Consider the following 72,089-nt stretch of genomic DNA (forward strand, 5'->3'; position numbering starts at 1 on the left):
TTTGGCCTCCCCACCAAGCTCCTGACTAGCATCAGCTCATCTTTGCTGAGAATGCTGGTCCTACTGGAAAAGTGAATTTAAAATTTATTCTTTGGGCATGTGACAGCTGATAACAAACAGACAAACACTCTTTGCACTCCTTGCACACCAGTCAGTTTTCTACTTAAATAACATGAGAAATAACACAGGCACTCATGTACCTGTATGGTACACGTGCATGTTCATGAACACAAAAATGTGTATTTATGCACTTACATAAACATGCATGTGCATCTTCCTAAAGAGAAGAATATATATGCTCCTTACCTTTTCTTTCCTGTGTTGCCCTACTGCTCTTAGGAGCTCTCTATGCCCAAGCCTTCCACGCAGTCCCCAGTCTTCATGTGGTGCACAGCTCTTCATGGGCTTGTTGTCATTCAATTCCCACTTCCTTACTTGGCCCACTGCCTTCTCCATCTCTTTGTCTCTATTTCTTTCTTACCCAGCTTGCCCTTCCCAGCCTCTAAATCTGTGAGATTTTATCAAGGCAAAGTATGCGCTTCTGTAGGATCATATCAATGCTTCATTTCATTCTTCTGCCTTTAGGAAAATTCCCAGGCTCTAGCTCTGGCAGCCAGCACAGACATTCTGCCTTTTCCTAGATTTGAGCCTTCTCAGTGCCCTGCCCTTGTGCCCAGACAATAACCCTTACAAGAGACTTTTTCAATGATAGATTTTTTTGGCCCTGCTTCTCTGCTTATTAATACAAACTGTAATGAACCAACGTGTGGTGAAGACAGATGGACATAAAAGTACAAGTGATGCTACACTGAAACTAGGCTTTTGTACGGTGTGTAGGCATGCCCTGGATGACTCCTAAGAGGTGTTGGAAAAAAGGCTGACATAGGGGGACTACAAGGCCCAAAACTAAATTAGTAACTCAGAAAAAGGTGTTGAGCTCTGAGGTTACCAACCCCAAAGTCTTAAACTGTGCAGCATAGGGATAGTTTTCATTTTCATGCAGTAAACAGCAGTTTCAGGCATCACTGGGTTTCAAATGAACCATATTTGACAGACCAATTCAGACTGAAACCAGAGTGGAGTGTTTGTGAAGGCACTTGGGCTAGACTGAAGAAAAGCTTTCCATGAATCGCTATAAATGGAAATCACTGTGTTAACCTAGATGGGTGCCCTACTTCCCAGCCGGGGCACCTCTCTCTGCTTGCTTCCAGTGGACTAGCATGAGGCCATGGGAGATGACCTTGAGTAAAGGGCTTTGCCTCAGATACAACACTGGGAAGGAACTATTATTCAAACACAAACCACTTTTTGCTCCTCTCCTTCGACTTCTGAGCTGAGATCTTTCTTTCCTCTGCCAGGTGCTCTTGGCATAGTCTTGTTCCCATCCTGCTGATGCCATTGGGGTGTGCAGCTTACATGAGCAGCATGTTTCCATGCAAGCCATTGATTGCAGCCCTCACTTATATCTTTGCTGCCTACATTTCTAGGGGCTGTCTGGGTAGTACCTTTTCAAAGACATTTCAGTCTCATTTAATTTTTTCACATCTTCATTTTTTAATAGAAGAGTAGAAATGTTACAAAATGCTTTCCACCACCACTTGATTTCTTGTAATCTATAGCCATTCCCCAAAGCATAGCCACTGTTGGACTGAAAAGTAAGGGTCATTTAACAATGCACAAAAGCCTCACACCGTATTTATTGCCAGAATGCTAAGGAAAATTATATTTTATACTGCAATTTTATGACGCAGAAAAGAATCCTCTTTTCTAAACTTATGGAAAGTTTTTATTTTTAGATCACTTTCCAAAGCTGTAGAGATATTAGATAGCTAGATATATCTTTAATATTTTCCATTGTTGGATTGTAATTCTTTCTGATAAAGAATTTAGCTATTTTTCTTCATGGAAATTGAGGAACTTCTGAATCTCCAAGTGACTTCACTGTTAATTTTAGTCTCAGCAGAGACCAATATATGTCAGTAGTTCTGATTTGTACTGGTCGTTAAACACCAGCATCAGTGCTGACTGAATAAAATGGAAAAAGCGCAAAGATTGAAGTCAGTTCTGAAATGTGTGACTTCTTTAGTGATGTCCCTCTTGCCCCATCAAATCCCATCAAATATATTTGAAATCAGCTGTCCAGCCTGCTGCTGGTCAGGCTTCACCCAGATTCTGTTGGAGAATTATTTTAAAATTGTGTGTGTTTCCATGCTACTGTCAGCAAAACTTGCCACAAAGGGAGAAACTGGGATAAAATCAAAGATAAGTCAAAGAACACTAATCTCCACAGAACTAGACTCCAGTTCCTTCACCATCTTCGTAGCTCTTTGCTAGATATGCACCTGTATGTCTCTTGAACTGGGCAGCCCAGGACTAGATCCTGCACGTCAGATGTTTTCACCAGTGCTGAGTAGTGAAGGATCACCACCTGATGGCAAAGCTCCTCGTAACACAGCCCAAGCAGTTATTCACTTCTCCAGTGCAAGGGTGCATTGCTGGTGTGTATTCCATTTCCTGTCCTCAGCAAGAGTAAGATGATTTTCTGCCAAGCTACTTTCCATCTGGTCAGTCCCCAGCATATACTGGTTCATGAGGTTGTTCCTCCTCAGCTGCAGGACTTGGCATTTCCCTTTGTTGAACATCATAACTTCCCTTTTGGCCCCTTTCTCCAGCCTGTCAAGGTCTTTCTGGATAGCAACACAAGAATCTGGTACACCAACCACTCCTACTGGCTGCAAACTTGCTGCAGGTGCACTGTGTCCCTGTCATCCAGACCCTTAATAAAGAGGTTAAGCACTATAGCCCAGATATCAATGCCACAGTATTTCACTAATGACTGATCTCCAGCTGGACTTTGTGCTGGTGATCAGAGCCCCTTGAGCCCAAGAGTTCAGCCAGCTTTCAGTCCACCTCCCTGTCTGTTTATCTAGTCTATGCTTCAACAATTTGTTTATGAGGCTGTTATTGGAGATACTATTGAAAGCCAGACTAAAATCAAGATAAAGCCCTAAGGTCAAGACTTTCAGATCTGATCCTGCCAGGCCAGACCTTTTTTTTTTTTTCTGAGTTATACTGCTGTTGAGGTCTTCTGTCCTGAACAAGTCACTAAGTCTCTTTCTGTGCCATGTTTTATGAGGCTGGGCCTGAGATTTATAGTTATATAGAAAGAAGAGAGGAATGATCTTTCATAGAAAGTATTTTAATACTGTCAAGTATGAACAGTTTACATAATAAGATTCAGAAATGAGAGTTAGGCATGGAGCATTGATACCAAATATTTGACATATAAAAATAAAATAAAAGTATTTATAAAAACAGAGTGGTTTGTTAAAGCTTTTGAAATTTATTGAACTTAGCATCCCCAAATGTTAAACATGTACAGTTTACCTTTAAGAGGAAAGGCTCTGCAGTGGGCATTTAGCTAGATTTGTACACCTACACACTGCAGATGGTTTAGTTTTATAAGAGATGAAACTGCATTTGGTGGAACTGATTAAATATAAAAACACCACCATCTGCCATTTATTTTAATATAAAATGGTTTGGGCAGATGCTGACATCTTTTGAGATGATTGATTCATCTCTGACAAGTGAAGATTCTCGCAAGGTTCCAGCTGCCCACTGCTCACACAATACCCGCTTACGAGAGCAAATGCCAATCACTGCACTGTTGATTTGGATGTAGCAGGTGAACGAAGGGCACTTTAATAACCAGCAGCCTGGAATTCCTAACTACATCGGTGGTGGGTTTTTTCCCTTTTTTCCCCCCCTCCTCCCCCTACTTCTGGTCCACATTAAAATGTGAGGATATTTTATGCACACAGTGTACTGTATTGGAGCACCGTTACCTCAGCACAGCGATAACTGGAAGGGTGTCAATTTCTGGCACAAATACCTCTCTTTCATTTTTCAGAGTGGAAAACCATCGGATACTCTCCACATATGCTATTAATTTTAAAATTATTTTTGCTAAGTGTCCATCAGGATTACATTTAAACTTCCTGGAATATTATTTATGGAGTATGACACCAAATGCTTTGTAATAACTTAAATAACAGATGTCTATCTTGTTTTATTTGATAACATTGTCACACTCTCTACTGTGGTATTGCTTTAGAGTAGCTTGCTGTGGTGTCATCTTTTTTACAGGTTTTGATCAAAATTTTTATAACATGCATGATAAGTTATAGAAGAATGCTTTTAAAAATTCTCAGGATCAGACTGTGACATCCATACCCACACTGAATAGGTGGTTGTACCAGCAGTAAGTCCTACTGCAGATAGACCATTTTTTATGAAATAAGGTCCTGACCCAAAGCTAGATTTGTGGTAGCTGCAGTGGGCTTTTGGTCCATCTCTAGGTGGGAGAAAGTGCAACATAATTAGATCTTCGTGCAATAAGGAAGCAGATCAAGTCAGTCCTAACATTGTGAATATATAAACTGCAGGACTTCTTCAGAATACCTTAAAATAGGATGCTCTTTTTGTACATGCTGAAGTGTAGTCTCTGTGTCCCCACTCAGAAGTATCATGCTGAACAGCTTCTTCACTATAAAAAATTAGTTAAAAAAGGAAAAGGGTCTGTTTATATGAAATGACGTAAAAATATGACAGTTTAGTGTTGTGCTAACACAGAAGCGTAAGGGATGTATATATAAGTTTGGTCAGAGGGATGCTAAGTGATTGTATGGTCGTTTGCTGCTGAATGTACCTGGAGTAACTCCAACTAAGTGTGGAATAAGCCTATTGAACAGGGAAGAAGTTGGTACTACGATATGAATAACAAAACACTCTGTGGGGGAATTTTTAAACTACTGAGAGAAGCTAAAAGGTATATAAAAAAGATGGATTCTTATTATTGGTACAGAGTCTTTTCTGCTCACCTGTTGCTGAAGGTAAGGCTATAGATAGTATAATTTCATTGTTTAAAAAAGCAAGGGGTAAAATTAAGTCAGCCAGATCCTTATCTGACATAAATTGAGGTTTTGAAGTCAGTGAAGCTAATCTTATTTTTATCAGTTATACACCTGGGGCAGAGGATTCAGAAATTATTTCTGTTACACTTCCTTTCATATTAACCTCTTTTTTACTTAAGATGTTTCCTTCATTTAGATCCCCTTTTTCTCCAGGTGCTTTTTCTGCAGAAAGGGTCAATACAACATTTTGCCTGAGGACAACCTTACTGGCCCTTCCTGACTACTTGTTTGTAAGAGGCACTGATGAATTCTCGCTGCTGTGAGAGGAGGACTCGCCCATCAGAGAGCGTGACTGAGCCATTCCATCTAATGATCTGGGAAGCTGGATGCTTGGAATTGCCTCTGAGGTTGGGTTTACTGCTGGGAAGGAGCCCTGTTGATGTTAAACTCAAAAAGCAACACCTTAATTTGAATGTTCAAAAGGTTTGGTTTTAAACAATGAAAGAGAATCTGGAAAAGAAGTGTGTTTTGGAAGTTAAAATGAAAATCAGAATCCTAATGAATATACAATACTTAATATATGGAATGTATATCTGACTTTGGGGAAAAGACTTTTTTTCTCCATTTTGGCTCCTATTTCTTCTGACATAGAAACATTATACAAACCCAAAGTGTCTAATCCAAGAAACAGCCACCAGAACCTTTATAATGCAAATGATCTGACTGCTCTATAGCCTCTTTCTTCCAGAAGGGTCCCAAAGTGCTATACAAATTACATGTGGTGACATGAATCAGTTCCCACACCACTGAATTACAGGGAGCTCTGGGGAGCAGAATGTCTTTCTACCAGTGCACAGCAGCATTTTGGGTTGGCAAGCAGAAAATACACGGGAGGCAAAATAACAAAATAAGAAAAGATGAATCAGATCAAAATTAGGATTCAAAGAGGATTGAGGAAAATGATAAGATCAGCTTCGTGTTTTTCTTTGATGGTGTCATCAGAGCTGGTGATGCATATTGTTATTGATAGCTATAGCTGACCTTCACAATATTTGTCAAGATCCTGGTTCCCAGGACTTGGGTAAAGGTATCTGGGTAGGCAGCATCACTGCTCCGTGTTTCTGGCTCACAGATCATTTCTCTCAGCCTTTCCTCCTGTGTGTCCAAGTTTCCAAAAGAGGACTCCTAGTAGAATAGTGCTAGGGTAACTATACCCTGGCCAGATGCGATTCTTGCAGGGAATGCTCTTGGTTTTCCTGAAACCACAGTGGAAGTTTGGCTCCTGTGCCACCTACTCCACTCCCAACCACCCCAGCGTCAAGCAATGGGTTGTGAGGCTGGAGCCCAAACCTCACTGCTGCCCTTAGCAGGAGCGCTCTCCTGGCTGCACTGCTCCAGCCAGAGCCCCTAGAGCAGGGAGAGGAGGAGGGACCAAAAAAAGAATGGAGGGAGAAAAAGAAGAGTTTCCCACAAAAACAGTTCAACAAAAATCAACAGTCCTCCAAAATCCTATTTTTTTTTTATTTCTTTAAACAAAATATTTTGGATTTTTCACAGATGTCTTAGAAAAGGAAACCTTTTTTTTCCTCAGGCTAAAACATGAAAAGTCCTTTGCTCTGATTTCACATTAGCTGAAAATTTTGTCCAACAAAGCTAAAATCTGCCATAGACCTGAGTTTTGAGACAGGGGCTTTATGTAATGAACACTCAAATATTGTTGTTACAATATGATGTTTCCTGCCTAAATTCTGTCAAATTGCCATTTTTATGTTGAAGGGGGGGGTGAGTTTTGTTGTTGTTGTTGTTGTTGTGGTTTTCTTTTTTTTTTAACAATAGCTTGCAATTTACTCTTGTAAGAAATTATGTTGAGCTAATAATTTCCAGAGTCTGCCTGAATGCAGTGATGGTGACAGTGCTGCTACTCTGTGTGTAATAGTTCCTTCACTTGTGGGAGACACACTTGGTAATTAAAAAAGTCTGTAAACAAAAGCTGAGGTGCAGCTTCTCAGCAGAGAGATGCAGAGTGACATTGTGGTAGATGATTAGTCTTCTTGGGAGCAAAGTCAATGAAAACAGCAGTAGTTAGATGTCTTCTGGCATAGTTTTTCCTATGGGCAGGTGAAATGTTTTACAGGAGTCTTAGGAGCCGTTGTTATTGTCACACTTTTCTATCAGATCTGCAGTCAACATTTACAAAAATGTTCAATGGATTACCTGCAGGTAAAACTGATGTATGGGACTTAACCAGGTAGAAAAAATGGAAGGGGATGAAAATCTCCTAGCTTTCTCCCCACAAACTCTCACTGAAACTTCCCAGGTTTCTTTTGTTGCTGCCCACTCCTTCCTTCCCTCACAGTGCTGCTTATCTGGGGGAAGAATCATGGCTGGAATTTATAAATGCTTCTCTGTTGTGCAAAGGAACTTTGATAGCATGAAATGAATAACAGGTAACATAATAAGAAAAAGTATCTGGCTACAGCTTTGGAAATGTAAATTCTTTTATCAGTCCCCCTGCTAATTGGAATTGCTGTTTGTTGTTTCACATTTAGAGGATTTCATTATAGTTTCCTTGGTAATTAGATATTTTAACTATAAATGAAAAATACCAGACCAAAAAAACCCCGAAACAAAACCAAAACCCAACCCCAAACTAGCAACAAAACCCCCCTTCATTAAGATGCAGTCAAAGTTGCATAGAGATATGACTTTAATTAAAATATTGATAAGAATGTACTGCTAAGGGAAACAAAGGAAACAAATGAACCACAAAAAATTGAAACTTGGAAAGAAGGACCCAATCCAGTCCTTCCCAGTCACTGCAAAGGTGCTTGCAATATACACTGTGCTTTTTAGAAGTCTACATGTGAGTGAGAGCTTGAACTGAGAGGTTTTTACCCCTCTCCCTCAGTCTCCTGGTGGTGCGTCTTTTAAACTCCCTTCCTTCCATGCTGTATTCAGCTCCAGCAGCAGACCCTCCCAGCCTGGTGAGGGTTACCATATATTCCCTGCCTCATTTGGATACAATAGAGGAGGTGTCAGAAGAGGATTTTTGCATCATTTGTCATATGCCCATGTGGAAAAGTCCTCCCCAAAATGATGTTGTTCCACGCAAGTGGAGAAAGTACTCTGCAGACCTGAGGAATTTTTAAATGGAAGGTCTTGTGATTTTTTCATGCTTTATGGATTTTTAAAAATATACATGATGGTAAAGATACAACATTTTTTTTTTAAATACCTATTTTCTTCTATATTATTTCTTAAGGGAAAAATGGGTATGATGCATTGTGCTCCTGTGCATTTAGCAAAGAGGGGGTCACAGACCTGCTACTTGAACTTTCATTGATAGTGCAGAGCTAAGAGCTATCCCAAAATGTATTTTGGAAGGCAAATGAGCCTTTCTGCATTTGTAGTTTCATGTTTAAAGCTGAGCTCAGACATGGCAGAAGGAAAAGTATTGCACAAAATGTTCTTTCCGAAGCTGATTTCTATCTTATTAGCCCAAGGAAAGTAAACCAAAGAAGAAAACATCCTAGACAGATTTGGGTCCAAACTTGTTAGCAACGTTAACCTCTGCTCTCTGCTGTGGCCTGGCAGATAGGGGCAGCAGCATCTGAAAGATTCTGAGGTCTAGGTGCCAGTCTGTGAAGGCAGTTTGTCTTTAAACAGGTGGAAAAAAATCTCATTCCTTACTCACTCATTTACTTTGTTTTGTGTGAACTCCCTCATTTATTAAGCTTTCAAACCAAGCTTTTTTTAAAATTTGTTGCCTTCTACTGAAAACATTAGATAAATGTGAAAAATCCCAATGAATCAAAAGGAATGACATTTTCTCCAGCTGAAGGTCAGCATGAACACTGAGTACATTGTCATGCTCCCAGAGTTACCTTCTTAATTTCTAGTGTCTCTCTGCAACTCAACCTCCTCCCTTTTGTATCACCCTTTCTATTAGTTTAGTAATACGCTGTCATCCTGATTTTTCTTAATTTTGCTTGTGATATTACTTCTCCTTTTCCTCCTCCTATGGGAACAGATTTCTTCTGCCATATGCCCATTTAAACCTGATTGTACTATCTGAACATCTTGTGTGCTTAGCCATAGTATCCCTTGGGGTTCAATTGAGGCAGAGTATGTATGTGACCTTTAAAGCCATGTCAATGTGAGACTCTCTCAGCACATGGGTCTTTAAAGCCTGGATGTCTATGCTTTATACTGACAAATTTGACCAGTCTGCATTTTTATGAGGATATCATTATTTTGGGCAAATTCCAGGTTCTATATTTTAAATCAGCATATAGAGCATTTTTAAAATCTCAATTTCCCAAAGGTCAAATTCCAGTAGATTAAAAATGAAAAAATCAAAGTATTTGTTAATTTACTTATTTATTCCAGCAAATTTGTAGTAGTAACTACTTCATTATGACTAATTGGCAATTTGTAAAATGGACTGTTCTCAGTAGCAAAGTTTTAAGTAAATCAATGCTGTAACTGTTTCCTTATTATGACAGTTCTTAAAAAGTGTGATAAGGTTGTTATAGGAAACAGTGAAAATTCCCTAAATTGCTGGGGATAATAGATTTTGTGTTTGTAACCCAAGTAGTCTTTATTTTCACACTTCTTTTGCATATACCAGAAATATGATTGTGCTGGGTAAACAGTGAGCTGCCCTAATAGTCCTGCCATAATAATGCTATTCTGTGCTGAAGTCTCCTAAAATTGATTTGGCTCAACAAAAGCCGTTTCATCCTTAGTTTGGATCTTGTGTCATGCCACAGCATCATTGCTGAGCTTTTGCCTTCTCACAGTGTCTTTGCCAGTTCAGCATATAAATTGCCCAAATTTCAGTGCATCACTAATGTAGAGGTCCTCAAATATAAAAACTCAGGTGTGTCACCAATACATATAAATGAAAATATTGTAGCACTTACCCTATGAGGATTTATAAGACAACAATATGTGAGGTCTTAAGGGTATTTTATTATGCAGCTGACTGGAGAGACTGAGAGAAAGCAGTGATTGATTTGTACTCTGAAGTAGAAAAGAATGTTAAATTTTAATTAAAATTGGCAGTATGTTCTCGTAACATAAGCATAGCATACATTTTACATGTATTGAGATTAACCCTACATTACATAAGTACATAACACAGGAAATTTAGTGCTAAAATGACACGTCTATGAAATAAAAACATTTTTGGCTATGAAAATACATAATTATGACATCCATCCAAAGAATATTAACTTTACTCAGTAGTGCTATATATCATGCAGTTGGCTTTTGACTGTTAGGCGTTTTAGTTCACCAATTAAAATTAGGCATTTCAATATTTGTCTTCCAGCTTAGTGTGGTTAGTTGCTTTATAAAATATAGGTACATTACCTTCATTAAATAAGAATTCCATATCTAAAAGTGCTCAGCTTTGAAATATTTCTAAATATAGTATTGGTCCCAAATCTAAATTTTGAAGAGTCAATTGTTTTCTGCTAAGAATGTAGTAAAGGGGAAATTGAAACAGAAGACAAAACCAGGAGCTGGAGTTGGCAAATATTGTAAGCTGGTTTTAGTCCTTTTCTTGTTTTAACTCAATAGTGAGGATCTGGGAAGAGAAGTAGCCTTTGTGGTTCAGATTATGAACAAAATCAAGTGCTAGGGGACTTGACACTAATGTTAATTCCTAAATAAGCAATCTTTTCCATACTAATCACTTTCTGAACCTGATTATAGCATCTTTCTGTCTGTTGAAGAACTGTATTGATTTTTGCCTTTGGAAGCAATTTTTGTAGGGGATTCTCAAGCGGAGGAGCTTGAGTAGTGAGTGCATCTTTTGGGAGAGGTGGCTTTTGTAGACCTGTAATGGGTGAAAGCCAAGCTTATGTGTTGATCCTTTTCCCTACTGAGCTACTGTTAAGCCCTAAGTTCCTGGAAACACCATCAAGCCAGAATAAAAGTAGCAACAAACGTGTGGTTTCCGCCTTCCCCTGCAAGAACTATTATTTATTTCGGTCTCCTTTTACAAAAACTTTGATCTGCTTTTTTTTTTTTTAATGAGTATTAATTCATAATGAATAATATTTCTTAGGTGCCTTGAAAAAAAAATCAAAGTTGTGTTTTCACAGAGAACAACTAACTGGAAAGACAAATACATCAAATACATCTTACTTTAAGGCAAAGTCACTAGAATACAATTACAGGTGATGCATAGGTGTGTGTAGGGGTGTCTCACATTATTCATGCAGCAGGGTCACCACAGAGATGCCCCCCTGAGTGAGTGATTCTTTTCCTTCTCAGTTGGTTGGCAGAACCTCAAGGGGATGCTGAGGCAAACAAAAACTGCTTGTGAGTGGGCAATACCCCTATATTCAAGTGAATACACCTGAGTGATTGCTTCTGCATCAGAGAGGAGTATGCTTATGTTGTTAATACTGGCTCACAGCTACACTTTGGGTTTACTTGCTATCTGTATGATGAACTACATTCAAGATTTTTTCCTTCAGTGATATTATAATATTTTTATTCAATGGTAAATCAAAGGTATGCTGCCTTTTAATTAATGTTATATTCTCCTATACATTATTTTCTGATGTAAACAAGGGTTATCTAGAAGGTCAAGGGCCAGAGAGAAAGATGGTACCTTGTAGCTTGAATTAATCTAAGAATAAGGAAATAGATTTTTAGAAAAGAGAACAGTATGAGTCTGGCCTGAATTGGATCAGACCCAATATTCTTCTGAGGAAGAAATAAAAGCCTTGAACCTTCTCCCGCTGAGAGCAATTACAAACCTGCAGTTGACTATAATAGCTGTGTGTGATAGGAGCATAATAAATTTAAGGTCTGAGATAATCAAGGAGGACTGTGTAATCTTCTGCTAATGCTTCTGAAAGATGCTCTGGTAAAATGCTAGGTAGGAAGAGCATTGCACTACCCTGTTAATATAAGAAATAAGCTTAAGCCACTTGCTTGTTGCACTCAGATATAGCTGATCCTATGACTCCAATTTTAATTGGACAGTGATTTAAAATGAAAAAGTTTTGAAAAGAAAATGAGTGGAATGATGACTGTGAATGCTGGAACTGTGAGGGAGTGGGGTGAAAGAAGGGAGAGGGAAGAGGTTTTCAAAGATACCTGTCTGATTTTCTGTATAGTATATAAGAAGATTAAAAGGCCATTTTAGTTAAAGGTCCCCAGCTTGGTGTCCTGTTTTTGACAAAAGCTGACAGGAGAGGTTGGTGGATGGTACAGGAGCAGGGCATTGCAGCCTGTACAGCAATGTACAGCACTGTACAGCTGTGGGATTTCACATCAATAATGTGCTCTTCAAGGATAAAACTATTGCTATCCATTTAAATGTCTTCCCGAAATTCATCTTATTCAGAGTGTAGCTTATTTGAAGACATTCACCAGGCATTTAAAAATGTAAGATTTGCTGCGTTTAGTGTAGTGGGCTAAATTGCTTTACAACTTTAACTTAAATTAGATAAAAAATTAGTTCTGATCCAAAATACCACTGTAGCCATTACAAATCTTTCAGCTGCCTTAGGAAGGATTTGGCTCAGAACCTCTGTGTCCTCTATTATTTATCAATTTAAAGTAACTGTGACAATGACATTTGTTTTTCCTTTCCCTAAACTAGCAAACTGGTGAAGGTTTTGCTGTAGCCTCATCTCATCTGTTGATTGTCCCTATATATACCTTAGCTAAAATTTAGATTCTAGATTTCAGAAAAGAGAAACCTTTTTTATTTTTTCTCCTGTTTTGAATCCTATAAAATAATAGTAGTAATGGATCCTAGGACTTTGTCAGTGTATTGTATAAAGGTGAAAATATATACATAGCTTTTGTGCTATGGAAAGCATATGAAGTACTATATATATGGCAGAATTACCTACCAACGATAGGAGAGTCCTTTGAAAAGAAAACCTAGAACTTATTTTAGCAGAGAAATAGGCAATATTTTTTGTTAAATAAAATTTGTTCAGAAGACAAGGATATATCAAATGCCACTGAAGATTGTTAAATTTGAGGGAGGGGATTAGGTAATTTCTTATAAATTATTTTGAAATGTAATTTTATATGCAGATTGACAAGTGGTGGGAGTTTTGCTGTCTTAGTTTTCCCCTGTTCTATTTTGCAGCTTGTGTATTTCAATTGGCATAATTTGTGAACGTGAAAATACATGTTGAATCTCTACTGAGCAGCTGATGGATAAGAAAAAAAATAATAATAAAAAGTGCTTCATCTTATTCCAGATAAAGACATTGAAGTCCTAAGTTAGCGTTGAGCTAATGTGCTTTAAATTTCAAAGGTGAAATGTATGTGAGGTTGTATGCAGAAATGCTGCTGTAGGTTTGATTAGTGTAAATGGCTTTTAGCCTATTGTGTTTCACATAGGCGAGTTCTGTAAACACCTGGCTAACATGTATACACTATGCCTGCTCTCCTAATAAGAAGTTGATTTTACCCTGCAAGTGAAACAAAACATATAAAGTCATGCATTAGATATAATAAATGTATATATCAATTTGCATGCATATCAGTTTTTGAAGGGTCATTTCTCAATAAATTTTCAAAAAAACTTGGTGGACTCATACACTTATTTAGTATATGCATTTGTATGAATAAGGATTTTATTTGCAGTGCTTAAGGGAACTACTGACAACTGAATGTCAAAACCAGTTTCTGGTTAAATGTTATCCTTGGTTGTCTTCAGGAACACAGACTTTCCAGCCAGTATTTTTTCTACAGTTTTCCTGGTTTGTGCATTATGTTTTCCTTATCCTTCCCGAGACACAGCAAAAATGGACTTCATTTTATAAGCACAGTAGCAAGCAATTCCTAGAAATGTGAATATTTGTTTTAAAAAGGAAAATATTGCAAGTAAATTATTAAAAATTCAGAAGTTAATAATTTTCTATTAGTAACTGGAACCCTGAGGGTATTTTTATTGTCCATAGTGTTATAACTAAGCTAAAATTCAGAAACACAGCTAGAGTGTTATTTCTTTGGTGTATTGCTTTGGACCTTTGGGGTGTGATATAAGGCACAGAGCATTCAGTCCACTGCAGTAGATCGCTGCTTTCTGAATAACCAGGGGAAATAGGCTGTAGAACGGAGTCAGGGGGAATGATGGTCAGAAATAATTCTGACTACACAGTTTTTCATTGGCAAATGTCAGATGCTGTAGCACCAGAATGCATTAACTGTGATGACACTAGAAACAAAGAGTTTCTGATCACCTACTCCAGCCTGTACCCCTGTACCACAGACTAACCAACAGCCCAGAGCTTAGAGGTGGGCAAGAAGTGTAGTTTTCCAAAGGGTCCCCTGAGCCTTTTTGTCATGGACCTCTCACTTCCCCAAACAGAAGTTTTTCTTGTTTATACAAATAAATATGCTTTAGGAATCAGGGAATAAAATATAAACTTTATACAGCGAAGAACTCCGTGGTAGATGGAAAATGATGACTGGGACCCCCTTTCAGTTAATATGTAATTGTTTACACAAAATTAAGTTATTCCAGCAAGAGAGATGGATAGAGCTTAGCCCTGAATACTCCTGAACCAGTGATTCATGCATTCAAAGGATGGTAGAACATTGTTTAATATCCCAGCCTGTATCTGACTTCTCCTAGATGTCCTCAAATACAGGGTTACAGTTTTTCCCATGGTTTGCTGCCTTTTTTTTTTCTGTTTCGTATGAAAAATATTTAAAGTTGATCAGTGGCGCTCAGAAATCCAAAGCCCGTGTCTCTTAGTGCCTGGCTTCTGTTCTCAGCCCTGTGGGGCACAGGTGTCTGTACAACACAGCTGCTTTTGTAGATGACCAGATATCCATACCTTGTTTCCCGTGTTGCCCAAGACATAACAATAGGTAGAGAACTGCCAGTAGTACAGTTAAACAAAGACATACCCCCCTGCCACCCTTGTATCTCCTATTATCACCCACATTACTGAGTAGTTTGCCTCAGTGGTGCCTTTGGAGGCGTGTGGACCTCTGGGTGCCACAGGGGTGGCCAGAGCTATTCCTGTTGGAAGTCACTTGATTGTGGGTGTGCCTGACATGGACCTTGGCCATCCCTATCTCTTGAGGCCATTGCCTGTCTGAGATCTGAAATAGGACAGATTTGGACTACACATCATCCCCTTCAGTGGAAATAGAGTGTCTACCTCACAGAGCAGTATTTTTTCAGCTTTAGGTCAGGCACCTGAGCTCCATATGTACCATATAGAAGATACTGATGCCCCATACCTCTTTTTACAGAGATCAGGACATAAAGGTGCTGAATGCCTGTGCTAGAAAACAGCAACTCCTCTTTCCACTTCTCAGCATTCTCTGTCAGCCTGAGATGTTACCTTTGGTAAATCAGGGTACGTAACTCTGAAAAACTTCCCAGATGCATGCTTTTCCTTGGAAAACCCTGTAAATGACAGAGCAGCCAAATCAAACTGGCTCATGCTAGAGCTGCCATCAGTTTGTTTCCGTCTGCAGAATAGGGACAGTTTTGAATTCCCATTACTGATATCACAGGAGCATCAGTTCCTTCCCTCAACAAGAAAACTGTTAAAAGGACCCTTGAAAGGATATCTCTGCACTGCTTTTAACAAATCTGGTTACTGAAGGCAGAGTTTAGCCCTATGGGTGTTTCCCCAGATTGCAGTACACCAAGATGTGGGCTGTCGGCAGTCTGACTGTGAATGTTGCTGTCCAGCAACCCATCAAAGCAGTGAACATGAACATCAATAAAGCAGGCCTAGTTTACTGCTCCTGGGGGTCTGTCCAGCATCTGTAGCTTTTTACCCTGTGGGTAGTGTGGGCAAAGTAATGCCATAAGAAAAGAATCACAACTGGATCCCAGCTTTTGTATTCAGGGGGTGGGGGGATGTTTGCATTTCATTAGTGTTAAGTTTGCTATTTCCAAGGATTGGGAAGAAAAATCTCTTTGCTCTTTTCTAGAATATAGAATGGTGTTTACTTTCTCATTTTGAAATTTTTGTATCTTGTGTAACAGCTGTGCTAGGGCAGGACTCGCTCTCTACTGAACTGCTGATTTTTTCCTTTGGCCTTTGTTAAAATTTCTGATAAATAACAGACTGTCTACAGCTGTTCAAATGATGTTGCTTTTTCTAAGTGTCACTTCAGTGTTCATTCCCACCAGTGTGGGCTTTTCTTTAGAAGGTAAATAAGAGAGAAATAGGGCTTGCTGTTGAGAAAAATTGAACATGTGGGCAGTGGGAAAAGAATCTGAAATGTGAATTGCCCAAGCCTGCAGAAGCCGTCCACCTCCGGCTGTGATGGAGACACTATGACATCTTGGCAGCATTGCTGTGTGCAATTTTCTTTAAATAACTAGTGGGTTTTTTGTTTGCTGCAGTTGGTGCAATTTCTTCACATTTTCTCATTTGAAGGTAATCTAATTCTAAGAAGTGAGTAGTGCAATTTGTACATGGAAGACTTCACTGGGCTTTGAATTTTTGCAGTGGCATTAACTATGCTAGTGCTAGTGGGTTCACCACTGTAATAAATAGTGAAAAGATAATATTTGTGAGTTAATAGTATATTAATCTATTGTTTTAAAGATAACTTTATATAATTTATATTAATCCATGATTTAATTTATCTAAAGGCTTGCTCTAAAAACTTTATAAAATCACAGTTCTTGAATAAAGGGCTCTTATGAGCAAGGATTTTATTTTTCACACACTGTATCTCTCCCTTCCACAGCAGCTGTTCTGTCCATTTTTTTGCTCTTAACCCTTAGGTACGGATCTCTCTAAGAAGCTGAAGAGCAGAATTTGGTCTGGATTTGAAAAACAGATCAAAAATTATGAAGAAATAATATGAGTGCAAAGTTTTATCTTTGAGATTACAAATTGAATGTCTATAGTAATATTTAGGTGAAGTTAATATTCAAATGAATTTGATTTATTTCCTGTTGCAAAGTCCTTTTAAAGACAAAAATATATAATTTATAGTTCCAAAGAGAGAGGAAAGAGAATGAACTGAAGTAACTCAACTCTGTGCTTTCCACAGCTGAGGACACAAAGTAGTAATTGTTGCTTAGCTAAATTATCACACAAAAGAATGGCAAGTTATTCATTTCCACATGAAAAAGCATAAAAATAGGGTTTCTGTAAGACTGATTGGAAGGTTTAAGATGAGAATGTCAATGTGAAGTTTTCCCTTTAAAGGTGTTAGACCTGCTTAGGCTGGAATTGGTCTTGCTTTTGCTCAAGTATAGCTAGTGTAAACCTGTAGCAATTGAATAAATGGAGAGCCAGTGCCATGGTTTAAGCAATTTTTTGACAAATATGATAGTCCAAATCCTCAAATCTTCTAGTTTTTTAAAACCTTTCTCAGTATTGTTGTTGTTGGTTCCAGTATAGTACCAGCACTTACTGAAAGATGGTAAATCCAATGGCTCTGTAATTCCCTGGGTGACTCTTTAAATACAGGATGCTGGCTAACAACAGTGATGCAAGGCAGATAGATATCATTCTGTTGGTAGACATCAAATTCTAGTGCTTTTGGAAAGAAGCTGGGTTTGTCAGTTACAGGGAAATCTCAAAAAGGAACTTGAGAATTTTACAAGCGGGTGCTTCAGGTTTGCTCAACATTTTGAGGGAAGTGTAAATCACTTCTAAGTAAGCTGCGACGAATGAAATGTTCCTAATTACAAGCTGCTAGCCAATCTTTACACTATTTTTGCCTGAGTACTACTTAAATTTCTACAGCATATTTTATAGACAAGAAAGTGTGACTAAATACCTGCAACATCAGTAGACTTATGTGAAAAAAACAGTGAGAAGAAGCAAAACTAACTCCTTTGTTTGAATATGTTAATTATTTACTGGATTAGAGGTGATAAATTGAGAACCTCAGCTAAAATCTGGGTGATCATCCACTCCAGGCACTTTCCACCAGCATTGCAGAGAGACCAGGGACTTAAAGGAGGTAGAAGATGAGCTATGTTCCAGTTTCCTGAGATGGCTCCTTTTCTTGAGGGTTATGGGCAAAATGGTGACTAATGAGAAATGTGTGTCCTGTGATTGCTGGATGAGTGAAGACCTGCAGGCCACTTTTCAGTTGCAGTTGTTTTAATGGTGCCAAACACTGGGGCATCAAAAATGCACATGAAAATTGCTGATCTTGGTTGATTCTGGGACCTATTTTTCCTGTGAGAGTTCGGGTCATCTTAGAAAAAGCAACGATAACAATGCGATAAAAGTGTTTCTCTAGACCTTTGTAGTTGGTGAGAGAGGATGTTCAGTTTACCCCAGATAGTGGCCATGATGTGTAAACAGCGAGGCTCCTGCGTGCTGTTTTCTGCAGCGTGGTTCGGGGAGGCTGACCACTGGCTGCTGCTCACAGAGGTGGAACAGCCACACTCCGAGCGTTGGGCAGATACACATCTAGGTCTCTGCTGCTGGGAGCCAAACCCATGTGGCTGCAGCCACTCAGTGAACTCATCTTTGATGCTGCTGTTGTGCATCTGTAACGGCTGCACTGAGGCCTTACATCTGCTGGGAACAGGATTTTTGGTTCAATGTTTAAATGTCTTTGAGACTGGACTATCATGCAAAAGAGAAACTAGGGTTCTTCACTTTGTTCATGCAAAAGGTTACTTGGAGAATTGGAAGATTTTCTAGGTTCATAGGGTCACTTATTTGCTTTATTATAGATATATTATATCATAGGGTCACTTTATTAGCTGGGAGAGCAACCCTGCTTGGTCTTGATAACTTGTACTCTGATTGAAAAGCAGAAATGAAGCCAGGAATACTGGCAGTGGTAGGAATCAGAGAGGACTTTGCTGTGCCAAAACTAGTGTTGTGTGGCACTTCACCTTGAACTGGTTGGTGAGAATTTTAAATGTGAATATATTAGTTGGCATCTTCCTTATGGTATGTTGTATTTTCATTGCCATGTGTTTTTAATGAAAGGGGGCTTTTATGTACCTACAATTTGAAAGCATTCGTTTCTCATGTGTACCATCTGGATACAAATATTGTATCTGGTGATTGTGTTTTTAACAAATAATTGCCTTTTCATAATAGGTACAATAGATAGAGAAGACCTACTTGGGCAGGCTGTCCTTTGCTTTTCCACAGAGGAATACTACCTTTTGCAGCTGAATAATAATAGTTGCTTGTGTGTTCAAGTGAAATGCCTAAATCAGGATTTCTATATCAGAATTAGAATTCAGGGGTTCCTAATTACCATTCCTTTTTCACATGAATTGTTTTTTAAACCAACTCATAAGAATCCTGTTAAAAAAAAAAAAAAGGAAACAAAACCCAACCATCCCCCCAACCTTTTACTGCACTGATATTTGTGAAAGAAAAGCTGCAAAAACACTTTATGCAGAGCATATGAAAGGTAAATGGTTTTAATTTTTAACCATAATATTTTACTTTCCTGAAATTTGTCTTCTCTCTTGGAGGTTCTGTACAAGAAAAGAGAATCTGTAACCCTTACACTAGCATTATTTGGAATATCTTCTAAATTTTCTATTGTCTTTGATACATTGAGGGAAGGATTTGCTGGAACAACAGGTTCAATTAAATTATGAATATTTTGGCTTGTGCCCTATCCCAATTTTGTCTTACCTGACTATTTTTTCATACACATAACATTCCTATAAACTTCATATGTCATTATATTCTCTGCTTCCCACAGTGGAGTAGGCTCTCCTTACCTCTTTTCATTACAGCAGCGAGTAAAATGTGCTAAAAACATGCGTGTGTGTGTGCGTGTGTGCGTGTGCCTGTGTGGCGTCCGGTGTTTACACTTTTAGTGGGCATTTCGCTCTCAGCCTTTTCCATCCACGATGCTTTATGTGGTCAGCTGTGGCTCTGCAAACCTGGCCAGCGCCCTGTGGGAAGGCATGAATAGCCCTTGTTGTGCTAAGCACACCTGTGTTCTGCGCACAGCTGTTTGGTTCACAACAGGGTTGCTGTTAGCAGTTATGAAACATTTTCACACCACCCACCCACTATCCACTGGTTTATAGCATTTGCTGGCACTTCTGTCCAGCTTAAACTTTTATATTTTTTTTTAATTTAAAGGACACCAGGATACTTTGTGCATAGGAATAACAAATCAAATTCGCACAGCATCTTATTAAAAATTTTCTCTCTCTTCTGTATCAAAGATTGATCTTTTTCTATCTGTGGTAAATCTACAGTTAAAAGAAAGTTTGTTATTATTTATATTATTTTTTTTCCTAGTTATCAGACAGTTTTGAGCTGGCCAGAATTTAAACAGGCAGGAACATTATTTCATTCTTTTTCTACATATTGTTGGAGATGCAGAGTCACCCATTTGTTCTGTGTTTTATCTGTTTGTTACAGTAGGAAGCTGAGACACTGAGCAATAAAAGGCTTCCCATGTGGCACTATTTAAACACCCTGAATTGATTGGATGGATAACTTAACTCTTCTGGAAGGAAGATGCCTAAAATCTCACTTTTCTAGTAGTGTAGATGATGTCAAATCTTCAAAATGTAAAACTGAGCTAAAAGGAAAAAAAACTAAATACAAAGTGAGGTGTCTAAGTGAAGCAGGTGCTCCATATGGAGGGGAAAAAAGACAAATTAACGTTAAAAACCTGCTTCATTTCTATAGGAGAATGCTATTTAAATACATAGACTAGGAAGACAGCTGAACTCTTCTGTGTAGTTTTATCAGCTGTGTTTTGTATCTCTCCATGACACAGTATGTGGCTCTTTTCTGAAAGCAGGACAATGTGTTTTGACAGCCCTTGGCAGTGAGAGCAACAGTGAGAAAAGCAAACCAAAGTGATTCAAATTAACATGAGCTGGCTGTTGTGAAGCTGGGTCGGTCCATCCAAAGCATTTCCCATGAATAGAGAACCTCAGATATTGTAAGATGCAACATAGCCAACTGGGTTAGAAACAATGAGGAAGCACTGCTGCTAGTGCTGCTCACCGTGCTGCCACCTATGGAGAACACCATTTTCCCCTGGTAAGCTACAAGGGCACTTAGCTCTAGTCTTGTTTGACAAAGTGAACAGTTCCTACACTGAGCTCCACATAGGTTCTGCAGGGAAAACAGCATCAAGCAGAAAGGCAAATCTCAATTAAAATAGCTTTAGGTAACCTTGACCATTTCTGTAGGGGATGGTTTGCATGGGAATTTGTTGTTTTTCTAGATTACACATGGGTGTGTCTTTATTTTGCCACAATGTGACTGCTGATGGCTATTATTTTTTTAACACTTTAGTGCTCATCAGAAGGAAAAATATTGAGAATTTCCTATACCTTATTAGTTTTCTAAGCTCTTTCTAATTCAAACGAGGCAAATGTCTTAGAACTAAGGATTCTCTGCTGAAGGTAGATCAATTTCCATGAGGTCCAGTCCTGCTGACTTGACTCACATATGACTGGTTTGAGGAATTCGAAGTGGTCCAGAAAAGAAAACAGTTAAAAGTACATCAAAGCTGAAAAATCTGATTTCTGTCATTCACTTCCTCTTCTGGTCTTGCAGAACAATCTTTTTCTTTCATATTCCTTTGCTGCTGGTAAGAACATATTATTTTTTGAGGTATGCAATCCTATGGCATATCTCTCTGTATTGTGCGCCACAAAGATATTTTTGCCTGTGTTCTGACTTCCTAAGAATATTCCTTTTACTCAAGATCCTCTTATTTTGCTTCTCTTTTGAGTGTCTTCTCCCATTTCATCACCAAATAAACCTTACTTAAATAATTCAAAGTATCTGTTGTTTTCTTCTCCTTCCCATACCTGTCCACATTTTACTTCTCGTACCCAGTGCCTTCCCATTCTCATTCCCAGCTGGAAGATCTCATTCTAATTTTGTTTTTTCCCCTTATGAGTTATGAGGAGGAATTTAACCCTTCTACTGGTATTTCAGTCCCTCATGATCTGTAATAGATTTTATCTGCACTGTGCCCTGTAAAGCAAGGAATTGTTGCAGATGCAAGAAATTAAGTGATTTTCCCAAGGTCATCAAAAAAGTTAATGGGTAAATTAAGACCAAACCTCGTGGATCCTAATTCTAGCTGTGGAGGCTATAATAGCAATGGTGAGGAGGGTAGGAAGTCCAGGCAGATGATTTGTGCTTCTTACTTATGGCCAAATATGACACAAATAGAGGCACCCCATTCCTGACGAGGAGAGGCGGGAGAGGGGGACATAATTCAAGCTATTCAGATTCTGCTATTTAGCATTTGCCGATCACTAATGTGATATTTGCAAAGTATAATATTTTCTAACAGCTGTAAGAACAAGAGAGCCTAAAATTTCTCCCCATACATAATATCCATGAAATTGCATTGAATATTGTAATGATGTGTTATGCTGCCATTAGCTCCCTGTGAATACCTAATTTGGAAGGTTAATGAAATTGACAAATGTGTGTACTGTATGTGCATTGTCAGTACTAGTTAATGGCAACTCTCACATTTTTATTTGGAAAATTATATAAAACTGAAAGTGACAATTATTGTAACTTCATCTTTTTTGGAATCTAGCACAGTGCGCAGTTTATTTAAATAGGGTTGTATGTGTTTTAAATTTGTATACCATCATATGAAGTCCTTTGCTCATCATGTGATTATAGACTTAATTTTTGTATGAATGAATGCATGTATTGTGGTCTTTTACAGCATACTGGGCCAATTTTTTTGGCTTTTTTTGTGTGTATTCCACACTAAAATACCATAAGTCCTTGTCTTTCTGTTGGCTCAACAGTGCTTGATTACAAAACTTGTGCCAGTCAATTCAAAGAGACATCACACGTTCAAAATGAATTTCCCCAGGCACGGAAAGTGTGCTAGAGCACAATGAAAGAGTATGCTCTTGTATTTTCTGTACATGATTGAGCATCAAAAAGGTCACTGGTGGCTGCTGCTGCTTCATTGTATGAATTTGATGAGATCCTTGAAATTTGGCCCCAAAGTATTTCTGTGGCATTAGAAAGAGCTTCTTTAGGTCAAGGTCACATTTGTAGGTGTAGAGTCTGACTTGAGATCTTCTTTTGGTCTAAAGCCTTTCAAATAGACAGTTTCACATAGTGAATGATCCCTCATGGTCCTGATGATCTCAGGTTCATCTCCTGGGAAGTGAGAAGACACATTGTGGTAATCCTCTGTGACACACCACAGCATGGATAATGTTGCTCCATCCAAGGTTTGTGAACTACAAAAGGGTGGATGGATGGAGTGAAAGCTGAACAGCCCACTTCCCTTGTTATTTAATTTTTTGTGCATCTCTTCAACTCCTCATGGAGTTTCTTCTGAGGAAGCAAGTGTAGCAGAGGAGGGCTGCTGCCCTGAGGAGACCATATGTGTCACTTCCAAGAACAAAGCAGTCTTTTAAACCCAGCACTATATTGAGCCTGTGAGTCATGAATCTTTAGATCAATAACCAAAATGTTTTTAAATGTGGGGGCAGCCCCAAACAGAGTGACTCAGCGCCGGCAGTTCCACACTCAGTGTGCTTCGGTGCAGAGTCTGGTTTCAGATCACTGGTCGCTGGAGTAGGGCCAGGTGATGTGTGGAGGCTGAGGCGCTGCTTGTGGGCACAGCAGAGTGAAGTTTTCTTTTTTATACTCAGCACACCTGCTCCTGGGTCAGCTTCAAGCAGGAGCTGTGTTCTCAGGGTGTCTGCAGTGCTGCCTGCAAGTCAGCAGCCCATCTGACTTTCTGGCATTTTTTGTAAGGTGACTTGGAGTTGCTGAGGCTTAAGATGTTCTTAGGCTTGGATTCTGTTGTAGCTTTTCCCTCTTTTGTCATGCTGTATTAATAAATATATATCAGACTCTTTGTTGCAGATGCCACAGATTCCAGTGGTCTAAACTCTGAAGAGCTATCAAATGCTTGTCCCTCTCACACTTGGCAATAAGGACTCTTTCTGCTCTTGTCCCAGTCCTGGTAGCCACATCACATCAGGCTCATAGTAACCCTCAGGGAGATGCTGGAGGAACAATGAGAAAAAGTAATCATGAAGAAATGTTTCCAATGAAATTATTTTTCCTCAAGAAAGGTAGTAGAGCCACCAGATTTTTTTCAGCTTTTTGATATTTCAAGCAGAAGTGGAAGAAGATTAATAGTGATTTATATTGAGAGAAGATGCTGCAAGGACACCATCGGAACTGGGTCCAGGAGTGGCAGGGGACTCCTTGGGCTGGGAACACAGGAGCTTTATTATGCAGGGCTTGTCCCATCACCTCCAGCAGTGATTCCTTCTAGGAAGCATATTGCCACCCTGAGGGTAGCAGATGTGGAACCCTGACTCCTCAAAGACCATTGACTTTGGTAAGATCACACCGAGAAAGAAAACCTCTCTAGAAGAATCATCCCTCTCCTTTAAGAATAAAAAATTCTGCTGGAAATTTGGCTATAAGCACAGAGTGTCCACTCAGAGCACTAGGAAAACTGAAAGTGAGTAATGTAACAGAAAATTCTCTTGATATCTATGGAACATAACAGAGGCCCCATCTATCAAACAGCTGTGGATAATTATTGATTCATTATGATGTTTCAACATTTAGTGAAAAAACTCTCTAATGACCTCCAAAGACGCCAAACTCAATTCAGTGAAAGATAAAATAACCCCCTGGCTATTTAGCCAGTAGAATTCGAAGAATTAAGATTTCATTTATTTTCTAATAAAAGCCGCCAGGTATAACATAAAGAGGACCATGTTATACCTCCCCTTTTCTCATCTTGAGACACACCATTAGTGAATGTGGGATAACTGAGGTGTAAGAAAGGGTGCTACATTAGAAATAGAAGAGGCAAAACTTTCACAGTCCTAGAAAGGGCAATTATTCTGTTGCTTGTTGAATGTATTTATTTCAGCATATTTTCCTAAATATCTATACTACTAAAAAAAAAAAAAAGAGAAGGGATGTAATTTCAATGAATGTGTTTAGTACAAGCCATAGCTCTGCCTATGCAGCTGTTTCCCAAGCTGGAAGAAAATAAAATGCTTTGGCACTCAGGAGCAAAGAGTCTTGATTAAAATGTAATGGTTTAACCTCTGACTTGCTAACCTTTGATTTTAAATGTAAGAAAAGTGAGAATACCTGTCACCAAAACAGTTTTATTGAATCAAGGAGATACAGGCAAAATAACAGTATTTTTGATGTGAATTTGTGTTGTGGTACCTTCTAATTGAGAGGTAAAAATTGAAATATTACTTCTATCTGAGGCTGGGGGGCAGAAATCCTACTAAATCCAACCTATCCAGATTTCTCTGCTAATCTTCTTCTTTCATAGCTGATGAACTAGCCCTCAGGATATTTAGCTTTGTTCAGGCCCTAACAGTATGGAAATTTTCATGACTTTCATAGTTCTTCTGATTTTTTCTCTATTCTTTGATTAAATGTATGTTGCTCATAACACCCAGCTTTCAAAATTTTCCTGTTTCCTCCATGACTAGGTTTGTCACAGTCAGACTGGAATTTCAGCCAGGTGGAAGTACTCTACCCATTGTCTACTCCAAAATGGTTCAGATTATGTAGAATTAGCTTTCCATAACCACAATCAAGTGTTAGCAGCGTCTTTCACAATCCACTTGTCTTACTTGTTGCCCTGGTAGAAAATCATCTTTCTGGATCACATACAAGGCATTCAGGTGCCACAGGGGTTAGGAACAGAATCACCAAGGAGGTAGAGGAGGCTGACAGCTTCACAGCAGCACTCTCTGATGAGGTGCAAGTCCTTGCCATAGTGCGGTATGTCACATCCTGAGTGTGCTGGCATCCAGTGTATAAAAGCTAGAAATAAATAACTGTGCCTATCCCAGTCTCTTTCTTTCCACTGTGGGCTCTGTGGCTTTAGCTCACTATGCCAGCCTTTCCTGGGCTTCTAATTTGTTATTGTTTTCAGGAGAATGATTGGTGTCTGAACAGGTTAGCCCTGTAGGAGGTTTCAGCAAGCAGCTCTGTGGGATACGGGCAACATGTGGAATACAGGGCATGGGTGATGCTTAGCACCCACCTATACAGCATTTTTCTCTTTTCTTGACTTTGGTGAGTGTCCTTCAGTGAATGAGGCTTACCTGTGGGAGTTGTAAAGTATATTGCTAAGTTTCTTTTCCGTGTTTCTCTTAAAAATCTTCTGTGCCTGTTGCCAAAGATGAGAGGTTTGTTTTCAGACTCTAACTTCTCAGGTAAAGCTGTTGTATTTATTCTGACTCACTAGAACAACAGATAAACATGAGATTTTTGTTTACATTTATTGCTCTTTGTGTATCTTTACATAGATGGGAAATATTTCTTCCAAGGCTTTGTTCATTTCCAAGGTATGAAAGAATGAGGAAAAAAGGCACTATATAACTTAATCTCAGTAGATGCATTTGGGCTCATGTGTTGTCTATGACCTAGTGGGGTGTGGTTAAACTGGAGACAGATTTGGGTTTACCTCTTCTAGGGTAACTAACAGCCTAAGCTTTGGCCATCACTTGACATTAAAAATAATTTTCCACTTTTTAACATGAAAGCTGTGAGTCATCCCTGAAGTGAGTGTTGCCCGTGTAGTGCATTTGAGGAATGGTTTGGGGCAGGCTGACTTGCATTCACAGGTCCTATAATCTGTCATCCACTTTGCAGTACTTTAACACACAAACATTTTCACAGGCTGCAGACAGTGACTCTCTGCTTAGATTAACCACAAGCTCTTTCTGCTTCACCACAGTTTGACCTCCTTGATGATCCACACATTGTGTTTGCAGACTGTGTATGTATATCTGGCTATATATAGACTTATCAAGACATGCACAGCATAGAAATAATTTTTATTTTCAAATGTGTTTGGTTTTGATTGTGATCTAACTGGTCATTTATTCCTCGTAAATGATTTTTGTGGTGTTGGTCAGTATTGTGGAGGGCTGTTAAATATTGGTCCATTGTTTTCAAAAAACCAGAGAAGATAATTCTGTTACAGAATCAGGTCAGAAAACACCTTGAGAGGTCACCTAGTCCTGCTGTGTTGCCTTAAGGTAGGCAGTCTGAACCAGTTAGTCCCCGGGTGGTCTGCTCCAGCTCATTCTTGGTGTCTTGTCCTGCTCCCTGATGTCTGAGTGTGGATGCTCAGCATCCTCTGACTCACCACAGTTCATTGGAATAGACCTCAGTTTATTTCACTAAGGCAAGCTGCTGGCTTGTGGAAATGAGATGAATCCTCCTACTTCATCTCCTTGACTAGGAAGGTAGAGAGAGGCAGAGCAGGCAACAGAAGATTATGGCTGAGCTAGGACAGCCAATGCTCTCTGCCATGGCATGTGCATTCACATCCTTGGCTTGAGCTTGTAACTGCTGAGATTGGGCACCTGCTTCTCAGCTGCATCAGGTCCTTCATAGCTGACTTCAGCAGAGGCTGTTCTGAAGTGAGAAGCAAGCTGATCCTGTGGTCCAGGTACCTGCAAGTAGCCCCTATGAGTGGATAAATGATCAGATTTTTGAGGGAGACTATAATATGCCACAGGAATACATGTTCTCACCTGAGGCACCAGCTATTCTAGTGTCTTTGCCAAGGTTGGCATCTTCAGAGAATGATGGGCCTCACTGTTGGTGTGGGATGTAGTCGCTTCCAAATGCTCTTGCAATTCTCTGCACCCTTTGTAACAGCTCCATACTGAAACATGCTAGCCCATTGTTGACAGTACCTTCCCCTAGTGAAAAATGAGCAGGAGGAAAACTTGAATTCCCATCTTCTCAGCCCATCATGGAGTGCCAACTAGGCTGCATTCAGTTGCTGTGCTTTGCAGTGCCCAGCCCCACACAGTGTCTCTCTCCTGACACAGGGGTGTGGGGTGGATGGACTGAGGCCAAGAGATACTCCTTAGTCACTGCCTTCTGATGCAGCCTGGTTTTTAATTTTATATTGCTGTAATTCCAAAGGAGTTTGTCCAAATGGTCAAAAAACAGCCATTCCAGAAGCTCGTTAAGGAGTTTCAGCTGGTTTATTTTTAAGAGCACTTTCTCACTTGTTCTGACATGAGACACATGAGGGTAATGTGCTCCTCTGCCTTTTTTTTTTTTTCAGCATGTAGAAACTTGTTATCGGTTTCATTGTGCAGATGAAAAACTACATCTTGAGCAACATCCATAAATGTCACAGGAATGGGTTTTTTCAAGTGTTTACTGAGAACATATTATGTTTTAGTGTCTCTGTCATAAATACCTTTTTGTTAATCTTTCACCCTCACTAAATCTATTACAAGCTTTAATCAACCTTTCTAAGCAGTAATAAAATGTTATCAGCAGTTGGCAGAGATTATAAGTGACAGACCCTAATGTTTTCTAATGATTGTCATTATTTCAAAGGTTGTTTGTAGTTTTATAGAAAAATAATTAGATCTATTGCATACATTTGAAGACTGGGGAGTGTACCTCTTCTGACAGTTTACTCAAGAAATCTAATTTGTAAATAATTACTTAAAATGAAAAAAAACTCCAACAAGCTATAGCTGAATGGAAATTCAAGATATATTTAGGCAAATGCAGGCATGCTTTATGCTAAAGAGAAAAGATATTCCCCATGTGAATACATACAGTTCAGGTTTTTCCCCTGTTGTCAACAAGACCTGAAGTCTGAATTTCCAAGACTACAGTTCCTTCTTTATCAACTTGTCAACTTGTGGCACACACAGAAATAGGCTTTGTGAAACTGTTACTTTATATTAAGCAAATGATTTTTCCTTTTAAGACTAAGTCAATACTCTTTCACTTACATGCCGTGTTTCTGCAACTGGAGAAGTGAAATGTTTAAATGGGACATAAGTGAAGGTGAGAGTTTCTCAGTCCCCTTAAAGTTTAAACGTTTGGAGTTTTTAATTATTTATTTTATTTTATTTTATTTTGTTAGGTTTGACTTATAAACAAATATCCTGTAAACACTATGTTCTGGCTGAATTTCAGTGTTGATATACTCAAACAAGATACATTTCCCTGATTTCTCAATGGTGTGATTATATTTTAATTTTGACTGTTGTGATCCATGGTGGTGTTGAATCTGGAGAAGATTCAGCCCTAAGCTTAGCACAAGCTAAATATTTGGTGTGTGCTCCTCGCATGGTGTTCAATCAGCACATGGTGTCCCATACCTCCTGTCTCCCATGTACCAATCCACCATGGTGCAGTAGCTCCCTAGCTCCAAGTTCTGCTGTGTCCCTGAAGCTACAGAGGTTTTTTACTGCCCCCCTTCCCTCCCAGGTACAGCCCCTAGGCTTAAAGAGGACCACAGCCAGGACCTGTTCTTAGGCAGCAGCCAAATGGCATCTCCTCATCCCTGTTTGTTTTCTCTCCTGTTATATGACCCCCAGCTGTGTGTCAGTTGAGAAAGGGCACCTATGAAGCAGCACGTCAAATACTTGTGGTGAATATACCTACAGTGCTCCCAGATACTTACTTGTCCCACAAAACTGAAATCCTCACCAGTACCAGGCAGGGAGCATTTTATAGTTTAATGTTGTTTCATACCCAGTGAATGCTCACTGCTGACCTGCTCTCAGAGGGTGTAAAAAATCTGTGCAGGTCTTTAGGTCTCATTGGATGTGTACCCAAAAGCAAGCACACACACATACACACACACACACACACACACACACACAAAATCCTTTAGGCTAAGTGACCAGTTTAGGCACAAGTGTGGGCCAAATGAGATTAGTGTAACTGAAGTGGATCGTAGCTTTTTAACAGCAGACCTTATCCAGTCTGCTTTTAGGCCTTATTCCCCAAGTACACCCTCTTCTCTGACGTCAGTTTTCCCCTTGCTGGGCATGAGGATCAGCCATGCACTCAAGATGAACTTGCAAATGATTATTAATTTCTATGTATTTTTTGCAAAGTTTGGTTTATTTCTCGTGGTGGGTTTCTGTTGGCCAGTGTAGATGTGGACTCTCTTTATTCATGTCATCACCTCTTAGGCATTTCTAGTGTTATGCTGACTGCCTTTTTTTGTCTCTAGTGTTCTCTGTTTCTGCACATTCCAGAAACTTCCTTGTTTAATTCTGTTAACAAAAAAAGAATAATATGTTTAAAGAAAATTAAGCTGATTTGTAGCTCCTTGGTAAAAACTTTTTCTAAGCAAATTTTTTCTAAGCAAACTAGAAATTTTTAGAAATTAATTTCTTTTCTCAAACTCTCTATTATGCTAGAGAAGGATGTGCATCCTAAAGATATTATAAAGTAAGCAGAAAACCCAACTTGAAAGGAGAGACAATGTTTAAAGTTAGCATTTGGAGTGTATCTGCAAGAAGCAGCAGCAGTGTTTAAATGGGGAATTCCAGACTATAAATTCTTTTTCAGCTAGATTATATGCAGTACAAGTGTTGACTTTCAATTTATACCTTTGATATGACTCATTGAATGTTCTGATTCTTAGTTTATTTGTCCTGTCTTCAGCAAAATGGATTGAATATAGGGTTATCCAACCATGATGCGTTGTCTCTGTGCCTCAGATGTTATATTGGTGAAATCTTAGAGTCTGGCACTATCTAAGAGGAGTATAAAAATTTGATTTGGTCTGCAGCCAGCTTTCCTCCTACTCTGGAACAATGATGGAACATCTGGAGAACGCTGTATTCATTAACCCAAATCCTGAACACTTCACATAATACCTGATCCTGTAAGAATCTGCTTAGTTTTCAAGCCTGTGTAATTTGTGCTGCATGCAACTAGAGCACATTTAGTCAAAGGACCTTGTCTCTTACATTTTTGAGCTTTTATGTGACATTATCTTTGTCATAATTGATGTAACAAGATTCCCATTTGTTTTCTGATTTTAAATGCCAGTTACATGCATGGTGGCTCACTTCATTCTCTCTCCTCCAGAAATTTCTTTTATTTTTAATTTGTATTTTCAGCTAGAGACCTTAGGGTTTTATTTTACCCATGGTCTCAGCTGAAGCCATATGCCAAGGGGCCTCTTAACTTTCTTGAGGATGGATCTTGGAATATCAGACTGGCATCAGTTTGCCACCTTTATTGTTTTTCCTGTTTTCATAATCTCCCCTTCTCACAGCGGCAGATGCACACCAGTATTGTGGCTGTCAGAATAGCCATTTTCCTCCTGGGGTTTCATGCTGTGCTCAGGCCAGCTGCTGTGGAGTATACAAAAGGGATGCAGTTGGTACATCCCAAGGTTTGAATATCCTCTGTGATTTTATACTCCGTGCTTGCCTAAGAAAGGGATTGTGTTTATGTCCTCATGACCTCAGATCCTCTGCATGGGTTTGATTCTTGATGAGACCAAATAAAGCTAAACTCCTTAACTCTCATTTAAAAATTACTATCCTAATGCAAAACATACTCAGCTGTCTGTTGTAGGAGAGGAGGATTGAGGCAGTGGTTAGAACAGCCTGGAACTTTTTTCTACCTTTACAGTATAGGTATACTCTGTGCTTGACCTTGGGTGAGTCCCATAGGCCAAGATCCAGAAAATATTTATGCACCTAAATCCCATTGTGGGAGATGGGATAGGAGAAAGGTCCAAATTTTCAAAAATCCCGATGTTTTCAGAGCACCTCATCTGCAAAATGAATGTGGAAGCTCGTGGTTTTCTTCAGCGGGATGTCATGAGAACAGATGCACCACGTTGTAGCATATAAGCTACTCATCTTTGCAAAGCCCAAATACTGAATCAGAAGGACCTAAAAGTGTATGTTATCCCGCTATGTAGCTCTTCTACTGATGTTTTCAAATCTAACATTTCCTTGCAGGGTTTGGCAGAGACGGAAGAGGGTTTGGGACCAAAACTGAAAATTCTGTCTTTGCATTTTATCAATACAGCCTCCAAAGTTTTACATAAAAATAGCTCAGAAGAGCCACTTCTCAAGGCCTTGACACCAGCATTGTTGAAGGAGTTAAGGCCATTAGCTGGATGCCGTAAAAATACTTAGTATCTCACATCTTCAGAGCAATGAACAAATACTAACTAATTAATTTTCAAAATAGCCTTACCTCCACACCCCATGGTCAACCCTGATTTAAAAGTAAATATTCCTTCTGCATAAGTAATCAAGGCTCAGAGCTTTATGCTCTAAAAGGGTAATTGACTTGTGCCTTGTTTGTGATTCTGATAAACAATTCAGAGTGGTTGAAAGGATGCAGAGCCAGAGGGAAGGTCAGTAGCAGTGATGAGGTATGAAGTGAGAAGTGCTTCTTCCCTAGATGTCATCAATATATTTCTGGACCTAGCTTTCTTTCCAGATTGATATGAGAGAGATGATATTTATGGTATGAAATACTATGTCTGCCAAGTCAGAAGAATGCATGACTATGATGGTACTTTAGTATACTCTTTAAGGTATCTAAAATTTCAGCTTGCCATTGCTCGGTATTTTTACTGGTATGCAGAAGTGCACCACAAGTCAGTTCACTTGCTTCAGTTCTTTCCTGAGAGTGGATCCATCACTGGATCCAGTGACAAAGTGCAATACTGAAACCAAATTGATGGTTAGTGCAAAGTAAGAGGAAATTGCTGTACTTAAGAAAGATATGTATTAATTCATCTCAGATGAGGTTGTGTCTCTTAAATCTGACCCTAAGAACACATAGATGGGATATGCTTCATCACAATTGATTTGTCTCACGCAACTGTGACGGTGACATTTAAAATATAACCACTTAGTGATCACCAGTTGAAAACTGTTCTCATCAGATCTGAATATTCATGCTGCTGCTGCACAGGTGAGACTCGTGCAAGAGCACTCACTAATTTTAAATGTATGGCTAGAATACAGGGGTACAAAATCCCATTGCAATAACCAGGTATTTACATGTGGAAACATCTCAATAAATAAATGCTAGTAAACACCAAAGATAGCCTCCAGCTATGCCAGATGAGGTCCAGATTGGACATCAGGAAGAATTTTTTCACTGAAAGAGTGGTTCAACAATCAAACAGGCTGGCCAGGGTGGTGGTGGGGTCACCATCTCTGGAAGTGTTCAGGAAATGACTGGATGTGGCACTTATTGCTATGGTTTAGTTGGCCTGGTGGTGTTCTGTCAAAGGTTGGATTTAATGATCTTGGAGAGCTTTTCCAACATTAATGATTCCATGATTCTATAAGAGAATATGAATGTCAGGCCTGCAGCCAGCACCAGGCTCACAGACCCTACATGTGGCAGAAGGCAGGTCATGGCCCTGTGAGTCAGTGCAGGGAAGGGAGGGAATCAGGGTCTGTCAATCTGCTTGCTAGTCTGTGGGCTCAGCTGTATGGTCAAGGTATTGTGACAAGTTGCTACTGTTGTGTTCACCGTTGATTTTAGAGCATGGGTACACTGTCTATTGAACCTTACACCTTGTATGTATTTCTGCAGAATCATGGTCATATCTTGTCTGTCTGAGATCTGACACTTAAAAGATGCTTTTTTTTGTTTGTTGTTGCAAACACAGTCCTCCTGAGTGACTGCAGGAGGTCACTCTGTTAATTCACTTACATCATGTGTGTCATACTTCTTTTCTACTCCATGCTTTAAGGGTAAACATTTCAGGTGCTGAAGTGTATTACTACTGGGAGTCAGGGGTTATTGATGTATACAAATTTAAAAAAACTTCTCAAGGTAGGGAGTTGAAAATTGTGTTGCTGACTTGGCAGGGATGGATATTTGCATCAAGAGATGAAATGTACTTTTATATGCAGCGAGTTTAGGTAACAACATTAGTTGCATTGTGACCATGGTATTTGGTCTTCAGAGGGCTCAAGTTGGGACTGTGAATCACCATTGTAGTGCCTGTATCAATAAAATGCTGTGTACTTACCAGCCCAAGAATGTGCTGATTGCCTGGACACATAAAGCATCATGTAAATCTTCTTGAAAGACGAGAGTTTTAAAGATCACAAAGCAGTTCTAGTAATGAATAATATTTATAAAAAAACCATTGAAATGGAGCACTTGACAAGGTATTAAAATATGCTGTAAGAAATTCAGGTGTGATTGGTTAACGGAGTTAAGAAGAATGGATTCTTGCTGTGCCAAAATTGAGTTTAGTTTGCAAGCTATTCCTGGTCCTGCTTTTGAATACTAAAAATTCAGCGTTTGTCACAAAACCACTTCAGCTCAGTTCAACACACCTGGGTGCATGCCACAGTGGGATTATCTCTGATCTAATCACTAGGGAAAGTGGTCTTTTCAGGTCAGGACTGAGGTCATAATTAGATTGTATATAGAAAATTATTCCTTCTCTCTCTGAAGCATGCTTATTTACAGTATCAGGTGGTGTTCACTCATGTCTCCTCGTTTCATCATTGAAATGCTAATACTCATTCATCAGTGTCACTGATACTCCATATGTGTGTGTGCACAGGTTTTATACTCTCAAGTAGGCATTGCAATATCATTTTCAAAAGTAGACCTTCCTTAATACATTTAGGTAGCTCTATGTATTTATTTAGGTCAGTGGCTTCAGTGGGCATTAAGTTTTTATCCATAGTGATAATATTGGGCCTTTGTATTTAGCTTGTTCTTAGTAAAGCCATGAAGCACATATGCAATGCTCTGAGCAATTGTAAAACATAAACAAAACATAAATTCTTATCTTGGTGTTGAAATATTAAATGTTCAAATGTCATAAAGCTCCACATACCAAGGTTGCTCCAACAGTATGAATTAACTGCTTGTCTACTATGCATTCTGGTTTATATCATCTCATACCTTTTCATCAAATAATTGATGAAAATGAATATATTTAACAAGGACAGCATTTCTATTAGAAATCAGGTTAATATTTTGAGATAAAATATTGGAAACAAGGTAAAACACAGCAGAAGGTAATAGGTGTAAAATCTTTTCTTCCTCTCTCCTTGCTATCATTTTCCTGGATCTGTTTTGGTATAGAAATATCCAGAGGCTCTGTCTCTCACAGCTCCTCCACTCCTCCAGGCTATTACATCAAAAGTAGGTGTAGTTAAACTCAGCTCTTCTAAAGTCCCATAATATCATCTTGGTAATTCTCACCTCAGGTTTTAAAATCCACTGCAAATGCTAGTGCCAAGCTGGATGTGATATGGAGACAGGTTTTGGTGTTTTTCTTCCATTGGCCTACACAACTGCATGTAGAAAGTAACTGATTTTTGCTGGCATTTTGAGATCTTGATGCATGGTACATGGGTCAAGTTATATAAGATTCCAAGCTGTCATGTGAGATTAATCACTAGCAACCACCTTTGGAGAGGGGCATGTCTCAAAAAGTGAGTAATTCCAGGGATGTAAGCTGGATGTATAATTGAAGCTGGATGTGCAGGTAATGTTAAAAGTTGTTAAAACTGTGGCTAAAAATAGTAAGGATGCAAGAAGAACAGGGCCCTCTGCAACTATATCCATGAAAATGGAAGGTAAGTTGGTGGAGGACAAGATAGAACACAGATGAGTGCAGCGTGACTGCTGAAAGTCTAAGCTCATTTTCTAGACATACTCAGCAGTCCTGGGAGAGAAATAAACCAGGGCATGATTGGTGCCACCCTATGGCTGACATCTGAGTTCAGATTAGTGAGTCAATAGAGTTCCTCTCTATTGACTGGAAGATGGGAGTCTAGCCTGCTGTATCAGGCACAGACACCTACTTTGAAAACAATCTGAAATAGGAGAGGTGATCTGTGCCCTGATCATGCTGGAGACACACTGCGTGATTTTCATCTATTGCACAACATCTAGCTGTGAATGGAGGGTCTGAAAGAGCTGTTTTGTGCTGGTAAATAAAAAAGGAGAGAAACCCTCCACAAAAGGCCGAGTGGGTTTTCACAATATCTGGAATACAGCAGCGTGAACTTCCAACAAACAGTGCAGTTTATTCTCTTTCTATTGATATCAAAGAGATTTTGCTGCTGCATCTGGTGAGGGAGGGAACAGAGTTGGGGCCAGCATTTCCATTTTGGAGCCCTTATTAACGTCATTTTGAAATAAGTGAAGAGCAGAATGCAGGTGTTGCTGGAGAAATAAATCCTACATTAAATATTGCACATGTATCTTTGCATTAGTCCTGCTCACGTATGGTTGAGGGACAATGTGTGTGTTGAACTCTATTTTTCTTGGGCACAAAAAGAAATGTGACTCCCATGTCCTCCTCAGGTACCATGGACACCTAATAGAAAATATTATCCAGTTTTGTCATCCAAACCAGAAGGAATATTTCTTAAAGCTGGCAGCAAAAAATAGGTTCTTGGTTTGTGAGTGTACAGTAGTTTGAAAGGTATTTGATAATTGGAGTCTTGTTTTTCTCCCTTCACCAATCTCTAGTTTCTGTAATTGATTTTCTGCTCACATGTAGCTTGGACTCATCTGCACCAATGTCAGCAGTAAGCACTTAGAGCAGCATGGCTGCAGTTCCACTGAAAGCCTTCCTGGGGCTCTTTTCTGACATTGCAACAATGCAGTGCACTGAGTCGGGAGCTGCTGGCATTTCAGAGGTGCTCAATTGCCTTAATTTTCATTGCCTGTGATCATTTGCTAAAAAAAAAAAAAAAAGAAAGAAAGAAAAAGATCCAAACCATTCTGTTTTGCAGTAGGAAAATCTTGTCCAAGTCAAGTCATGTGTTCCTCCGGTACTTGAATTAGTAGCTCTCCCTATCTTTGTTTCTAGGCACATATACAGTTGGTATGAATCTCTTTCTATGTTTAACACTTTTGCTGCTTAAGTAGTGTTCCAAAGGGAGGCTTTGTAATCAGGTATCACAGTTTGCTTTGTGTTTAAGAATGGGCATGAGTACCTGCGCTCAACTGGAATATCTCCTAAATATTGTCAAAGGTAGTCTCTTTAAACATATCCTTATTGGACGAGGCAAAAATCAATCATCAAATTTTATAGTTAAAGACTTTTGAATTAGACTAGCATTAGTAGAATTATTATTATAATTAAAGAGAATAATTAAATATTAAATAGAATGATTCTTCTGTACACAACAGACAGGTAGGGTGTGGAATGATTTGCTACAACATATTTTTCAGGTTGAGTTTGGTATGATTCAAAACTATAGTAGACCCACATTCTGAGAAATGCAAACTTTATATTTCTCATTTAGGAAGCTGTAGCTAGCTGATATGTTGTAAAATGGTACATTCTTTTTTGTATCTTTAATACAACCACTGCATGACAAATGCTTGCACATTGCAGAAATGAGGACCATTTAAATATTTAGCTACCTTATATTTTTTTGGTGTTTCTCTGCATGGGACTCCTATACCTGGAGGTATATGCTTCCAGAGACAGGTCTTTTTCACCACACAGTTTGTACTTTCCTGTGCACATAGTTACTGAGCTGGAGAAAAAACTAGTGGTACAGCTGCTTGACTTTAAGCTTTTGATACGTTCAACAGGAACTACAGGCAGAGTGAAATCAAATGTGGGTCTTAGGGTCACTGAATGTTTGTTTATTTTCAGGTTTGTTTGGGCCAGATATGCACTGGAGAGCATAACCACAGGTGTAAAAGTCGGAAGAAGGTAAAGTTACCTTGCTCTCAGGCCATTCAGTTGTTTTGTGCAACTACTTCATTGGCAAACACATTGAGGCAAATGGTTTGTTATCTCTGGAGACCACTTGGATTATGTGTTTCCCACAGGGATCAGGAAGCAAAGGAGTACCTCTAGCATTCATGATGCTTAGAGATGGGCCAGGATCCCAGCCACATGGTGTGGCATAACAGGTATGTGTAGAACATTTGAACCGACACATTCTCTGCCATATCACCCCAAAGCTGTGGTTCTCTGCACTGGAAGCAGCCTTTTTAAAGCCTAGGACTTTTCATAGTTGTTTGGAAGGGAGAAGGGAGAACTAATGATATGTGTTTAAAAAACAGTAAGATGTGCTGTGCAGCTATGCAAAAGTTTTAACCTGACATGCTTATTTCATGTAGAGGCACCATAGATGGAGCAAGAGGGTTAAAACATCAAAAACTGTAATTTCCCACTGGAAAAGTAAAAAATCAGTGAGTGAAACGTGAAACATACTTCTCAGTGTGAAGCTTTTCATTAAGAGATTGGTGTGGTGTGATATGAAAGAAGAAATCAAGGGTTACACTTTTCCTAACAAATGGGAAGATTTTTTTAATGCTAAGGCACTTGCAACTCGATTTTCCACTGTAAAAGTCAAGGTTTGATTATAGCTCCTGAATTATTATTTATAGTTTAGCAGTTATACATGCCACGTCCTTGGCTGTGGCATTGCAGTTTGCACCATCTATGTCTGCTTCCTAAATTTATTGATCTCATTAGAAGATAAAAATGACAAAGATAGCTCATAATACTTCTGAGAAATGTAAAACCATTAGCAGGTCATTGTCAAAGTTATAACATGTCCTTTTAAGCTGCTTAGCAAACTGGTGGCAGCCTATGATACAGGGATTAACCTGTGCCAGGAGTGACTGAGTGGATCGCAGTGGATGGTTAATATTCAGCCTGCCTGCAAAGCTTTGAAGCTGCCTCACAATATGATACAACAAAGCGATAAACAGAAATACATTAAAAACAAAGGGAACAGAAATTTTCTTTTCCTGTCCTTTATCTTTGTCTCTGACGCATAAGAAGCAGAATGGGTGTTACAGCTTCAGTCTGAAATTAGAGTTCCTTTTTTTTAAAGTTGATTTGTGCTCCCCCAGCAAAAGGAGCCTCTTAGGCTTTGCTCTCTGAGTGCAGGCTGACCTTGTCCAAGACCCTAAGCCAGCTTTTCCTGAAGTGGGACTTTGAAGGTTCTTTCTGTCCTAGAGCCATGTGTAGGTGTGCAGTTTTAATAAGGAGTATTTCAGACACAGTGCACAGCTGTATTTTGAAATTAGCATTTGTTGCCCCAGGCAGAGCCCATTCCATACTGCCCAGTATGCCCACCAGTGCAATGGTCATAATAAGATTTGCAAATTTTTTTGCAGGAGACCTATACACCTGCATTATTCTTATTGTTGTTTACATTTCTTCCCTTAGAGAAATGTCTGCAAGTACTGGCTGATTGCTCTATTGCTTACAGAACTGTTTGGATTTACAGAAAACTTTGTTAAATTGTCAGACCACATACTGCTGTGTAAGATTTGGGCTGGAGGGCCAGGTTTTCTGCATTCGTTCTCAGGGATGGGAGCAAGACAGGTTGTTAAGCACAGCAAAATGCAGAACGACTGGTACCTAATGGCTCTTTTCAGCATCTCACCTGTCTCTTCACTCACTGTCTCTTCTTTCACCTGACTCTTCACTCAGAGCAGGGGGCATAGCATTAAGTGTGATTCAGACACAATTACTGCCAAATCTTTTTGAGGGTGGATTGGACATACACAGGTGAGCTCTGAAAAGAGGAATAGGAAGGAGAAGAGAGAAAGAACAGAAACCTAAGCCCCAGTTTGCTGTTGTTGAGCATCATGTGACCTGATTTATACCAATGCATTATTCTCTTCTAGGAGCAATTTATATGCATATTCCAGTAACAAGTAAACATGCATTAGGGAGATGATAAATTAGCCTAGACAACAGTTTACAGATTACACATGAGAGAATAAGGATAATAACATTATTAATAATTTCATTTATTCATTCCATTTTTAACCTATTAATGACTATTTGTGTATTTTATCTATCACGAAGGCAGAACTACCAGGAAGGGGACCCTTGATCACTAGTACACAAACCTCTCCCAACAAAACTTGCTTCTCTTTTTTTATGTCCACAGTAGTAATTTTAATTCAGTGCAACTGTACAATTTTGACTAGGCCACACAACTATAAATTAGGTGTGATACCATTCTATTGTCAACATCACCAAAGTGTTTTTCCATTAACTGGTGTTTGATTCTAATTCAGATTGGAAAAAACCCCAAACATGCAAAAATATAAATTCTCCTGTTGACGGCTAAGTTCTAGTGGTGAAGGTCTTTGGTTTGTTCTCAGCCCCAGCCATTGGATAGAGAGAATTAATTCTAAGAGCATTCATTCCAAGAGCAGCCTCTGAGCTTGACTTAGCCGGGGTCATGTAAAAAGCTGTTGGCCACTGATTTTAATACTATTCCCATCATTGGTGCTCCAGAGCTATGGGTGTTTCCCATGATTTTCTATCCCAGAATCCTGGAATCCTTTTGCTGAATATCCTTACTTCTGAAGGATTAAGGCAAAGTCAAAAGGTTGCAGAAAAGAAGAGCTAGAACAATTGAAAGCCTGAAAACCCTGCCTGACATTGAGAGATTAAAGAAGATCAGTGTACTTAGATTATCTGAGAGACGTTTAAGAGGTGGCTTGATCATGGTCTCAAAGTCCCAAGTTGAGAAAGAGTTTTCCAATGCATGGGGAATCTCTAATTTAGCAGACAAAAGCCATAGCAAGATCCCGTGATTGAATACTTAGTCTGAACAAGTTCACACAAGGTGTAGCACATATAAGACTGTAGCAGCTAAAACTTTTTTTTTTAAAAGATACTACTGGAGTCTTAGTAATTTCAAGATTTTAAAACATATCTTTGCTAAAAGCTCTCCTACTTTGACTAGAATTATAGGGTTTATGCAGAAGTCATATATACTATGGGTAGATGTTGTGCCCAAGGGCAATCTACACAATTATAATTTCAGAGTTTATTAATTCTTTGGTAATGACTGTTCCCTTCTACTGCATGAAATAGACCCATATAACATACTATCATTTGCAGTTTTCTAGCCTTAATGTCATTATTCAGAAGCTCTCAAAACTGTTTTTGTGCCTCTATGTGCTTAGCCCAAAGAAAGGGAAAGCTAGTAAATATAAAAAGGTATTTTTAGCCTTTTTGAAAGCTTCTTATGCCAATCCCTAAAAAGAAACAAGAATTTTCTCCAAAAATGCAAATGCTCTGTCTAGAAGAAAGAGTATCATTTTAACTGCTTCATCATTATGTGCCACTCTCTGTGTATAGTAAGTGCAGTGTGACAGTTTCTAAGAGACAATCGGGGACTTTTCCAATAACTACATAATTATATTTCGTAATATATATATTTGTGAGGTATAAGACTTCATGTGTTCAAAGCACTTAGCACCCATTAACTAATGCTCACAGCACCTCTATGGAATAGGTAAGATATAAGTATTATAAAGACAGAGGGTCCTCAAGACCTGCTAACAGAGAAAGGAAGAGAGGTTGGTACCTTCCAATTTCCAAATCGTACATTCAAGTCTCCGTATCAAAAGATTGTATTAGCTATATAAATATAGTAACACTGTTATTAGTATTATGTCCTAAAAGTCCATCTATTGCAGTAGTTTTATTTGCCTCCTAAACTAATACAAGGAGTAATGCTGTGACACTCTACCTAATTTGTCAAGATCAGCAGCGTTATCCTCCATAGTTATTACAAGGGCTTGACCTTATGAGCTAGTCCTACTGAAATTAAACTGCTGTATGAAAAGTATGTTTCATTAAAAATAACTGTGAAGGGCAAGTGGTACTACTTATTTTCAAAGTTTGCCTTTATTTTACAGATCAATAGCATTATGATATGGCAGTAAAGTCCATAGAGCAGCAGGGGCTAAGCGCTTGTTCTGCCGACTACTGTCCTTGCTGTTAAAAGAATGCTTTATAAAAGGGACCACTTAAGAAACCAATAACAGGACAGCATAAATAAAATTTATGAAAGGCTCTCCAGACTATTTACAGTCCATTCTGTCCATTTTATGTGCAGAAGGAAGGAATATGTGTCTGCCACAGAGGAATAGCCTTTCACAAGGGATTCCTTCTGCTATGGGGCCCAACACCTACCCTTTTCTCCCCTCTCCTTGACTACACGTCTGGCAAAAGCATCTTGAAGGCACATGTAGCTGCTGTGATAGCAATGCGAAGTCCAACCAATTAAGCCTTATTCATGAATAAATCTCATGCATGACACACTGGAAGGACGAACTGATAGTCACCTATCTAATCCAGAAGCTTTCCAGTGACGTTATGCTTTTTTATTATGTTTTCCATTAATTTGTGAAAATGATTGGCAAGGAAAATATAAAGAAGATAGTTAAGATAGAAATGTGATGGAAGGAAACCATATGTTCAAAACTTGACCTCCTGTCTGGATTATTTTGCCCTGAGTTTTGGGCACCATCAGGCATAGCTTCTGGACCTCCTTGCTCCTAGGGATTGTCATTGTACCTTGATGATTAGTTGAAAACTGCTGAGCAATGGACATAGGGGGAAATGGGAGGATTGCTGGATTGTCACTTCACAGCCTATCACAAATATATACTAGTATATTTAAGAGATGGATGAAGAGATGAATAACCTCATACCAGACCTTCTGAATTTTCATTTTGACAACTTCTGCTGGAGACTAATCGAAAAAACCTAAGAAAATATAAATTCTGCTGGGCTGCCAATATGTGTGTTTTGAGTTACAAAAGGAAAAACCTTACCCCCAAAAAGACCAAGTTTCCTTTCCTCTTTTGTTTTTTGTTTCTGGCACAAGACATGCAAATGTGGGAGGGAGAAAATATCCCGTTTAAAAGAAGAGAGTCTTGGGAAGTTAGCAATATGAGAAAGGAAAGTTTCTTGAAAAAAACCACCAACCCACCAACACAAACTCAGTGTTTCACTACAAAATTAAAAGAAAGGTACAGAGAAGGTAGCAATCACAGATCTGTTTCTTTCATGTTTTTAACTTTCAAAAGTTATTCCAGATAACTGTTGAACAGCTATTGCCACCTAGGCTCATCTCAGAGACCTAAGACATGAGGAGAAGCACCACTAGCTCCGCAGAATATGATCCTGAACTTCTGGTTCTCTACTTCTCTGTAAGGACTAGTTAAAAGCATAAGAATAAACAGTCAGCTTTTCCAGTAGAAAAGTGAAGTCCCTCTAAGATATAAGTCCCCTTATATCCCTCTAAGATATAAGTCCCTCTTATATCCCTCTAAGATATAAGCAAGGGCCAGTTAACAGAAGATCTGGCAAAAGAAATATTAAAATAACATAGTTTTCAAATAAAACAAAGCTATTAGAAAAAAATATAGGCTGGGAAGAATTGCACAGGAATATGAGGATACTGACTGACTGTGCGACAAAATGCCAGATACAATTCAGTGATTAGAAGTGTAAAGTGGTGTTAACCTTAGATATACAGTAATGGCTTTTGGACTGGCTCTTAGCACTCAGAAGAAATATTTGAGTTCTCTGAAAACATCAATCAGAACTCAATAGAGATGAAGTAAGAAAGGTGGTCAAGTGTGTGGAACAGTTTCTGCAGACGGAGTGATGAAATAGGCTGTGGGTCTTTGGTGTGAAAGGAGGAAGTGATGGGAATGACTGAGATCATGAGAGATGGGGAGGAGGCGAATACAGAATGATTGTTTAACACTTCTCATAACACTGGACTTAGTAAGCATCAAATATAAACAATTGGATGGCAGGTTTGAAACAAATACCAGGTGTGTAGTTGAACTGTGCAACTCATTTCTTCATGAGTGCAAAAAAAGTTTAGACATGCATAGAAAGCTGTTAGACATGTCTATGGAATAAAAGCCATTGAGAACTATTAAAATATCTTCTTATCAGGAAGTCCTTGACAACACGTCATGAAGAGATGAGTGAGCCAACCAAGAAACTATGAGTATATATTTGTCCTGTTCTTTTGCTTTTCCTTGACTCCATTGCTGGAAATGAGATAAAAAGGTGTAAGGGCTCTTGGTCTCACACAGCAAAACTGTTCTCATGTTGAAGAGTACTTTCTGATATTCTGTTTTGTAATCTCTGTGATATGCAAAGCCCACATGTGAATGTGTGTGATAGCTGATGGCAGTTGCTCTGACCACAGTGGGGAGATGCTCAGAGCAGGGCCCTGCGTCCCAGTCACAGCTTCCTCATTGTGCCTTTTGGTGCTATGAACCTGAGAAGAGAGAGGGGAATTCAAACTGTCTGTGTTTCTTACTCAATTCCAGTAAATTTGCACCAAGAAACGCTAAAACCTATTTCTATGAAATGGTGAGGCCAAGATTTTGTGGTTCGGCTACAATTTTTTTTTCCCTGTCCTGATTTAATTTAACCAGGCGGTCAAATTTCAATAATCTACATCACTTCTTAGCACACTGTTTTATGTTGATGTTTATTCATGTTCTCCTGCTTGTGCAGTTCGCCACTTCCCTCTCCTTCATGTGCTGATACCAGTGTTTCAGGGATGATAAAAAAACTAGAGAGAAACACGGTCATTTACTCCTTCTTGTCTTGTTTGTTTGCTTCAGAAGTACTAGCACTGACACAAATAGACTTGCCTGGTGCATGGCAAGAGATAAGGTTGGGGTTTTCTGCTTTATTTGTTCTGTACCACACATATTTTCCCCACCCACTCCCTCACTTGCTTTTATACAAGCTCACACACAGATGTACTTGTATACTATCAGGTTTCAGAGAATTTCACTCAGCTTAGGAGAATGTGACCAATATCTGGGATAAAATGTTTATATTTTCAGCAAGTAATTTCTACCAATCTTACCATCACAGGTGGGTGTTTCTGGGAAGGCTGCTAAAGCACCTATCACTCAGCATTTAGGACACTGAAATAGCGTTAGTGAAAGTAGTGCTATGAAGAGTTGGGGTGTGCCATGTTGTCACAAACTATTTGCTGCCTGCTCAGTTTAGCTCCATTTTCAGGAGTGGAGAAGTGATATAGCTAATAGGTGATGCAGTTGTCTGAATTTTTCTGCCTATTCCTTTCTTGAAAATGTCAGCATGGCTCATAGCTCTGCCTCATTGCTGTATCTTTGACTACTATTTCTCGTATGGGATGCTGCACACAGATAATTCAAGTGATTTTATGAATAGAGGGATTTTTCTGAACCTGCTGCATTTTGCTCAAGTGTTCTCCCAAAGCTATATGTCTCTGAAGATAGATGAGTGCATCTGCAAGTTTCAAGATGTGCGGTTTCTGTGGGTGGAGTGGGATGAGTGTGATGGGGTGAAAGAAGAGAAGAAGAAACGGTCTCTAGCATCACTAAGGTTTCTAGTGCTGCATCAATATCTGTTCTCTTACAGGTTCTGCTTTTTAAACACTGACCTCAGAAGAAGCTCTGCAGGATGAAAGGGTTGTTATGCAACTGGACACCTTGAGCCACTTGGGGTAAATTACTACAGTCTCTTAGTTATCAGTTAAGTCCTTGTGTCCTGGTGAAATCAGTGGAGCTTTTTTTCGCTGGTGTAGTATCAGAGCTATTAAGTTTAATGAATCATTGCGAATAGTTTAATCTGCACTTGCAGGTGCTATTAAAACTTTTTTTTTTTTTTAACCAGGAGAAATTTTTTACCTATGAAGAGAAATCTTTCTCAATCACAATGGTTTAAATATGGAGTAGCGGGATAGGCTTTGCTCATTAGAAAGCCTGATCCTGAATTCAATATTCCTTTCTGCTAAATTTACCTCCTCCAGGATTTAAGACTTTAAGTTGCAGGGGATAAAACATAAGGCCCTGGTTAATTGCAAACAAATAGTGCCAGAAATACATACAGATGGTACCTGAAGTTCACTTCTGAAGACTATCCAGTAAACTATACATAATTTACACAAGTATGTAGAATAAGCAGAAGAACTTTTTTTTGTGGTTTCTCACATTTGTAAAACAACAAACCAGCAAAAAAAGAAATAATAAATAAACACTCTCAGTCTGTGAAACTTCTTGTTTGGGAAAATAGCAACCTGTATTTCTATTTGTTTACCTTAATTAAATTAATTAATTTAACAAGTCTGAGGATTTCAGCATTTTACAGGATACAGGTATAAATATCTGGCAAGTAGAATGTATATATTAAACTACATCTACTTAGCTAGTAAATATTTTGCTGCATTACTTTGCTCATTCCCAAGCAATCAGTTGTGAACTCCAGTGTTGTAACGGGTCCGCAGGGAACATTTGTGCTTTGGTTGGCACTTGGATTAAATTCATCAAATTATTTTCTCCCCCTTCAAGGCTGACATTTCAGAATGTTTTTTTTAAAAGGTTGTGTGCCAACTGCCAAAGTCAATTAATTAAATGGTAAATCTGAAATTTGTAGGAGAAGACTATCATTCCCTTTTGCTGTGTGACGTTGGAAATGTGAACATTTAATCCACAAAACACATGACTTATGAGAGGGTCCTGATCTACTTGCACTGAAAGTAAAAGCAAAACTCCCTGAGATATTTTGTGAGATTAGGGATTACCTCAAGGATAGATTTTTACCCTGCATTTTCCTTCTGCTTTTGATACTTGGTAGAAATGAGAATATCCTTTGACGTTCTGTTATGCCTAAGAAGTAAAAGGATTCAGCACTTATTAGGAAAAAGTAGCGCGAATTTGTGGCCTCATTTTCCATATACTTGAGATACCCCAGATGAAGGTATTATGTGTAGTTCCAGAATTTCCTGGCCAAAGAACTGCATCTCAGATCTGTAAAGGAAGTCATAGAGGCAAAATTCAATAGATATGAGCAGATGGTAATCACATTCCTACACAGCATAAGTAATACAAATCTGTCCCCAAAACACACACCTCCAAAGAAGTGTATATGCCCTCAGTGGTAGCAAAGGCAGCCTGGTTTCAAAGATTAGACTGGCCCTTGCTCTTCTGCCTCCTACTCCATATGTCTCTTTTTGTACATCTTAGTGAACTCTTGGTACTGTATTTGAAGCTTTATCATCATAAGGTGCTTGGAAATGAGTGCAGTGCACTGACTGTTCTTCAGCTGTGAGTTTTCTGTCATCATTTTTATATTTGTTTTGTATTTATTTATGTTTTCCCTGCCTGGAAACTGTGGTGCAGATCAGATGCTTGTATTTTGGGCCCTATGACCATGGAATAGAAACACAGCCCAAGGACAGTGTAGAAGACAGTAGAAACAGTGAATAGGACAGATGGATTAAGGCAGACAAGACACATGACCTAGTACTCTTCTCCCTTTGCCATTTGAAAGTCTTTCATTCTGTATTTTGCTATAATTTGAAGTTCAGAACTTGTACTTAGTTTTTGGCCTTCCTGTTTCCTGTTTGTTTCATGAAAGAAGGGGCTTTTTCTTTAGGAAGATAAAAGCTGCCTAAAAGCTTCCTGCACATCCAGAAATTCATTACAATTTGGTCCCTAATTTGACAACTCCATGTGAGGGGGGCTACAGTTCAAGAAAAGGCATTGATTAGCCCTCTGTAGTAGGAGAAATGGTGAAAACTTCTAGTGCCAAAGGTATTCCTTAAATACCAGCCTTGTAGGAATGTGGATGCTATATATATTAAGATATATATGTATATATAGTGTATATATATATAAGCTAATACATATATCTCTCTTAATAAGTTAATTCTTCGCAGGATTCGTAGTCTTGTGCCTTCTCCTACGCCTTGGTAGTGAATATATATAGTGAATATATATATAGTGAATAGAGCACCAGTTCTTTCTTTCAGAGCCCTATAGTACATTTCTTGGAATTGTCCTGTCCTTTCAGATATAGGATATTTTGCAGTAAGGACATCTGATATTTTTCTGTTGAAATCATTCCTCCTTGTGAAAGAGACTTACAGATGTGATGGGCCAGATAGACCAAGTCACCTAGGTATGAGCAGAAGTGGGAGATCTTCAGCTCTGCTTTTCTGAGATACTACATTAAATCTTGGGGATATTTGATGTAAAACATTAGCATGAATGCCTTCAGGAAGAAGATAAATTAAGGATGCCAAGCTGTTGATGATGCTTGGAGTCAAAGCTACTTTGGACCTCCAGGTTCTTCATACTGTAAAATTGAAATGGTTCTGTGTCTAGAAGGAGAATCACTGAGGGGACTTGGGAAACTTTAGTCTAAACACTTAAAGGACATCAGATGGGGCAAAGGTTAAGCAGTAGATGTGTGGAAGTTTGGAATATTGAATTAAATACTATCTGAAGCATCTAAAGTGTTGGGTGGGTCTAAAACTCAGCTGATATGTGTTTAAACTTCCTTCCTGTACGATGGGTTTGTTGATATTTATTTGTCTCAGGGCAACATTGGGCAGTAAAATGTGTCAAGCGCTCACTTATTACAATAATAACTGTACTATATATGGACTTAAATGGAGAGAAAAGGTGTTTTAAATGCCTTTTAAAATTTGGCAGGGAACAAATCTCATGAGTATTTCTAGGTGACCACTAGATTACCAGGTTACCCTTAACCAATACTGGGTAATTATTTATATTGTATCTGTGCAAAATGCCTGTATCTCCCTGTGATATGTGAATCCAGTTTTCCAAGAGGTAATTAAACATGAAAGAACTAAACATCCTATTTTTTTCCCCTAAAATTGTATCTCAGCATTGTCTCCATCAGTAGCCTTGTCCGCAGGAAGTGTAAAGTTTCCTGCTATGATTGTTTGACTGCTGCCAATTATCAGATCTGCTTTTGGCAGCTTTCCCCCCAACCTGCTGATTAGCTAATGTGTGGTTACTAATACAATATGGGAAACTGGTGTAAACGAGGAAGCGAAAGATTTATTAATTTCATGTGGTAATTGCTGTTCAAAATATAATTATCAATACTGCAAAAAGAAATCCTGGATTAAGATATAGCCAGGTTTCTATGTCTTGTGAAATCAGGCACAAGAATTTTTTACAGTAAACAGGTATTGTTTCCCCTTGATACACACACTAAATTTTCATTATATTCATTAATTTCAAAGGCAGAAGAGAGATTATTAGCATATGTAGTCTAACTACCTGTAAAACACAGGTTACAGAATTTTATCCAGTTACCCTGTATCAGAGTTAATAGAAAACAGGAGCCAGATCCTGAGCTGAATGTACAGCAGTTTTAGTCCGCCTAGCTGGAATAATGGTGATTTATACCAGCTGAGAAATTGGCAGTAGACTTAAATGACAATGGATTCTTTTTGCATAAACCTAAATGAAAATGGTCACTTATATTTTAATAGCCATGTTGAAAGAGCCTTGCTGAGAGTGAGTTTTTGAAAAGTATTTTAAGCTTTAGAAGAAAATTAGGTTTTTTTCTAAACATTTATGCGATGATTATGTTCCCAGTTGTAATTTAAACTTGTCCTTTCACTGAAGAAAAGGCACAAATTTAGCAGAAAAAAATTTTTCTCTTTAAATTGAAACATACCAAGATTCTTATTTGTAATTAATTCATGCCATAGGATTTTAGTGGGAGAAGGAAGAACAAAATAATGTAATAAAAACCTGAAATAAAAACCTGAATATTCACAGAGCCAAGAGGAATTTGAACTCAAAGGTTCAAAGATATAAAAGTCTCAAGAGCTAAAAAGTAGAGTCAGTGATTTCTTTCATTAGGTTCTATATTTGGCAAAACAAAATGTCTCAACACTCTTTTGTAGCCATCTGTATGTGTGTGTGGATGATGTTATTATATTTATAGCAGATACAGTCTTATCATTTAGCTACAGACAGAATTCTACCTGCTCAGAGCTGCAGGGTTTAAGAATGCACTCCGACAATATTGATGTAGCCAATGCCATAACATCCTGCAATCTACACAGAAACTGAGACTTTGTGCACACCAAAGCTGAACAAAAAAACTTCCTTCATGCTCCTCTAAACCAGGAGAGAGTGTTTAAAGAAAAATACTGGTATGGGAGAATATCCTTTAGATTCCCAATACATATCCGTCAGTTCTATCTCAGAAGATGGTGAATGCTTTTCTGTCTAGTGATACAGAAATCTGTGACTATCACATCAGCATGTAGAATATACAGAAAGGAAGACAACTTCTTATTAGAACAGCTGCTTATGTAGGTAGTAAGCAGAGAGAATCTTGTCTCATATTATTCCCATTCTCAGTGATAATAAACTAACTGCTGGTTTGGCTGATGAACAGTTTAAGGTACTTCATATTTGCTGAAGAAAACCTAAACAGAATACACATTCTATTACGTTTCCCATCCTTTTTACCTTAGTGCTTTTCTCCTTCACAAATGGAAGTCTGTTTCCACATATCGCAGCACATTTTGATGGCACATGGAGAAAAAAAAAAGACAATTTACTGCACAGGTAAACATCAGAATACATGGTCTGAAGCTCACAAACCAATTTCATCTCTCTCTCTTTAAGCAGGACTAGAAGAGCCAAGCCCTTCTTGAAAAGCAAGGCTTGTTTTTGTCCCTTATCCAGAAGGATTTAAGTGTTCCCCATCCTCATTTGACTCCATCATACCATCAAATATTCGATAACATCACACTTGCCTACATCACATGCTTCAGCCTATTGCAAACATCTGTCTCATGAGAAACATCCAGCTGCTGAACTGGTTCCCACAATGTCTAAAGCTAAAGTTCAGCACTCTGTAAGAAAATTGAGAAAAAAAATAACATCTGTTTTATGCAGCCAGGCAAGACCAAACACCTATCAATGGTATCTTAAATACTCTCCCTTTATGAACATCAGATTGTTAGGTTATGTTAGATACTACTCTATAATGGATCCTCAGATGATCCTAAGTGCAATCACACAGCACCTACAAGATGGATAAGGGATCAGACACAGCCAACACAGGTTTAGGAAGGGCAGGTCCTGTCTGACCAACCTGATCTCCTTTTATGATCAGGTGACCTGTCCGATGGATGAGGGGAAGGCTGTGGATGTGATCTATCCGGACTTCAACAAAGCCTTTGACACCATGGCCCACAGCATACTCCTGAAAAAGCTGGCAGCCCATGGCTTGGACAGGGGCACTCTCTGCAGGGTTAGGAACTGGTTGGAGGGCCAAGCCCAGCGAGTGGTGATGAACAGTGCTGCATCCAGTTGGGATCCGGTCACTAGTGGTGTCCCCCAGAGATCAGTGTTGGGCCCAGTTCTGTTTAATATCTTTATTGATGATTTAGATGAGGAGGTTGAGTGTACAATCAGTAAATTTGCAGATGACACTAAGTTGAGGGGGAGTGTTGATCTGCTGGAAGGCAGGAGGGCTCTGCAGAGGGACCTGGACAGACTGGAGAGTTGGGCTGATTCCAATGGGATGAGGTTCAAGAATGCCAAGTGCCGGGTCCTCCACTTTGGCCACAACAACCCCCTGCAGCGCTACAGGCTGGGAACAAAGTGATTGGAGAGCAGCCAGGCAGAAAGGGACCTGGGAGTTTGGATTGACAGGAAGCTGAACATGAGTCAGCAGTGTGCCCAGGTGGCCAAGAGGGACAATGGTATTCTGGCCTGCATCAGGAACAGTGTGGCCAACAGGACCAGGGAAGTGATTCTTCCCCTGTACTCAGCGCTGGTGAGACCACACCTTGAGTACTGTGTCCAGTTCTGGGCCCCTCAGTTCAGGAAGGATACTGAGGTGCTGGAGCAGGTCCAGAGAAGAGCAACAAGGCTGGTGAAGGGACTGGAGCACAAGTCCTGTGAGGAGAGGCTGAGGGAGTTGGGGTTGTTCAACCTGGAGAAGAGTAGGCTCAGGGGAGACCTCATCACTCTCTACAACTCCCTGAAAGGAGGTTGTAGCCAGGTGGGGGTTGGTCTATTCTCCCAGCCAGCTATCAGTAAGACAAGAGGGCATGGTCTTAAGCTCTGCCAGGGCAGGTTTGGGTTAGATATTAGGAAGAAATTCTTTACAGAGAGGGTGATCGGGCATTGGAATGGGCTGCCCAGGGAAGTGGTAGATTCTCCATCCCTGGAGGTTTTTAAGATGAAGCTGGATGTGGCACTTAGTGCCATGGTCTGGTAACCACAGCGGTAGTGGACCAAGGGTTGGACTTGACGATCTCAGAGGTCCCTTCCAACCTAGTTGATTCTATGATTCTATGAAACACTGGGAACAGTGGCCTGTGAAGGAGAACAGCCCTTTACAGCACTGTACCAAGTTTAGTGACATATTGCAGCATGTAGAGGCCACTGCTCCTTCTCACCTTGCCTCATTATGGCATCTTCTGCCCAAAGATGTGTGTGGTGTGTGCCAGCATATTTGCACTATGATAAAAGGAAAGTCAGGACAAAAAAATGAGTGCCCTGGAGAAGCCAGATGAGAAGGTCTGAACTGTATATTGTGGGTAACTTGTTATGATCCTGTGTTTATTGCTTGCTTCAGTCCTACAGCTCTCAGGCCACTAGGCTGACCTCCATAACACTTTAAAAATACTGTTTTCCAAAGGCTGAATTTAGGTTATTGTCATAGAAAAAATGGCTGTGGTTTATGGTCTTGTCAAATTAATTTCAGGTTCACTAAACATGACATGAAATCTGTATAGTACAGCCTCAGCAGTGAATAAAAATGCTCATTCAGGCCAATCATATATAAATATTGGTAATATAAAATTCTGGCAATTGTAAGAGTATTGCATTCACAGAAGCTTTGCACTTTCTGTCTAGTGATAAAACATCAGTCTGTATATAGTTCCATTTTGTCATTTGCTTGTGGAGTACTTTCTTCCTACAATAAAATTAAAATTTAAGAGACTTTCACTTTTGGGGAAAAGAGCATCATTGAAGAGAAATTCTCCCTGGCAAATTAATAGATAAGGTCTGCCATGCTAACTCAAAAGCAAGCAAAAGGTAAAAATTGAATCTCTTTATCACAGTTGAGTCATTTTTCTAAACTGGGGAAGTAATATAGGATGGAATATATAGGACAGAGTCTCTTACAGAAAGTGATTTTAAACTTTAAAAGATCCATAGCTAGTATTGGGAATGGTTATAAATGACAGTCTTCTCTTTTAGATTATGTTGCATTTATTACATTCTACTGGGACTTTATGGAGACTCTCAAGGAATTAAAGTTATATTTATGATAAAAACATGGAGCTGCTTCTAAATAGCATTTTCATCATATTAACTGTTGCCTAGATAACAGGCGTATCTCCTCGAGCACCTCTATTCTGGTTTAGTACTACAGCTTGCAAATTAATACAGTCATTATAAGATGGCAAAGCTATATCACTTACCATTTCATTATTGTTCAAGTCAAAATCCATATTTTTTCAGTTTTCCCTAGGGTTAAAAACTGGATAGGGAAATGTTATCATCTTGCAGAATAATCTCTCAAGACTCACTCTCTTTGGTGTTAAGAGGAGCTGTTAATCATATTACAATAATTTTCATATTAATAGGTCCTGTGTAAAGACAGAGTTAATGCACTCCTTCTACATTCAATCCTCCAACAGTTTTTTATATATACATGTGTTTATATATATATATATGTATATATATATATATTTAAATCTGCTCAGAACTAGATTAGCACAAAAGATATCACGTCCTACTCAGTATATGAATCAGGGTCAAATCAACAGCAAATCCTTAAATTTTTAATCAAAATGGCAATCTGTCATCCCTAAGAGAGTTAGGTAATGTTTAAGTGAATAACATGAATACATACCATTTTTTAATGGAAAATAGATGGGAAAACTTACTGCAGCAGAGGAAAACACTCCATAGAATATCTAGCAGATACTTTAGTCCTTACATGAGAAGCTGTGATACTATAGCATGCGTATCACTCTAAACCAAAAATCATCCTTAGACCTGAATTTTATTTTCTGAGGGATTAATACACCCTTTTTTTTGTGATCTTCTCACATACTGTAATTTTCTGAAAGCTTCTCATATAACATTGTCCATTTAATAATGTAATGTTATTTAAACTCAGAGCATTTTCTGATATTTTTCCTTTTTTTCCAATTTGCTCACCTGAGTAATGTGGTCTTTCAGAAGAATTTGAATGTGAGTTTAAGGAGCTGGCCAAGGGGTGAGATTTTTGCCTAATTTTCAGCAACCTGAATGTGAGAGAAAGGTGGGTCAGGTCTGCAGAGGCATGTAGGAGACCCGGCTCTGCTCTGCCCCTGCTCTGCCCCTGCCCTGCTGTGGCTCGGTGGGAAGCCGCTCCGCGTGGGAGCTCGAGCGCTGTGCTGGTGTCGCGGTTAATAAGCCCCACGGAGAACAGACTTGAGACCTGGAGCGCAATGCTGACTTAATGTGGCAGTTTGTCTCCTGGAGCTGGTCGGCTTAGCCTATGGAGGAGCCCCCTGCCACTTCTTCAGCAGTGTGGGAAGATGCTCTCTTGGTAAACCTTCACTTTCTGTCAGCATCCGCTCTCCTTTTGCTAAGCCCTGTTACCTTAATGATGCCATCTCTCTCAACATCCTTCATTATTCTCCCCTCTGTCATTCCCAGGGGGTCTGATTAAAATCAGTGGAAAGCTGTCTTGGATTTTACTGGCTTTAGTAGTCTGGCTCTGCTCCTTAATTTGCCTTTCTCGTCTGTTTTTAACTGCTTTCTGTTTAGACTCACTTCTGCTGTGTTCTAAACATCACTCCTCTTCTCCCACTTCTGTGTACTTTTATTCCTATTCCTGACCTGCTCGACAACTGTTAAATGACTTAGACAGTGAGTAAAATGCAGATTAAAGAAATACTTTCAGCTTTGAGCTAAAATGTGTTGACAGGACTCACAAGAGGCCTAGAGGAGACATGGGAGAGTGGCATCATTTTGGGAGAAGAAAGGCTGAAAAAAATTATTCTCATCAGATCTGAGGTCTCACCATGATTTTTTGGCAGTACTCCTGGCTGCCTTAATGAGGTCGTGAGTCCACTAGCAGTGTGTAGAAACAGTTTTAATTGGTGATAATTTTAACACTTGTTTAACAAAATGTAAGGCAGCTGGAATTGGGTTCCATCCGCACTATACTGGTGTAAATCAAAAGTAATGTTATTCAAACTTATGTTCTTGAATAGCAGCACTTTAACAGAAATCAGATAATAACGCACTCCTGAATTTCAGATGTTATACTGTATTTCCATTTATAACCTGACATAATTCCCACACAGCATATGGTATTAATCTGGTGTAAACACCATGTTATGATGATACTCAAACACATACAGCTGACATTAAAATGTCTTCAAGTACAATATTTCCAAAAGCAATTATGTCTATATGATTGGTAGTTAGCTTGTTGTGTGAATTTTTATTTCTTATTCATGTGTACATGAAGGTACACAGGATGAAACTTTATGTATAAAAAAGGAGGTATTTTCACTGTTTGCAAAAAAGGTAAGAAAAAAATCAAGATGGTCTACTTATTTTGGCCTGTCAGGCTTTCATAAGGAAATCTCATCTTCATGTGAACACAGTATTTTTACAGTGTTGGAATTTCCTTTTTTTTGCATTAGAGGGTGGATGTGTAGATTAATGCAAGGAATATAGTGACACAAATGTAACACTGATGACATTTTTGAAAGAGAAAATTAGCTCCAAAGTAAGTATTTAGGGAAATTTTGCAATTCTCAGCGAAGGTAATACCCTCTTGTTGTGTGTATGCCCCAGACATCAATCTCTGCTGATAACCAAACATTTTTCAATGTTCTCTGATGAGAGGGGTGAGACACCAGCACCCCTTTTCCAGGTAGATGAATGTGTGAAATCCTTAAAAGAAATGCCTAACATTGGAGTTGAGCCAATCATTTTGTTAAAAGGAGATAAATAAAAGAATGTCTTTTGGAAAGTAAATGCTTATGGATAGTAATATTTTTGCTTGGACACTTGCCAGTAGGACCAGATTCACCACTAGCATCAACTTTTCTAGTGCCATTGAGTTAACACCAGTTTGAGATAAATTCATTTATTAGGATGAAGTGTAGCTTTTTCATAGATTGCTTCTGGGTTCACCTGCTACCCACACTTTCAAAAATTTTAGCCTTTCCTAGCCCCTTTTTTTCTTCCTGAGGATCCTTTCTTTAGACAAACAAAATAAGGCAAGCTCAGTATCACATTCTCATAACAGAAAGGAACTGCTTAACAACCAACTCTGCATTTGTTAGCTTCAATATAAATGACTTTATTTTTATTACTTTATATTTGCACTACAGTGAATAACAGTAGGTTAGGCTTTTGATGGCATTGTAAAGTGAGCATTTGCAGCCCGTCCCTATTATCTAATACAATATCTTAGTTTTTAAAAAAGAGACAAATAAAAACAATGCAATGGGGCAAGTGTAAATTCAGAATAACTCAGCTGAAAATTTACACCAATGTGACTAAGAATTGAATTTAGCCCAGTTGGTTGAATTCCTTTTAATGGTTTGTGCACGTTCAAGCATCCACCAGAGATTAGATGGAAACCAGCAGACTTGCCGTTATCTGCGATCCAAGCAGGATGCGAGGGGTGAAAGGGTAACGCATTATCACACTGTGCCACCTGGCCCATCCAACACAATTTGAGCAACCATAATTGTATTGATTACTTCTTGTGCTCATGACTAATGACCTCTAGCTGCAACCTTGCATTTTCTAAATCTTTTATAGTCTGATTTAATAATAAGATTTGATTAAAAATTGCCATTAGCCAATGCCAATGATTAGTCAGCAAGACTCAATGCCGCCAAGTTTCCAATGGGTTTCATTATTCTGGAATTAAAAAGCACAGAGAACTTCTCTGGGTTAATAATACAATGATTCTGTCTCAATCAGGAATGAAAGAAAACACCTCTAATATACAAATGCAGGAAAATGTATAGCTATTACTAGTAGCCATATTTTACAGAGACGTGTTTGAAGAATTAAAGGGACTTTGTCACAGATGGTGGGGACAGTTTGCTTTTACTTTTTATATTTGATTGGAAAGCCAGGGTCAGATGGTGTGTGAGGGGGCATTTTCCTAAAGACAGCCATTTCCTTTCGTGCAACAAGAACATGGGGTTTATTCAGATTCTTCATGAGCATCCCTACCACAACAAAACAATGCAAAGTGTATGTCAGCAAAAATAAATTGTGATGGCTTTAGGAAATGACAAGGATTTTGTCCAGGTTATTTACCTGCTGAAAATATATTAACCTATAGTAGGTTTTTTTTTTTTTAATTAGGACTTAATATTTAAACAGAAGGACATATTGTCACATCTTCCAGAAAACAAAAAAGTATGCCATCTTCTTTCAAGAAGGTAAAATATTTAAACATAGTAATTTTTAGACATGTAGCTAAAGCCTGCTGAAAAGTGTTTGGCTAAGGATAGACTTAAGCACATATCTAAGAGCTCTGCTGAATCCGAATGGAGGGCTTGGTGTTTCTGAACTTGGGGTGCGCTAGAGGAGATACTTTATGGGGTAAACATCTGCTGCAGGATGTGATGTTCCCTCAGATCCCATTGAAGCTGACTGAAGGACTGGGTGATATTGAAGTCAATGAGAGCTAAGAGCACTCAGCACCTTTCAGGTTCAGATCTCTAAATAATAAAAGACCCTCGAGACACAGTAAAAGCATTTCCCCCATGTCACGCAGAAGCAGGAAAGCTGTCGTCTCTCACTCCAGAAAACAAACTATGTCCCAAATGTGGGTCCTGTAAGATTTTTAGGGTATTTGAAGAGATGCCTCTTTTAAATACTGCGTACATAAAATCTTGTATTGGGTTTGCATGGCAAGGTTTTGGTAGTGTGGGATACTACTGGGGTGGCTTCTGTGAGAAGCTACCAGAAGCTTCCCTCCTGTCCGACAGAGCCCGTGCCAGAGGGCTTCAAGACTGACCCACTGCTGGCCAAGTCTGAGCCCTTTTGTGACGGTGGTGGAGCCTCAGGGATGACATAGTGAAGAAGTGGGAAAAAAATCTCACCAAACTGGGATGCAGCAGCTGCTGGAGAGAGGAGTGAGAATCTGTGAGAGAAACAACCTAGTATATGCCAAGGTCAGTGCACAAGGAGGGGAAGGACGTGCTTCAGGTGCCAGAGCTGAGTGAGGCAGGCTGTGCCCCTGGAGCCTATGGAGGATTCATGGTGGAGCGGAGATCCATCTGCAGCCCAGAGAGCAAGGGGGGTGTCCAAAGAAGGGTGTGACCCCATGGGCAGTCTGCGCTGGAGCAGACTTCTTTCAGGACCTGTGTCCCTATAAAGAGAGCAGCCCACACTGAAGCAGGTTTGTTGGCAGGACTTGTGACCCTGAGGGAGACCTACACTGGAACAGCCTGTTCCTGAAGGACTGCACCCCATGGGAGGCACCCACACTGGAGCAGTTCATAAAGAAATGTACCCCATGGGAAGGACTCACGTTGGAGGAGTTTGTGGGGACTGACTCCGGTGGGAGCAGACCGCATGCTGGAGCAGGTGAAGAGTATGAGGAGTCCTGATCCTGAGGAGGAAGGAGCGGCAGAGACAGCGTGTGATGAACTGACTGTAGCCCCCATTCCCTGTCCCCTTACACTGCTGGGACAGAGCAGGGAAAGAAATCAGGAGAAAAGCTGATCCTGGGAATGAGAGATGGTTGGGGGGAGGGGTTTTAAGATATGGCTTTATTTGTCCCTGGTTTGATTTGTAATAAATTAAATTAATTTCCCCAAGTGGAGTCTGTTTTGCCCATGATGGTAACTGGCGAGTGATCTTGCCATGCACTTATCTTGACCCATGAGCCATTCATATTCATTATACTTTCTCTCCCCTGCCCAGCTGAGGAGGACAGTGATAAAGCATTTTTGGTGGGCACTTGGCATCAAGCTATGGTCAACCCACCACAAATCCTTTGTCACCTTCAGGAATATAATTTTTAAATCTTCTTTGTTAATAAAGTTTGCTTTTGGCAAGTGTTGTTTTCCTGGCTTATTATAAGTGTCTTTAAAATGTTTCCATTAATTAAGGCTGCTTTTATGGGCTACATCCATTTAGTAAAATTACAGAAAGAAGTGCTGCCGACACATCTGCCATTGACTTCTGTTTGCCTGAACATTTTATATTCCTGAACATTTTATACCCCTGTGAATAGCACAGTGGGGAGAGAAAGCCTGCAAAAGAGAATGATAGAAAATGGTGAATTCTGTCCAGCAAAATATGGAGGTTAGGAGAGACTCAGGTGATTACGTACTCACGTTTTCCAGGATTTCATGAGGAGAGTGGAAAGTTGGTTAAACTCCAGTTACAATAGAATAGCTCTATTAAAACATACTAATTGAAATACTCAGAAAATAAGAATGTATAAAATATGAGTTTGAATATACGAGGTTGTGTTTTGTTGGAGTCGGCACGGAGGTTGATCTGATCATCTCAGTATTAACTTACGGAGGTTTTTATACACCCTCAGCTGAAAGCATTACTAGCCAGATTATAATTATAATTACCTTGGCTTCATCTCAGTGTTTATCTGCCATGACACCCACCCAGCCACCTGCCTGCTATTAATTCATTCAACACTAACTTCATCTTTTTTCCTTTTATCTTTTTTTTTCCTGTTATCCTTACTTTAAAAAATGTGTCTGTTATTAGAAACAAACTAACACAATATTTGTTTGCCCATGACATCATGTGTTCCTTTGTTTAAAAAAAAGAGAAAAGAATCAACCCAGAATTCTTCAGATTATAAAAATAACCTGTTTGTATTTTATAGTGAAAACTGGAAAGATCTGGCATTTGACTCAAAAACTCAGAACAGCTGATAATCTTCTTTAAATTCAATCTTTTTTATTTTTCATCCTTAATACTGCCAGATACTCAAATAAGAGGAAATTCATGACATGGGGCAATAAGCATGACACACAGCTGGCTTGTAGGATTCCACTGTGGGTGCAATTCTGTACAAGTCCTGGATATTTGTTGCTGTTGTTGCTCTTGAGGTGCTGAAGTTTTTTATTTGCTCTGACAGAACACTGAACATTAAACTCTCCTGTAAAATGATGCTTTAAAAAATGGCAAAACAGGAAAAACTTGAAAGAACAGCCATTTCCAGAGTGCTTAAAGCCTCGGAAAGGCTTAACACTGCATTCTGATATGCTGTTTATGGGACAGAAAGCACTTCTTCCCAGTATGCCAGAGACTGTGAACTGGTGCTGTTAAGTGGATGTCCTTTTAGATGTTTGGTGCATGGTAGATTGAAGAACACACTGTAATGTGTCAGAGGAAGCTAATTATAATAATGGCTTGGGGTCAGGTAAATGCTTCACTATTTATCTGACCCAACCACTCTTATTATACTCCTTATGTCAACACATTTTTACAGAGTGAAAATTAGCAACTAATTAATTTAATTTCAGGAGTTAATGCCGTCATAAAGGAAAAAAAGCAAGGTTTATATTGAATAGTGATGTTTCTAGAAGAAAGCATTATAAACATGGAAGTGAAGAGTCTTTAAAAGCAGCTTTGAACTGAATGATGTAAAGGTCTGATTCTACAATCATTCATCAAGCCTCGGTTTATCAAACTGTGTTTAAGTATCTGGTCAAGTCTTGTTCAAATTGAAAGCATGTGTTTAAATGCTTTCTGCACTGGGGTCTTAAACCCTTCTCAAGCAACATTTCTGACTTTGCTGAGCCTGCTTCCCTGGGGAAATGTGTCAGGGTGAAGGCCTAATTGCCTGTATTCGCCTCTCTTCTTATGATGTTGATGCTCCTTTTTCCAGTGGCTCTCTGTCAGTTAAAAGTTTGGAAATGTAAGAATGTAAGACATGTTACCCGGACCTCTGCAGAGGTTTTGGGTGCACAGTTCAAGCAAGCAAATGAATAAAGGGGAATTTCTGAGGTGTATTATTGCTTGTTATATTTTTCAGCTCCCCAAAGTATGCAAGCTGCTGTGTAGCATTGGTTCCTGACCTGTTTCAGCCAATGGATTAGTCCTTTAGCATAATTCACAGATACAACAGCACCTTGTGTATACAGAGATGATAATTCTTTGCATTTTTACAATCGTTTTAATGTGAACAGTTTAAGTACTTTAGGACTTACTGGGGCTGGAGAATTTCCCATCTTTTCTACTTTCTATCTTTTTTTTTTCTGCTATTGCCTTTCCCATCTTTCCCTCTGTCCTTTTATTCTTAAGGGAGATCAGTACTGGAGAAGCTAAGGCAACTTTGCCCATGTTCTGGATGATTTCTTTGCATTCACGCCAAGCTCTGTGAGTGGACGAAACCTTCTCTTCCCCCGAAGGCCAGATGAGAGCCCCAGTGTGTCCCAGCTGGATCCCCAGTCTAAGTGACTGAAGGTCCAGGGCTCCAAAGCATGCTGTAGGCTGCAGCTGCTGAACAGTTTTATACAGTTTAAGTAGCTAGCCCCAGGAGATGCAAAAAATCTGTGGCAGAGCTTAGAAAACAACCCAGATGTCTTAGCTGTTCTTCCTCAGAGTTAGACATTAAACAGCTTTCACTGTCAATGTACAATCAATGATTGCTGGCATTTTTATGTCACCTTTTAAAATTATGGACCACTGCATTCAGGAATCTTTATTTTTAGACTTATTTTTTCTAATGATAAATTCAGGAAATATTTTAATAGTGTGTAATTATCAGAACACAGCTATCAGTCTAAAACTTTTATCCAGCCCTGTACTGATTTGGCACCGTGTGGCTAGCCTGGCTCTGTCTTCAAAGTCATCTTTTGTGTCAGATAGATAACAACTGCTGCAAGGGAAGTGTGTACAGCTACAGCTTTCACCAAGACTTCGACAGCTCTGAGGCTGGGGACTGAGGGGGCAGTGCATAGGTCTTATGATCTTCCTCATCTTGTTGAAAAAGGTCAGAGAAGTCATCAAATTGACTGCAGAACATTCCCTAAGAGCAATGCACCTTTTGTACTGCGGAGCTGCTACTATTTTTGAAGTTCTGGTCCACGTGGAAGACAAATCTTTCTTTAGCATCAGAAATCAATGCATCAGAAATGCCCTCAGGGGACAGGAAGAGGCTTCCTCTTCAGTGCAGTATTTCAACAAAATATTCTAAATTAGAGTAATGTAAAACAGGCAAGAAAATCCATTGCTTGATTTTGTTTCTTCTTTCCAAAAGCAAGTCAAGGACAAACTAAGGCATGGAGATCCTTGACTGTAGTCAACAAATTTATTTTTTCTTATGAAAAGGTAATCATAAGAAAAAGATTGTTGTACTGGGTGCCTGTGGGTTCTTTCTACATTACAAAACTCATTAGGTTATAATGGCCTGGGAAAGATGGCGGTGTAGAGACAGGACAGATTACCATGGACCATGTGTTTTAGCGGAGAGTTTTGAATGTGCCCCATGTCCTCTGCTTCTACCCCACGAGCCTTGCACAAAATCTGTGCCTGTAAAATGATCAGCCTGTGCAAAGTATAAAGGATTTTATAGAGTATAAAATACCCTTCTTCAAGTAGTTAGTATCTGCAAAACAGTCACCTACCTAACAGACAAATATCCCATTATACACTTGATAGGGATAGAAAATGGCCCTTCATTTCACATACGGGAGTTACAAATGGAAAAGCTTCTAAAAAATGTACAGTCACCTGTCTCCGCAGAGTATTTTCTTCTGCACTCTCAGAAAATGTTTTTGAATCACAAACATTTTCCTGTTCACTTGTGCCCTATCGAAACATCGGCCCTCATCTGCTATGGCTCCAAATGTTATTATGGGAAGGTCACCTTATCAGTCAACTGTTTTGTTAATAAAATAACTTTTATTGACGCTTCTTTTGGTTTCTCGTCTTGTGAGCTTCTGGGAAGCATGGACTTTTTCTTGTCATGGTATTGGAAGACATACCAGATGCACAGTCTAGTATGAACTTTCAGGCATGACTAGAATAGAAACAAATAATAGTGCATAATTGTTAGCCATTGTTTTAGATGTGGGAAAATGTACAGGAAAAAATCATGCTAAACTGACATGTTAAAGCACTGGAAATTGACCCAGACTAAGTTCTCAAAGTCAAGATAAGACAAGGCTGTTGCTGGTTACTTCTTAATTAACTAAATGAAGCATATACAGCTGATAAAATCTAACTTTTTGCAAGGTAAATAAGCCCAGACTTTTATGGATGACATAAAGTGAATGTTGTCTGGAAGATATTAATTAACCAAGGGAAGATGACTGTAGAGGCTATGGCCCAGAAAGTTGGTGGATTTAATGGCACAGGCACAGAGGATTGTGTAATAAAGTGAGTGGAGCTGGTAAAAGAAAAGTAACATTTCTTCAATGTGAATATGTTTTATCAAACCAGCAGCAAATTGTATGGACTTTTATTGTTTCTGGTCTACATTTGCCAAGGTCTGTCTAATGCTGGTAGGTTTACCGATTCATTTTCAGAACAGTAGGACTGGTTTACTGTTCCTCACAAGCTGAAGGATAGATAAGTAAAATGTATAAGTAAAATGGATGCCTACTGTGCATGTGGGAAGGTGAAGAAAAGCATTTGTGGAACAGCAAAATCCCTGGCATGTCTAATACTCTTTTCTCCTATTTGTGATTATATGGTTAAACAAGAAAAATGGAAACCCTTACCTTTGCAACCGTGGTTCATTCCCACCGACAGTTCTCCTTGCAGTTTTGAAACATCTTCCTACTGCGGCAGGTTGAGGAGAAGGGAGGGAGGAAGGGTGGAGGGAGGGAAGGAGGGATGGAGGGACGGAAGGTAGGAAGGAGGGAAGGAAGGAGTTTTTGGAGATTGAAAAGGAGAAAACTGGTAATGTGGTCAAGAGCAAAGTTACATGCATACGCTCTGTTGTCACTTCAGAGCCATGTGTGCTCTTTGGTCAGACTGTGAGGGGGTTGGTGGCTTCCCCTGTACTGGCTTTCTTTTAGAAACCCCCATGGTACCCAGGAGCAATGTGAGACTAAAGCTGTTTCTCCAGGGTATAGATGCTATAGTGATTATTTCTAGCTCTTTTTGCTTCCTTCATGGTCACAGAACTCCTGGTTCTGTGCAGAGGGTGCAACATTTTAACTTCCTTTTCTGGTTTTGTTGACTATAAGGTAAGCCAGTAGGAGAGCCAGGACCAGAAACAACATCCCATGAATTTCATCACTACGACCTTCAGTGTCTCTAATTCTTCCCAGGCTGAGGTGCTGGTCCATGCTTCCTCACATGGACCAGGTCATGTTTTAGATCAAGAAGGGTCTGGACCCTGGAGTCTTCAGTACTTCCAGTTCGATAGTGCCTCATGTCTCATGGAAAAAAAGATAGTTTGGCATATCGTCATGTAACAACCCATTTTGTCTCCAAATACAATGAAAAAGGACTGGAAAAAGCTCAAGAAGATCAAGCAAACTCAGAATATGGGCTAATGATCACCAATAGATGTGGTGTGCTTAGTGTTTGGGATACATCTTTGTATCTTTAGATACAAAGATTCCACAATAAATATGCCCTTAAACAGGCATATAGGTACTGCGATAGTAGAGAAAATAATGAAAATTAATTAATTAATTTTCTAATCAACTAATTTAATTAAAATTATCTTTTTTAAATCTCCCTCCCCTATTATACCTTCCCCTGTAAATGGACAGTACCTGACTGAATTTGAGGATTATGAAGAAGCTTAAAAGTACATTCTGCATTGAATGACAAAAGGTTTGTATGATTTTCTAGCTGAAATATGCAAAGCTGTGGAACGGTTAAGTGAATGTTAAAATATTTCCCCAGTTCTTACCTGGGAAGTTTTGTACCTAGGCTGTCAAACAATCATTTAAAATCATATGTTATCCTTTTGGTGGCAAAGTGGGAGCTAATTCGGCTTAAGTTTTGCATCACACAAATAGGAGTGTTATGCGTTCAAAAAAATAAAAGGAGAAAATGGTAACACTTCAGCATTTGAAAACTGTGTATGGCTGTTTGTCTTTTACAACTCCATAGCTGTTCTACTACCTGTAATTGGGGTGCTAAGATGAATACTTGTTTAAAATGGGGTGGATAAACATTGATGACAATTTTATAATATTTTGAAAAAGTAGAGAGAATGTTTTAGTCACTATAGCAGGGCAGATTCAGGATTTGCTACTGAAGTTGTACCATGCACATGAATAACTGCTCTTTTGGTGTGATTTTGTAAGTGTTTAGGTCTGCTAACCCTAATATTTACAGTTTCAGAGCCTTTCTGGGATCCATTATTTTTACACTGGAACATACACAACTTCTTGAATAAATCTTGACCACAGGCATAAGAGGTGCTCTTCAGACTGTCAACAGCTAGTGTCCAGTTTAGCAGCTGTGGTTCCTGTTTCCCACTGAGTGAACATCCCAGGATGCCACAGCAGTAAGTAATGATGCCTCACCAAATCCTTTAAAGGTAGATGTTCTAGATACTGTGACATCTGAAGTTCTGCTGCAGGCTACCTGAATATGGTCATATTTCCCTCCTCAGTGCAAATGGAAGTGAGCCTACACTGGTATTGGAACTGTCATATTTAAAAGAATTTTTTGAAAAGACTCTACAAATATGACTAACTATATTTTGACATGAAGAACTAAAACCATAGAAATGTCTTATTCAGTTTTCATCAGTTATTTCTCCAAACTACTGATTTAAGAAGAAAATGTTATCCTTCTTTGCTCTCCTTGGACTCTGAGGAATTCATATTAAATTTTACTTAATAGCTGAAGCACCAGTGCAAATGTGAATTTTGTTCCTGCATCTATTAGGATATAAATACCTGTCCTTTCTTCCTCCTAGAGGTCACTCTATTTTAAAAGAGGCAATGGTAAATTTAACATCCAAGGGACCATGAGTGGAAGACTCAACATAAGTGTAGAAAAGTCTTATAGTCCTACTTTCAATAAAGGATAATTTTATGATATTTTTGTAATGAAGCTGAAAATGAAAGAATTGTGCCTCTGCTGTTGGAACAGAAGCCACACTCAGAGCAGAATACAGCTCACAGACAGGTGCTGACTACACAAACAAGTCTATTTCTTCTTGCTTCAGCCTCTTCTTATTGTCTTAGCTGGAGGTAAAAAAGCAATGGTAAAATACTTGCAGAAAATTAGAAGAGCTTCCAAATTCATGTATCCCAAGGTATCTTGACCAGATAAATGGACTATCATTGTAGCCCAAATTTTGTTTGGGTGAAAGATCCCATTACAGGTCATAGGTGAGTTTTCCAGTGGGATTTCTTCATGAGCCCACTTTACCTTCTTTGAAAGGTGAGATGTTTTGGGTGACGATGTTATTTCTCCTTTAAGCAAAATAATCCTATTCTGTACTTTTAAATCTTTGTTTCTTAGTGAAATTCTTGAATGCGTATTAATTCTCTTGCTTCTCTCAGAGACAAAAGTGATCTTGTTCCTTGAACCTGAAACAATACTTCTAGTAACTGTGATGGTCTGAGGAATATCAACTGAGATAGGTATATAGGGACAGGTATATATCTCTTATTAGGACAGCTGACTTAGCAAAAGACGGTTGGGCTTTTAGCAACAAATCAGATCATGGTGTCTTAGGCCATGACTGGAACTTCTGGCTGTTGTAACTCTGCATCCCAGTTCAGGATGCAATTGGATTATTTGGGTACTGCTGTGATTTCATTGTGGTACAGAGAGGGCCTTCCCTTCAGAGATTGAAGAGCTCTTGACATTAACCACTTTATTCTAAGGCCAAGGGCTCTGTAAGCTCCGTGGGGCTGTCCTGCCAACTGGCTTTGCCTTTTTTTCCCCCTAAGCACTCCTATAAAGCACAGATCATCTCCTCAGACTCCGGTGCTGACACCGTTGACTTCTTGGTGGTGTTTGTAGACACTTTCTTATTCTTTATTACAAAGCATGTAACCATTATCTCTATTGTTTTCCAAACTGCTTTAAGAGTTACTATAAGCATTGTGTGAATTCAGCATTATTTTTTGACCCAGGACTGACTACATTTATGTCTACAATTTTATACAAGAAACTCAGGTCACTATCACATTTCACATTGACCTCCATGTTGCTTTCTGATGATCCACAATTAGTTTGACTAAGATACCTGCCCATAACTAATAAATATCATTAATCTGTCAGCCCTTAGGAGTTTTGTCTCCTTAACCGAACAATTATTTCCTTGTTAAGAAAATCTAAATGCTTTAAAGTTTTTTAAAAATGTAAATAAAATAAAAACTTTTTGTCTTTTCAGATTGTGTAGCCATCAACTATTAGCAAACACATTATCCCTCAAAAACACAAGAATTATGCTTTAATTATCAACACACATTTAAAAATAATTGGGACTGAAACGTCCTCTTTAGTTCATACCTTTAGGGATACAACTGCAGCTTGACCTCATCACGTCTTTTTCTATATTGAGATAGTTTTGATGTTTTAATAGGCACAATATTACAACTTCACACTGTGGCATAATATTTTGCCTTCAAACTCATACACATAGGCAACACAAGGTACTGTTTGTTATCTTCCACATGTAAGAACAAGTGCAATGTAAGATAAAACTGGAAGCAAAAGGCTTAGGTAGTAAAACATGTTTTCTTCCTTCTGTTTTTTTTTCTTGATGAAGTTACAGAAAAAATATACAAGTTGTTTGTTTGTTAGGTTTCCAAGCTTCCAATATGTACAGTAGAGAAAAAATAAATAAATCAAATTTCTGACAGGTGCAGAAAGAGAGAGCTCTGAGGCAAACTCTAGCTCTCCAGGGTATTTCAAGAATTTTCCTCTTTCCAGACCCAAAAGAAAGTTCAGTCTCTATGTCCAAGAAAATAAACAGTTCTGTTGACTTGCCAGATATCAGGGCTTATCTTAGAGATTTTACGTGATTCATGTAGCTGAAATTCAGATTTTTTTTTTACCATAGATAATGGATTGAAAATAACTGCCTGAAAAAATTCCAGTTCAGCCAAGCTGCTTAAATATGTGTGAGTCATGTGAATGTATGTGGGATGTGATGCAGTAATGGAGATGAGGTGAATCTGATATTCACCTGCATGAGAAATAGTCACAGCAATACCATAATGTATGGCTTGGTCATCTCTTGCCCACCTGCACCCATACAAGAAATGCTAGGTTTGGTGATGGCAAGTTAACCTGTCCCTTGTTGGTAGTTTGTGCTGGGAAGGGATGTGCTGTTGACTTGGAGTGGTAGTAGGATCTTCATTACAGTTTGATGGAACCCACTCAACTCCAGTTGTCTGCCCCTGTACGTGCAGCATGATTCACGGACCTTCCAGGTGCCCATCCTAATCCCGTTTGCCTCAACTAATATCCTAGGAAGGCCATAATTGTGCTCACTGTGTTTTAAAACTCAGTTTTTAGGAGGCATTCCTGGTTCTATCACAAAGTCTTATAAATTAAATTGAAATCAGTCACATTTATGACTGGTTGTTAAAAAGCTGTAAGTGTTATGAATTTATGACACTGTGCTCATGTTCAGCTGTTCACTGCTTCTGCTTCTAGGTCTTTTTGTCCTATGTGGGATAAAATTTATATTTTTGGTGAGATCATTATAAATCTTTTATGTACCACAAGTGCAATTTTAAATGTTTGCAGGCACGGAGAAATGTGCCTGTGAGATATCAACTATATTCCATGGGTTATTGCTTCATAGAGTTGAAAAAAAAGTGCTTTGCAACTAGTATACACTCACACACCTTCTTAAGTTTACATGTTTGACCTTTAAAAGCTGGTAGGCAGCATGAAACGTGCAACTTAGGAAATAAAATGCTACATGGTTCATATTGTACTTGGATGTCAGTTTGCTATGTTAATTTTCTTTCTTTAGCAAAACCACATTCTCAGACTTGCCCTTGCCTAGTCCTTCAAGGCTTCTTGCTGATTCCAATGACAACTGGACAAGTTCGTCAGGAGTGAGTGTAGCTTATGTACACCTCTGCATAAATCAGTGATGAAACAGGGTCCAGCAATGATGAATGCATGGCTCATGACTGCTGCAAGTCTATTGCTGAGTTCTGTAGCCATCAAACTGGGCTTCCCTATCAGAGTTGTTAGAGATTATGTATTCAAAGGCACAGAGGAATATAGTTTTAAAAAAAAGATTTTATTTTCCTGATGGAAAGGTGGATGGGATGGAAAGATACTACTAGAACTGTAGTTCTAGTATTGTCATCTTAATAGATGACAATAAGTTTTTGGTGTGGCATTAACTTAAGAGAGCACTTGGAAAAAATATACTCTAATGGAAAGCACAGTATTTTGAGAGCTGTGAAGCCTAGAGTTTCTGGGCTTTGTAGTGGGACTACCAGGACAAATAGCTTAGTTTCTCTGTGGCTTACCTAGGCATTGATTTAGCATGGGAAGAGAGGCTGGAGAAGCTTTCTATCCCGGCTCTGTTTGCCCCTAATTGTCAATTACCCATGGCATACTATGCCAGGTGTGAGGGCTTTCCACTTCCTGGCCTGTGACCATTTACAACATCAAACAGAACTGGGAAGAGTCATCCTCTAGAACACATCTCCACAGTCTTGGGGACATGCCTCTGAGACATAATTGATTGTGAACATCTACCGAATGCATCTACATTGGCTCCATCCTGTTATTCACCTCACTTGCCCATTTTGGACAAAAAATCTGCTTAAGACTGAGACTGACCCTCACTGTATGTTACTACTTTTGGTATCCATTGCAAACAGAAAGAGTGAAGATATATTTCCAAGGTCTTATGACCATGATGAACTGGGAATGCTAAAGTATCAACTAGCTCCAGGGAATATTTTTTCATATTTGACCAATGAATATTTGGTAATTATCTCATTGCTTTCCTTTGTTTAACAATCTACGTAATATCTTTAACTTTTGTGATCTTTTTACCTCAGGCTTTATGTTTTGTATTTGAGTGATTAAGAAGCACATATATCATTGTCTCTGTCCCCTGATTTGGGTAAATGAAATTTTGATGAAGAGATGTCAAGATGGCAGTGAGAATGTTACCTCCATCAACATTAGCACAAATGTGCTTCTAAATGTTTTAATGCACGTGTGTCCTTTGAACATTTTAACAAGCACAACATAACTACTGAATATTCACAAAGCACAAAGTAAATGCATTCATGATTTCTATTTTAACAAATAGGCACAACGTTTTTAATGGCACATTCATCCAACTTCGAAGTATGCATCAAAACACATTTGGATTGTTTATGATTGATGTGGTCATCCTCTTATGGTTCCCGTGGGCTAGATAGAAATAGAAATGTAGGGCAGGAGTCTCCATTATTGTGCAGCTGCTTTTCTCTGCACTGTCAGCACAAACTCACATGAAAGCTGGAGGATCTGGCTCAGCATAAATGTAATTCTAAAATGATGAGCTGCTGTGAGGCACCTACATTCTTCTTCCTTGGTGTTGTTGAGATAACATCAAAGGGGTGCTTGTCCAAAGGGAGAAGGCAATAGGCAAGGCAATGTAGTGTCTCAGTCACTCATTCATGTTGACTGCTGGTTGTGATTTTGGTTCACAGTGTGTTACGACCAAGCAGTAACTGGAGTAGCTTTTGAGCATTTCTGATAGAATGGAAAGCAAATAACTCTCTCACAAAGCAGCACCAGCTTAACTCAGATATAGCCTGCCAGTAGGTGAGGTTTAAATACTTTGAGGCCATAGGTCTCTATTCTAAAAAGCATGAAGGTGTCTGAAGGCTCATAATAAGCACCCAGTATTGCTTTCCAATAGGGTTTGTGACTGCAGGCACACATTTCTGAAAAATGACAAAGTTTAAGCAATTCATTCAACTATACCTGATTTCTGGAAGTGACATAGGAGCCTAATTTTCCCTTTTTGGTGAAGCTCAGATTCTTATTTGCTTGCTTTTCAAAGTGGAGCTTTTCTATGGGACTTAGACTGCTAATGAGCTTAGAAGGGTCTGAAACTGTTGACCTCTAGACTGAAGGCTGTTTATATCTTTCTGTAGCTGTGATAGGTGCTGTCTGCAAATGTCCAGATCCCAGGATCTGTTCACTTTCTATTTTGTGAATAGTTATATGCAGGTCAAAATTAAAAACTGGATCTATTTTTGAAGTTAAGGAAGAATGGAAGAAAGAAGCAGTGTTGCAACACTTGAGCAGAAGACATCTGTCTGATATTACTGGATGTACGTTTCACTTAAATGTGTCTAAGGGAAATGGATATTGAAGAGGTTTTTGTCCTCCAGGACTCTGAATATCTTGCATTAATTAATTTTGTTTCTTCATAGTTCTCATTCTCAGTAGAATCTGAGTCCTTAACTAAAAAGTAATTAGGCTTTCAATGTGTCTCTGAAAATTTAAACAAACACACAGGCAACTGCTGCTTTTCTTAATCAGAGTAACTCCATTTATTTATTCTTTTTTTTTTGGTTTTGTTTTTGATATTGTCTTTTAATCCTTCTGGCATTCTCTAAGACAAGCTAGCTACTGTCTGTGTACCTGAGGGATTGTGCAATGCAGACAGAGTTTGCTTCAGCTTTCTTTCACTTCTGAAAAAAATCACTAATCTGACAAGTGAAACATTTGATTACATGTTACCTACATAGTACTGGTTTTTTTCTTATTAAGGCTGAGAAGGAAATAAATGCAGAAATGTGTCTGCTAAATTTCCAAGTTAGCAATCTGTTGAAGGAAACTCTGATCTTGAGAGGTGCAAGTGCTGGACTCTTGGGCTTAGGGTCTCATGTGCCTTTCAAAGGTTTCTCAGCCTCACCTCACTGATCCAAAATATATTTCAGTACTTAGGAAAAATCAAAACAAGCAAAATGTTTTATGTTGCACAGTGCGATACAGAGCAAAGAGAAAAAAGAGAGAAAGAGAGAAAACCCCATGTTATTTCTGTACGTTGGTCGTTAATTGAAATTCTTTTGTGACTTGCCTTTTAGAGTTAACCTTTCCCTGGGTGTCTCCAGCACTTAATGTAGCAATAGAAATGTTACTGTTTAAATAATAGCCATGTAATTAGTAGTTAACATAGCAATTGCCGCTCTAGACCGTCATTTAACAATCTGCACACTGATCCTCACGGGCACTAAGTCCCTCACTGTTGTCTTGCTTTACTTGAAGGACAATTGCAGGTTTTGTTTCTCAACTAGCTTGTGAGGATTTTGCCACTATACATCTCATATAGTTAAAAAAAATGTCAGGAAAAAATATACTGCAAAATGGAGAGATTTATCATGCATACAGTCATATCAGCTGAGGTGCAGCCTCTCTGCCTGGAAGACAAATCACTCTGTGCACTTCTCTTGTCTTCGGGCCCTGCCGGAGAGCTTTTAGCTAACTGGACTAAAAAGGAAAGAAAAACACCCAACTCAACCCTGTTTTGCTGTTTACCTTTAAACTACAAATCAGCCTCTTTTGCCTAAAAAACAGTGCCAAAGTGCCTTCAGCACAATCCTCAGCCTAAGCCATCAGGTTAAAGCCACAGTACCACGGAGTAGAAATAGACTGCTCCTCTGAAAGGGCTTTTTAGGCACTAGTTCAGCCCTGAGCATATCTAAAATTAATTGCGAGAGAGATATATAATTGTCTGTGCCACATGTATTTGTGTATACACATATACATGTAAAAATTGCTGTAGTTTATCTCATACACACACACACACAAATATATATATATATATATGTATGTATGTGACTTTGTTTCAGGAATGAAAAAACCAATGGTGCCAACATGCAAGACAGAAATAGACCATCTTCCTGTCTCAAGTAGAATAAATTAGTGCTGA

This window comes from Manacus vitellinus, unplaced genomic scaffold (genome assembly GCF_001715985.3).
Source record: "Manacus vitellinus isolate BGI_N305 unplaced genomic scaffold, ASM171598v3 scaffold_11_pilon, whole genome shotgun sequence".
Classification (NCBI taxonomy): domain Eukaryota; kingdom Metazoa; phylum Chordata; class Aves; order Passeriformes; family Pipridae; genus Manacus; species Manacus vitellinus.